Source organism: Lepus europaeus, chromosome Y (genome assembly GCF_033115175.1).
Source record: "Lepus europaeus isolate LE1 chromosome Y, mLepTim1.pri, whole genome shotgun sequence".
Classification (NCBI taxonomy): Eukaryota; Metazoa; Chordata; class Mammalia; order Lagomorpha; family Leporidae; genus Lepus; species Lepus europaeus.
Window position 1 is genome coordinate 8,519,751 of NC_084851.1, and position 72,089 is coordinate 8,591,839.

At 47.7% G+C, this 72,089-nt stretch overlaps 1 pseudogene; it reads right to left on the reverse strand.

Annotated features, from left to right (window-relative positions):
• Positions 1-10,633: 10,633 nt before the first annotated feature.
• On the reverse strand, positions 10,634-25,662 carry LOC133754073 (golgin subfamily A member 2-like; annotated as a pseudogene).
• Positions 25,663-72,089: the final 46,427 nt, after the last annotated feature.

Sequence of the window (72,089 nt, forward strand, 5' to 3'; positions counted from 1 at the left end):
GGCAGAGAGAAAGAGGTTTTCCATCCACTGGTTCACTCCCCTGGACAGGAGCCAGGAGCTTCTTCTGGGTCTCCCATGCAGATACAGGGGCCCAAGGACTTGGGCCATCTTCCACTGCTTTCCTAGGCCATAGCAGAGAGCTGGCTCGGAAGAGGAGCAGCCGGGAAACTGGTGCCCATCTGGGATGTCGGCACTGCAGGCTGGGGCTTTAACCCACTGCACCACAGTGGCAACCCCTAGGTTCACATTTTTAGAAAGATTTATGTATTTGAAAGACAGAGTTATAGAGAGGCAGAGGCAAGTTCATGTTTTAAATATAAGTATATGGGTCATTTTGAATGACTTTAAGGTGTGTGTCAAGTTCCAAGGTTTTCTAAATACATATTTATATTTTGTTAAGATTTTGCTTAAGGACTTTAATTTTAGGTAGTGCAACTGTTACCGGTGTCACATTTTAACATTTTCATTTTCTAGTTTTCAAATTTCAATGTTTCTTTTACATCGTTACTGATACATAGCCAATCAAGTGACTTCTGTCTCCTGGCCAGGTCCTTCAGTTCATGCTATGTTGGCGGCTCCGGTTCTGTTTGAATCTCCCTCCAGCCAGAGTCTGGAGTGCTGGGAGCCACAAGCTTCAGGATAGGATCAGTGGGGCTGCCGCCTGGGGGCGCCCGACCCGGCCTCGCCGCCCAGGTAGCTCCGTGGTTACTCTGCGCGGTTGGCTCCTCCCGCAGGGCAACGACCAGAAGCTCGTTCTCCTTTGGACTGACCCCGGCAGGTGCCTAGGCCTGGGAGCCCATGGCCAGAGCCGCAGCTCTGTTCCCCTCAGCACCGGGCAGGGAGGCACCTTCGGAGTTTCGGGGGGCGGGGCTGAAGGAAAGATGAGGGAAAGGCAGCGATAGGGGGGAGAAGCCCCTGTGAGCCTCGCCCACAACCCCCTGGAGGCCCTGGGCGGAACCCTGCTCCTAGACCAGTAAGGATTAGGCAGCAAGCTCTAGGTTTAAAAATTCGTTTACAAGGAGTAGCTCTGGATTAGCTTTATTTATTTTTTATTATTTATATATTTATTTGAAATAGTAACAGAACGAGTGTGAGCTTCCATCTGCTGACTCACTCTGGACCGCTGCAGTGTCCAGTACTGGGCCAGTCCAGGGCCACAGCACTGCCTGGAGCACTCAGTTCTGTGACAGCGCAGAACCCGCAGATGTCCCACAGCCATGAGGGGCCTGTGTGGAGCTCATGGCTCTGAAGGTTTCCTATTCTGCCACAGTGCGGTGAGGCCTGCTCCCTGGGCTCCGTGTGAAATAAACTCGGCTGACCGGTGGCTTCAGTCGTCCAGGGGGGACCTCTCCAAGCCTTCCCTCTGCTAATCCCCCTCCCCAGTCTTGTAATTTTAATGTTACAAGTAAGTAAACAGGCAGGCGTCTGAGAAAAGCAACAGTGTTTTAGGGTGAAGCGCTTGCTTCCTCTTGGTGTTGCACAGACATCCTGAAGAAAACCTGCAGGTTTCCCTTGGGGCCAAGGCTGACTTGATGGAGCACTCTCCATCCAGTCGTGTTCAAGTAACCTCTTTTTAAAATGATTTATGTATTGGGAAGAGTTACAGCGAGAGAAGGAGAGACATCGAGTTAGGAGGAGAGCTTCCACCCAGTGGTTCCCTCCCCAAATGCCTGCAACGGCCAGGGCAGGGCCACGTTGAAGCCAGGGGCCAGGAGCTGTATCCAGGTCTCCCACGTGTGTGTAATGACCCAGGAACTAGGATCATCATCTGCTGCTTTCCCAGGCGCATTAGCAGGGAGCTGGATTGAAGTGCAGCACCTGGGACTTGAACCAGTACCCATATGGGATGTTGGCGCTGCAGGTGTTGGCTTAACTTGCTGCACCACAGTGCCATCCCACAAATAACCTCTTCATAACATCACTTTGGGGGTTGGATTTCAGTGATGAATTGTGGGGAGACCAAAACATCCAGGATATTTGTTTTTCTGAGTTCTGTGAACATCATAGCAATGATTGAACCTGAGTAGGGAGCTATGTGAGCCCTCAGTCTGTGGCCATTTCAGAGAGGAGCCTCTTTGACCTGGGGACCTGCTGCTGTGGGAGACAGGCTTGTGATGGGCGTCTGAAGTGGGAGAGGCAGTCGTGTGCTGCTGTGCCTTTAACTGACATCTGGGTGGTGTCTGGAGACCTGAAGCTTCCTCCTGCTTTTGGAGTTGGGAGTCCAGTGTAGAGCACAGAGAAACAACTCCTGTTCTTCTTGCAGACTTGTGGTGAGTGCACCATGGATGGAGTAACCCAATTCAGTCACACATCGCTCTGCTATTGGAGGAGTCCTATTACTGTAAGTCTGAACAAATTTACCTGGTGATTTTTGTCTGGAAATATTTTTTCAAAGCAATGTTTTAAACACAGAGAATGTAGGGTGTAGATGTTGGATTGTAAAGTGACACTTGCTTCACCCTGGGAAAAGCACTGACACGTTTTTCCATGGTGGCTGTGCCATTGTCTCCTGCCAGCACCAAGGAAACTTCCTGTTCCTCACCCTCCTGCAGCTGTTGTTTTGTTCTTGCTTTGTGGTCTAGCAGCCCTAATAACAATTTTAGTGGCCATGTAACCATTTATTTGACTGTTTTTAGTGGAGTTGTTTGTAGTTATTTTTTATTTTTAGGAATCTCTGTGTATTTTGAATATACATTCTTTGTCAGATGTATTTTGTTAACATTTTCTCCCAATCTGTGGCTTCTCTTTTGTTCTCTGCACATAATGGGTCACAGAGTAGCAAATTTAATTCTATGAGGTCCCTGATATTAATTTTTTTGGGGGAATTGTCTTTTGTGTTGTGTGTTAAAAGTAATTACCAAATGCCAGGACACATAGATTTTCTTCTGCTTTTAGTTCTTGAATGTTTATAATTTGCATTTCAAATTTTAATGTATACACTGATTTGAGTGACTGTACATGTAGTAAAGTTTGTGTCTACATTCAGTTCATTCTATATTGTTTCTCAACAATTATTTCATCATTTTAAGAAAAGACATAGTATTCAGGCTGGCATTGTGGTGTAGCCAGTAAAGCTGCCAAATAAGATACCAGCATTTCACATGAGTGCAGGTTTCAGTTCTGGGTCTCTAATTCTGATCCAGCTTCCTGCTAATGGCCTGGGAAAGTAGCAGAATATGATCCAAGTGCTTGGGCTCCTGCCACCCACATGGGAGACCAGGATGAAGCTGCTGGCTCCTGGCTTCACCCTGGCCCAGCCACAACCATTGCAGCCATCTGGGGAGTGAGCCAATAGATAGATCTTTCTTTATCTTTTACACTTTCTCTTTCTCTGTCTGCCTCTCTGTGACTCTGAGTTTCATATACATAAATGAATGTTAAAAAGGAAAGAAAGCACATATAACATATTCTGGACTGCATGCTGTTAGATATGTAATGTGTAAATATTCTCTTCAAATTTTTAGATAGTGAAACAAGAGGTGCACATTTGACCTCCTGTGCCTCAGTTTCCTGGCACTTAGCTGTTATGTAGACTTTAGAATGTGTGAAGTGATGTCTTTTGTGTGCTAATGGATGGTAGTTAGAGGTTCCTGGACAGCCCCATGCTGCCTGGTTGCCAGGAGAACCAACCCTGTGGTTCCAGGTACAAAATTTTAGCCTCTACCCCAACCTTTTACTCAACTCTCAGCCTTTGTGGAGAGAACTGAGTCAATCATTAATGAATGGCCATAAAGTCCAAAGGTATGGGGTTCAAACAGCTTCTGTGTTGCTGAAGATGAGGAGGTGGGAGGGAGGCTGCACATGGAGGGTTTGGGAGCCCTGTACTCTGCCCTGACTGCCTGGCCTGCACTTGTCCTCTGGCTGTTCATGTGCAGCCTTAAGAGAGCTGTGTAATAAGCTGGTATTGGTGAGTGCAGTGTTCCCTGGGTCCTGTAACTCTAGCACATGATTGAAACTGAGGAGGGGATTGTGGGAGGCTCTGGTTTGTGACAAGTTTGGACACAAGTCATTGGTAATGTGGGAACTTGTGAGTGACATCAGAAGTGGTAGCCTTGTGGGACTGAGGCCTTATCCTGTGCTTCTGATGCTATCGCTAGGCAGACTGCATCATATTTAGACTGAACTGTGGGACTCCAGTTGATGTCTGAGACCCGGAGTCTGGTCGCAGAGGTTCTATGTTGGATATTGGAGAAATAATAGGTGAAAACAGTGGAGTTTTTTCCCCCTAATCTGACAGCGTTTTCAGCTGTCTTTATGGTGTCTTCAGATGTTAGTTTTGAGGTAAATCCAGTGTATCTGGTCCTACTACTGCTGCTTGTGCTGTAGGTGTCAGATCTACAAAACAGATGCTAAATCCAAGGTCATGAAGACACCACTTGTTAAAGACATCCTTCTTTTAAAAATTATTTCTAAGTCTATATTCATATGAGAGAGAGTGCTAGCGAGATCATGCTAGCTCTCATTTTCTGGTTCACTCCCCAAGTACTTGATGGGATGTGGGGGTGCTGAAGTGGGAGCCAGGGGGAATATTCTGGGTTTCCTGGCTGGATGACAAGCACCCAAGCCCTTTTTCCATTATCTCTGCCCCCAGGCTCTGCATTAGCATGAAGCTGGATTTGGGAGCAAGAGGTGGGCATCAAACCCAGGCATCGCAATGTGGGACACAGATGTTTCAGCTGATGCCACAGGCACCAGGCCAGGTGTCCGCTGTGAAGATATCACACTTTCTCTGTCTTAATGCATTGGCTCATTGTCAAAAAACAGTTCACTGTAAATGTGTGGTTTTTTCTGTACTCTCAGTTGAGTTCAGTGTCTTCCTTTCTTTGATTTCCATTGTTCAGTGTTAAGATTTGAAATGGGGAAGTGTGAGTCTCCTTAATTTATGTTTCTCTGTTCAGGGTTGCTTTAGCCATTTAGGTAGCATCCCTTGAAATTCCATGTGAGTCTTGGGATAATTTTCCCAATACATTGCCCATGGAGAAGACATTTTTGGCTTTCCTCAGCAGGAAGGGCCCAGTCTCGCCTGTACGACCTGCAGCCCCCTGACCAGCAGAGGCTCCCCTCTTAGATTTATGAGTCTGTGGCCACTGGCATCTGGCTGCCTGCCCACCCTGCCTCCTCAGGGTCCCCTCAGAGGACTCCTGGGATTTCTGAGCACCCAGAGGGGCCTCCAGCACCCCTTCCAGCCATCCTTTTTAGTTCCACACTTCTGGTTCAAGCAGTGCTCTTCCTCCTGTCTTTCTCCACCAGGCCTGCTGGCTGCCATGTGGGCCTCCCAAGGCTAGTGCTGGCCCTGGCCAGTGGGTCCAAAGGCAGAGCCATCAGGGAGGAGGGAAGCCTGAGAGGAACAGGCACATGTCAGGACTATGGGTGTGCTGCTTGAGTGGTGTGTGAGAGGTGGCATGAGTGGCAGGGGAGGCCCTCTCCAGCCTCCAGCCCGACTCTCCGGAAGCTCTGGCCACCCACTCCAGCTCCTCCTCCTATCCTCCTTTCCCTTCCTGTCCATGTCCTTTTCCAGAAAGCTCACCCACATGCCCACCTGCTGCTGCTTCCTGCCCCTGCCCTGCCCACCACTGCCATGGCCTGGCTGCTCTTGCCTTACCACCTGTCTCCCTCCTCTCTCTCCGCTATTCTCTCTGCTTTCTCTCCCACTGCCAGCCAATTGGGTCAGGCAAGTCTATCCTGTCCTGAGAGCCCCAGGCCACCCTTTGACCTCTAACCAGATCCTTCCTCTTCCTCGGAGACCTCCATTTTCAAGCCTGCCCAGACAGCTGTTCTGTGACTTGACAGGGGCCCCTCAGCCCCAAAGCCTCCCCTTCATCTGTGACTTTCTGTTGTGTGGTGAGCTGACACCTCCAGGTGTGACACTGGTGAAAATTTGTGCCCCTCTGGGTCCTGCTCCTCTCCTGTTCTATAAATATCTATAAATACACACACATACCCACACATACATATATATGTGTATATATATATATATACACATACATATATATACATACATATATATATATATATATATATATATATATATATATATATATATATATATATATATATATATATGGCTGACACAGCCTCGCCTCTAGTGTTGGGAACCAGTCACCATACTGTCCTTGTGGAGTCTTGTGGCTCAGTTACAAGGGATGCTACCACCCTGACCTATCACTCCAGTGTGTGCCACTTCCTGTGAGCCGCCCTGTCCTGCCCATCCTGTTGACAGCCAGCCCTGTTCCCTGGCCCCTCCTTGTGTGGCATGGGGTGCTGTAGTGGCAGCTGTGTGGTTCCCTGACCGTCACCATCAGTCCTGCTGTCTCTTGGCCTGGAATAAAGCCTGTTTCCACACAACAGGAACACCGTCTTGTGTCCTCTGTGGGGCTCTGGGTGAGGGGAGGTTTCAAAGTTTCCCCCTCAGGGTGCTGTGTGGGAAAGGGTGCTGTCCAAGCTGTGGGGACAAAGGCCCCTTCCTTTCCTAGGAGGCTTGGAAAGTGTCTGGAAGTTTCCTAGTTCTCAGTCCTCTGAATCCTGCTCTGACCACCAAGGGGGAGGACCAGAAACTCAGCCTGGAGTCAGGCTGTGGGACTGGAGGCTTGCACTATAAAGGCAATGACAGGTTAGGGTGGGCTAGTGCTGGAAGTTAGCACCCTTGGATGCTGACACGTGGCATTCCCTGCATCCCTCCACCATTAGCTCAGAGCCTGTGTGCCACAGGGCAGAATTGTCCCTTGCAGCCCCTGTGGCAGTGCCCCTGGAGTCGCAGTGTAAGGAGACTAGCCTGGAAGATGCCTCTTCATCCCACTGGAAGCTCAGCACAGCACAGCAGGCTGCCTGCTGCTGGCAGGCCCTGCTGCCCTGTGCAGTGCCCACCTGCAGCACAGAAGACCCTGGGCCCTGCGACAAAACTGCCACACACGGGGCCAAGCAATATGGCTCAATCTGTTTATTTCAAGATAAAAGAATAACAGGAGCCACATCAGCAGGGTGCCACAACCCTGTCTCCACCTCTTTCCTGGGCCATAGACTGTCAATAAATAAGTTTCCCAGCTCCAAATAATTAAGACCTCCTCCTCATTTGCAAGCTCCAGCCTCAGCTATGATACAGGGGGTGGCTCTACCCCCAGAATATACAAAATGTTACACAAGTACAATATGTACATGGGGGCGGGGGTGGGGGAAGCCCATTGGCAGCAGCTGTTTCCCCTCATCAGGCCTACAGTTAGCCCCAACTGTCATAGGGCCTGACAGAATGCTGCCTACTGCCCTGCCTGGCTGGTGTGCCTCTCAGTAAGAGAACAGGCACCCCTGCATCGACTGCACCAGCTGACCTTTTGAGGGCTGTTATCTGTGCCTCCCAGCTGGCCTGCCTGGGGGCACAGGCACGGAGTGAAGAGCTGGCCCAGGCCTGGCCTACCATGAGTGCCACCTGTGCTAAGCACCCAGCCTCCAGTTAGCCTCAGCTTGCCCAGGCCACTCTGCCATTTGGGGACTGGGAGCCTCCCTGAATAAGGGACTGCCCTTGCCCAGAGATGACCCTTGCCCAAATACCTCTGCCCAGAGATGACCCTCACCAAGGAAGATCCTCATCCAAAGATGCCCTCCTCACCCAGAGATGCCCTGGCCCGTAAGTGACCCTTGGCCAAAGATGACCCTTACCCAGATACCTCTGCCCAGAGATGACCCTCACCCAATGATGTCCTCATGCCCTGGGTGCCCTGCCTGGAGATGACCTTCACCATAGGATACCCTCTTACCCAGGATTGCTCCCACCCAGAGAGGACCCTCACCCTATGATGCCCTCCTCGCCCATATACCCTTACCCATGATGCCTCTGGTCCAGAAATGACCATTGCCCAAGATGTCCTTGCCCAGGTGTTCCTGCCAGCAATGACCCTCACCCAGATGCCCTTGTCTGAAAATGATCTCACCCGAAGATGCCCTTGGCCCAGAAGTAACCCTTGCTCATGATGCCCCTGCCCCGAAAGTGACCCCTGCCCAGCAATGCCCCTGCCCAGCAGTGACCCTCACCCAGATGCCCTCCTCGCCCTGATGCCCTTGCCTGAAATTTACCTTGTCTGAAGATGCCCCTGGCCCAGAGTGACCCTTACCCATGATGCCCCTGGCCTGGAAGTGACCTTGCCCAGCGATGCCCCTGACCAAAGATGAACCTCACCCAGATGCCCTCCTCACCCAGATGCCCTTGCCTGAAAATGACTTCACCCAAAATGCCCCTGGCCCATTAGTGACCCTTACCCATGATGCACCTGGTCCAGAAGTGACCCTTGCCCAGCAATGCCATTGCCCAGATGCCCCAGCCCAGCAATGACTCTCACCCAGATGCCTTCCTCATCCAGATGCCCTTGCCTGAAATTGACCATGTCCAAGATGCCCCTGGCCCAGAAGTGACCCCTGCCCAGTGATGCCCCTGCCCAATGATGACTCTCACCCAGATGTAAAATGTAAATGACCTCACATGAAGATACCCCTCCCCCAGAAATTACCCTTACCCATGATGCCCCTGGCCCAGAAGTGACCCTTTCCCAGTGATGCCCCTGCCTAAAGATAACCCTCACCCAGATGCCCTCCTTGCCCAGATGCCTTTGCCTCAAAATGACCGCACCCAAAGATGCTCCTGCCCCAGAAATGACCCTTACCCATGATGCCCTGGCCCAGAAGTGACCCCTGCCCATCACTGCCTCTGCCTAAAGATGACTCTCACCCAGATGCCTTCGCCTGAAAATGACCTCATATGAAGATGCCCCTGCCCTAGAAGTGACCCTTGCCTAGTGATGCTCTTGCCCAGGTGCCCCCGCCCAGCAATGACACTTACCCAGATGCCCTCCTTGCCCTGATGCCTTTCCTGATATTGACCTTACCAAAAGATGCCATTGGCCAATAAGTGACCATTACCCATGATGGCCAGATCACCCACCCAGAGATGATCCTCACCCTCTGACACCCGCCTCACCCAGATACCCTTGTCCATGATGTCCCCTGGCTGAAGGGAAACTCACTCAGACTGCCCTTGCCCATGATGCCCCTGTCCCGGGAGTGACCCATGCCCAGCAATTTTTGAGCAGGTACACCCGCCCAAAGATGACCCTCACCCAGATGCCCCCCTCACCCAGATGCCCTTGCCTGAAAATGACCTTGCCTGAAGATGCCCCTGGCCCAGAAGTGACCCTTGCCCAGCAATGCCCTTGCATGGAAGCCTTCACCCAGCAATGACTCTAACCCAGAGATGACCCTCACCCTATGATGTCCTCCTCACCCAGATGCCCTTGCTTGAAAATTACCTCACCCAAAGATGCCCTGGTGCAGAAGTGATCCCTGCCCAGCGATGCCCCTGACCCAGAGTGATCCTTGCCCGGATGCCCTCCTTGCCCAGATGCCCTCGCCCATGGTGCCACCTGGGCCAAAGTGAACCTCTCCTAGACTGCCCTTGGCCCTGATTTCCCTGGCCTGGAAGTAACCCTTTCCCAGCGATGCCCCTGCCCAAAGATGACTCTCATCCAGATGTTCTTCTCGCCTAGATGCCTTCACCTGAAAATGACCTCGTGTGAAAATGCCCCTACCTCAGAAGTGACCCTTGACCAGATGCCCTTGCCCAGAGATGATCTTTGACCAGATGCCCCTGCCCAGAGATGACCCTTACCCAGATGCCCTCCTTGCTCAGAAGCCCTCACCCATGATGCCCTGTGGCCCGAAGTGAACCTCACCCAGGCTGCCCTTGCCTGAAGATGCCCTTGTCCAGATGCTATTGCCCAAAATCTCCCTGGGCCTGGAGATGCCTTCATCGAAGATGCCCTTGCCCAAAGATGATGCTTGCCCAAATATGCCCTCCTCACCCAGATGCCCCCACCCAGAGATGACCCTCACCTGAAGATTCTCCTTTCCCGGAAGTGACCCTTGCCCAGTGATGACCTCACCCAAAGATGCTGCTGGCCCATTATGATCCTTGCCTAGATGTCCTCACCCAAAGATGCCCCTGGTCCAGAAGTGACCCCCACCCAGAGATGACCCTCAACCACTGATGCCTCTGGCCCAGAGTGACCCTTGCCCACATGTCCCTGCCTAGTGATGACCATTGCCTGAAGATGCCTTTTGTGCCCAGATGCCCTCGCCCACAGATGACCCTGGCCTGAAGATGACCCTGGGCTGAAGATGGCCTTGCCCACAGATGCCTGTGGCTTGGAAATGACACTCGCCTGATGCTGTCCTGCACTGGAGATGTCCCTGCCAGGTCATGGCTCTTGCCTGCTCATGTCTGTGCCTGCTGATGCCCCCACATGATGTTCCCGGCCAGATTATGCCCTTGCCAGGCTGACAGTTAGCGATGAAAACTACCTGGCTGACTTGCCCAGGGAGATGAGCACCCCTTAGTCTTGGCTGTTCTGGGGGCCACACAAATGCTGCCTATGTTGGTTATGGCCTCTGAGGATGGAGCTGGAAATGAGGAGGCCCCAGGAGCCCCTGGGGGTCCTCCAGAGAGCCAGCCTAAAGAGTCCTTTCTCTCCCCATCAGGGGTTCTATCTAAGGAGGGAAGGGAACTGGGAAGGAATGGCAGGGGATAGGGTGGCTAGCAGGGGTGGAGTGGCAAGGATTGGGTTGGGGTTCTCCAGGCTGACAGCATCTGGTGTTAAACGATCATGATCTTAACATCATCATGCTCATCAGCCCGGTAGAAGAAGGGGATGCAGGTGTTGTTGCCCAAGCCTGGACGCTCCTGGGGGTACTGGATCTCCTGCAGCAGCTTCCTGACCTGCTGCACAGTAGGGTTCTGGGTGGACAAACCCTCCCCAGCCTCTCCTCACCCAGTCTCCATGGTGTCAGCGAGGCTCACCTTGCGAAGATCTTTGGGAAGATGGAGGGCTCTGAGCAAGCTGCCAGCTCCTCTGCTCCAGTCTGCCCTCCCTGTGGCCAGGGCACTCTCCTCACCAGCCTGCAGGTCAGCATCATTCTGGAGGGCTGGGGACCCAGGAGCAGGATGGTCAGCGTGGTCTGGGGTGGCAGCCAGGACTTGGCCCTGCCACTCACTGCGCTCACCCATAAGCTGCAGCATCAGTTCCTGCAGCTGCAGGAGTTTGATCTGGAAGGAGAGGTGCTCAGCACCCCTGCCCGTGTCCTTGTCCCCTGCCCCAAGAGGCAGCAGGGTCCAGGGCCCCTATCTTCACGTCCTCCTGTCCTGGGCCAGCCAGCTGGTGTACTCCATCACAGTGCCACTTCGTCAGCACTGCCCTCTGGTTTTGGTGGAAGGCAATGTGCTCTCCTGCAAAGAAGGGGTGGTGGAGTAGCGCTCAGAGGTGGGGCACACCTGACCCCCATGCAGCTCCTCCCTCTGCCAGGGCCCTCAGCTCCCGGCTCACCGATGGTGTCCATCTCTCCAGAGAGCTGGATGCAGCGATGTTCTAGCTCCTCTATCTGCTTTCGGAGCTCTGCTTTCTCCCCCATCACCTCCAGAAAGCAGATCTGGAGCCACAATGATGGGATCAGGACTTGGCAGTCACTGGCCCCACCCCCACCCTTCCTAGCCCATGGTGGGAGAGAACCCCTCACCTGCAGCTTCTCAATGGCCCTCTCAAGGGCCTGTGGGTCTCCCCAGACAGAGTCACCCCCAGTCCCAGAGGCTGAGGTCTCAGGCTCCCCTTGTGATGGCATGGCAAGGAGAGCCAGGCACTGGCAGCGAGCCTTCTGCTCCCTCAGCTGCCTGCAGAGCCGGGCCTGCTCTTCCTCAGCTCAGGCAAGATCTGAAGTAAAGAACGTCACCTAAGGGCAAGAGGTGAATGAGTTCGTGTGTGCAGGTGCACCTGCTGTTCCTGGGTGGATTGATATCTGACCACTGGCTCCCAGGTTAGGTGTGAGGTCAAGAAAAATCAAAGTGGGGGGGATCAAGATATAAGAATGTATCACAGAGGGAGGCAGGCAAAGGTGGGATGGAGAGGGCACAGGGCACAGCCTGGCTTACCACAGCCTCTTGGCCCTCCAGGTATTCCAGGAGGGGCAATTTGGCCTGAGGAATTTCTTCCTCCTCCTCCCCATCTCCTGAGGGCACAGCCAGAGGGATCCCAGATGATCTAATGAAGGAGGGAGGAAAGCTCAGGGCTCCCCTCAGCGCCCACCCTCCCTGGGAGACCCAGGGCAGCGACTGCCCTGAGGAGAGGGCTCAGCCATCCTCAGAGTCTCTCTGAACTCAATGCTGTGCTGCCAAGGCCCCCTCCTCCCCCTACAGCTGTGTCCTCTCCCATGGGAGCCTCACTCACCCTCTCCAGGGAGGGCCAGGAGGTTCAGCTGAGCTTGCAGCTGCTGGTTTTGCTGGGCGGCAGCCTCCAGGTGCTCCTAGGGGCCAGGAAGAGTGAGAAGGCACACAGGTGGCAAAGTCCTCCCACTCAGGGGCCCCACCCCATGCTCATCAGCCCCTCTCCTGGGTCTCCTGCAGCTCTTGGCGAGCCACCTGGACCACCACCTTGCCCTGCACCTCCTCACGCTGCAGCTGGTCCATGAGCTGCATCTGCAGCAGAATCTGCATGTGCAGTGCCTCCTTCTCAGAGCTCAGCTGTTGATAGGCAGCCACATGCTGCTGGTAGGTGGCCACATACTGCTGCAGGTGGACCAGGTACTTCTGAGCCTCCTGGCTCTTCAGTTCCATCTGCAGGGAGACACAAGGGGGGTGGGAGAAGCATGAGGGCAGGTGTGGGTTTGCTAACTGATTACATTGGTTGCAGGGGGTGGCACAGACCCATGTCTCCTGCACCCAGCCTCACACCTCATCCCCCTCTTTCCCATCACTTTAACTTGAGGCAATACACTAGAGGGAAGGTATCATCTTTAGGGCACACTCGTGTCTAATACTTTACATGCACAATCTCAGCTAATCTTCAATACCTGTATAAGGGAAACACTGCTAGGTTCCTTTGTCAGGAATCTGAAGATTATCAAAGGGTAGCCTTTGTGTAGTGACCAGTAGAGCTGGGTGACATGCCTCTCCTGGGACAATGATGTCCAGACCTGGGAGGAGCCTGGGGCTTCCAGCTCTAAGACACACAGGACAGTCGACATGAAGGTCATCTGTCACTCCAGACTAGAGAAGCCTCCCTCCTGGGCCTAGCACTGCTCTTCCCAGAGACTTGTACCTATGGCCCAGTCCTTTGCAGCCGAGCTGAGCATTACCATTTCCTTCAGCTCTCCCAGCTTCTCCTGCAGCTAGCCAAGTTTCTTGGCCAGCTCGTTCTTGACGTGCTTCTCTGCCTGCAGTGAGCTGATGAGCTCTATGTTGTCATTGCTCCGCACAGAGAGAAGCAATCCGCTGCCACCCAAAGCTGCTGGATCCATATCCCAGAACTGGTGCCCACCTTCCACAGTGTCAAGAGGGCTGTAAACTCGGCCCCTCCCCTCCGACAGACATTTGGCAGGGTCTTGGCTCACAGGGAGCCTTCCTAGGTCTACACCATCCCCTTTGAAAGGGGGGGAAATGAAGGCCCAGAGGGAAGTGTTTTGTACCAAAAGGCCTTGTCCAGGGAGGCTGAACACACCAGTCTCACAAAGCCATCTTGCAGCTCAGCCAGCTTGAGCTTGAGCTCCCGGTTCTGCAGAAGCGCACAGCTGATGGTCACCAGGTCACTCTGCATGCGCGCCAGGATCTGCTTGCGCTCCTTGGCCTGGTTGCCCCACAGCTCCGCCTCCTGCTCCAGCTGCAGCAGCCACTGTTCCTGCTGCTGGTTCAGGCGACTCAGGCCTTCATTGTCCTGCATCTGGACCTGCAGCTGTCCCACCAGGCTCTCCAGCTCCTTCTACAGCTGCTCAGCCTCCGCCTGCAGCTGTTGTTCTGCCTCCAATGGCCCCGCTGGGGGTGCTGGGGACTCCAGGGTGGGAGACTCAGCTGAGAAGTGAAGCAGCCATCAGAGGCCCCAGCCTCTGGGTTTTCAAAAACTCCTGTCTTGGTCCTTAGCTCCTCAGGCAAACTGCTTGCCCCTACCTTGGTGCTGGCTTCTTGGCTAACAACTTTCCATATTCAGATGATCATTATCCTTCCAAGCCACTTTCACAGAGTGCTTGACCATACATGATGGACAGTGGGTACGCCACCCCTATTTACAAATGAGGTCACCGAGGCTCAGAGATGACAAGACTTGCCATCCCCTGGTGCAGACCTGCTTCCTTCTGCCACAATACCCCTCGCTGGGGCAACTGACACCCATCCTGCTCCCAGGCCACCTCCGCCCCTGCTTACCCATCTGGCTCTTGAGCTCCAGCACATGACTCAGGCTGCACTCCTTCTCCTCCCTCAGTGTGCAGAGCTGCCCAGAGCACAGTGAAAAGAGCCATGAGCAGGGGCCACCACCTCCCTCTGCACCGATGCTGCCCCCAAAACTCAAACATGCAGCCACCTCTGGCTGCAGGCCACAGCAGGTGCACTTGATGTGCCCATTTACAGACATCCAGAAAGATCAAGTGAGCTGTACATGGGGGCCTGCCTCACCTTGGCAGACATCTGCTGCATTTTCTCCTGCCACATGGCACGCTCTTCCTCCAGGCCCTCTGCATACTGGTCCCTGTCCATCCACAGTCGTCTCTGTGTCTCCAGAAGCTTCAAGAATGGATGCAGAAGTTTGGAGGAAGTGTCATGAATCCTCACCTATCCTGGTCACCTGGGGCTCTAGTCCTCACACAGCCCCCCTCCTCCTGCCAAGCCTCACCTGTTGCACGTGTTTCTCCAGCAGGGCCCGCTCTTCCATTACCTGCTGAAGCTGCTGCTTACCATCAGAAACACCAGACTCACTAGAGAACTGAATGGGTAGGACAAGCTGAGAACTGGAGAGCTCCCACAGCCAACACAGGACTCAGGATCACAGAGAAGGTAAAGTGTTGGCTGGGGCTCCCAGATGAAGCAAACAGGCTCATGGGGAAGCTGTACCAATGGCATGGATAAAACAATGGTTTGGGTGTGTGTGTGGTGCAGTGAGTAGGTGCTACTAGGCATGCCTGCATGCCATAGCAGAGTGCCTGGCTCCAGTCGTGGCTACTGCATTTCCCACCCAGCTTCCTGCTACTGTGCAACTTAGGAAGCAGCAGGTGACAGCCTCCTGGGTTCCTGACACCCACACAAGAGGTCTGGATTGAGTTTCAAGCTCCTGGCTTCCATTGGACCCAGCCCTGGCTATTGTAGGCATTTGGGAGATGAACTAGTGGATGGAAGATCTCCCTCTATCTCTGTCTGACTTTGCCTTTCTAATGTAAACTGAGATGCTAAAATAAAATTTTTTGAAAAGCTGTATCACTGAGATTCTGATTTTGTAGGCCTAGGCAGGGGCTCTCTGTGCAGAATTCTAGCAATTTTGGGAGGTCTATGGCAGGGCCAGAATAAGGATTCAGAATTTCCAGCTCTTGGCTGGGGTCCTCCCTGATAGTCCCTGGGGATGGTGGCCCCAGCAGGCTAGGGCTAGGGTTTCATGGGCTGCAGCCTCTTACTTGTTGCAGCAGCAGCTCAGACATTTCTAGCTTCTTCTGCAGCTCCTCCATGCCCAGCTGCAGGGTCTTCTCTATCACGAGGACTCAAAGCCTCTCTTGGAACTCAGAGTTCTGCTGTTTCAGGTCCTCATTGCTTTTGCTATGGTGAGAGGTGGCAGCAAGAGGAATGAGCAAACAGAGAGGACAACTTTGGTGACCAACCCACATTCTTGCTGCACCTCCCAAGAACCTTGGTGTTGGAGGGGTCCCCAACAATCAGGTCACTCACGTGGCAGGCCCGAGAGAGAACCTGAGCTGCCTGAGGCCATCGCATGAGCTGGTGGCACAGCTGGCACCAGAGCTGGCTCTGCACACTTCCCAGCCTATATAGACACTTCCTCCTCATGCTCCCCAGCACCCCTCCCCTCATCACCCATACTAAGGTCCCCCAGACTCCTCCCCAAACCTTCCCCTTCTTACTTGTTCTTGCATAACTCCAGTTTGAGAGCATCTCGCTCTTTGGTCAACTCCTTGTTGTGCTGCAAACACAGAAAAGCTACTTCAGGACTTGGCAGGACCACAGTAGAGCTGGGGTTCTGGTCACAGTGGCTACAGGAACCATGCCACAGCCACACTTGCACACCCTCACTCTCTGTCAAGGCACTGCCAAGCCCAAGGTCCTGTTGGTTTTTCTAAGAGCTTCGTAAGGGCAGAAGAGGAAGGGAAGGAGCTCTGACTTCCTCTGGCTAGCAGAGGCTCAGACAGTGGGCAGCACTGTCTCTGGACAGTGTCCTGTCCCCACAGGTCTGAGAACATGCCAATCCTGCCCTGGCTCCCTGCCCACTCCCTCTTGCTCTGGGAGTGGAGTAGAGGGGACATCCTAAGTCACCATCCTTTCTTTGACTCTCCCCACAGAAACAACAATGCTGTTACCAGCATCACTGTGTAAACCTTTCCCAGTGCTCCACCTGGCACCAGGCTAACAGCCCTGTTTTATTCTCACAGACACCCTAGGAGGCAGTGACTACGCCTCCTCTTTGCCGAGTGATACAAAGCAGAACAAAATGTAGTGCTTGTCTGAGATCTGAACATCCTGGTCGAATCCTCTGGGCCCATTTTTGCCCCTAGGGAGGAGGGCACAGACATGGAGGGAAATCAAGTTTGTGTTTGAATCTTCTGTTCACTTGTTGAAGGGATGGTGCAACATTCACACAGTCTACAACTCAGCAAGAACAGAGGTCAAATGACTCCCAGCCACCATGTTCCTCTCCCTGGGGTTTATGGCCCCTTTCCTATCCTAACCAGCCCCCTCCATGGATGATAACTGGCATGTTCTTCTGCGCCTTCCCAGCCCAAGCACCCCCTTCTCTCAGCACTTGGACTCCAGTGCTCACTGCACAGCCACCTGCACTCACCACCCATCTCAGTCCCAGGTTCTTTTTCACCAATGAAAGCCACATGAAATGGCTTGGACTGCATCTGGGCCACTCCAGGCTGCAGAAGGGACCTTTCCACTCACTCCCTGCTTGGGAAAGCCAGGCTGCTAGTGGCTCACCCTGTCCACCTGCTTCTGCTGTGTGGAGACGACAGACAAAGTCCACTCCTGCTCTCCAACACGCTGGTGGGTAGTCTTCAGGCAATTCACAAGGTCCTCAGACTCTCCTGGAATCAGAGGGGTTGAGATGGAGCCCCAAGGCCTCCCCTAGAGGCCTGCCACATGCCTGGCTGAAGGAGGGAGGTGCTCAGTCCCACCTGCTTTCTGCCTGGCTGTCTGTTGGGTGTGAGCCAGGACTGACTGTAAATCTGCCTTCTCAGACACAAGAATCCCAATGGTTTGAATGTGAACCTTTAGGAGGAAGCCAAACAAGTGCTCAGAGTGAGAGAAAGGACTGTTGTCCTGGGGGATGCGAGGGGCCACCACACCAGTCACTCACCTGGAGTTGTTCTCTTAAAGCCCCCTGTTCCTTGGCCAACTTTTGCTGACATTCTTTCTTTTGCTATAGGAAGAGAAAGGAAATCTGCCTTACTGGGGGAGGTACAGATGGCATGGCAAAGGACACGTCCCCGGAATGCCACCATGGTCCTGGATGGGCCCACTGATGAGATCAGATCTCAGGGACCCTGGAGGGGGAGGGGGTGGGGTGCAGACCCAGCAGCCATGCAATGAGCAGAAATAGAAGTCACATTACTTTTTCCACTTGATCCAGAGCTTCTTGCTTCTGTTGTTTCTGTGAGGAGAGTCAAAGGAAGGAAGGTGACTAAGGATGTCCCCTTGACTCCACTCCCAGAGCAAGAGCGGGTGGGAAGGGAGCCAGGGCAGGATTGGCATGTTCCCAGACCCTGTCCCGAGGCTCCCAAGGAAAGAGCATATGGGTCTTTGCTAGTTTTTGTTCATAGCTATGGAACTGCATCTGAATCAGGATTCTCCTAAGGCGACAGTAAGGTGAGCCTCCAGAAATGGAATGTCGAGAAGACGGGCCTTCCGCTAGGTTTGGATTTACAGGGGTGTGCTCATCGTTCGACAGCTCAGCACATGCTACATAGGGGTTGGGGCTGCTCTTAACAGCAGGGATACAGGAATGAAAAGCACGGGTAAGATCCCTTATCTCCCTGAGGTTTATGTCCCAGGGAGTCTGGAAATCTTGGATTCTTAGAGCTAAAAGAAACTTTTGACAACCACCATTTCCACCTCCTTGGGAAACTCAAGCCCAGGGCAGAGAGGTGCTTGTCCAACTCAAAGCTCAAGTCAGGGCCTGAGTCAGGGCAGGGACACAAGGCTCATGGCCAGTGCTGAATGAGAGGCCACAATCCCAGGGCTGTGTGGCCAGGATACAAGCAGGGGTTTCTGGAGAAGAGAGGAGGCAGAGAGGGCAGTGACAGAACGAGAGCCATGCTGCATGCTCCATGTTCTGGGGTCCCTCCAGCTGAGACCTGGCCCACCCAGTACCCCACTCTCCCTCACACCAGGGGGTCCCAGCCCTTTTCTTCAGAGCCCTGTGGAGAAATGGAAGCCCAGGGTGGGCAGCATGGAATCAGGGGACCCCACTGGGCTCTTACCAATTCCTCTATGGTGTTACTGAGTTTGTTAGATAGCTGGAGTCCAGGGCTACTGCCAGCTCTTGGAACTGGCTCTGAGGCACATGCAGAGAGCAGGAGTTGCAGGAGGGTTGGGGGAGAGGTAGAGAGAGCAGTTATTGGTGCTGGGGGGCATGGGCTATCTCAGCTGGCAGTGGGGCACCCAGCCCCCACTGGGAGAGGGGAGGGGGACTGGCCTGCAGAGCCACTCACCTCCAGATCCTTCATGTTAGAAGATGTGAGGCCCTCTCCATTGATGTAGGACATTGACTAGAAGAGACAAAAGCTCCTGTGGAGATGCTATGCCCTCCACTGCCAAGTCCCTACCCTCAGACTGCCTCTCCTCCCCCACCACCTGGCAAACTCCTCTGCCCAGCTTGTCCTCTTCCTCCCCTGACTCTCTATGCCAGCTTCTCCTGGGTCTCATCACTATCCCCCTCCCTTCCCATGTGCTGCTCTTCCTACTCTTCCTGCACCAAGATAAAGTGTCACCATTCTCCTGGCCATGTCCTCCATCTGCATGGCTTCCAAGAAGAAGCCGTCACCCAGCATGCCCAACACTGCCCAGCAGGTCAGTCTGTCCCAGGATCTCCCCACTCTCTCAGCAATCCCAGCCTCCATTTCTGTAGTTTCCTGTCTCTCCTCCCTTTCTGAGTCCCAGTTTCTGGGACACCTCAGACACAAGACCATTGAGCTGCTGAGCAAGTTGATGCAGGCTCTCTGTGGATGGCAAAGTCCGAGGGACAGGCACACAGAAGTCAGGGGTGCAGAGGCTTGATGCAAAAGAGGTCCTGAGGCCATGGCCTGCCCTCACTCTCACGGTTTAGGGACTGCTGCCCACACAGGAAGACACTCACTTGGTCTCATCTATGAGGACAGGGCCATGGTCAACTCCATGTTTCTGAGGGAGAAGAAAGAGACAGTGATCACCTGATTTCCAGTAAGAACCACCCAGGGATGGCAGGAGCCCAGTGCTTTCCAGCAACCTGCCACTGCCACAACCTCAAGAGAAAACCCCATCTTGGCCTCCCCCATCCCAGTGCTCAGGAAGGGTGTCTGGCCCTGGGAACCAAGCTGCGGGAAGAAAAGAGAAGAGAATGCAAAGCAGGTGCACTCCTCTGGGAAGGGAGATGGTGCAACCATATGGCAGTAGCAGGCACAAGGACAGTGGCACAAACCTGAGTTGGTACCATGCTAGTTAGACTAGTGCCAGGGGATGCTACACCGCCAAGTAACATGGTGGCATAAGCAGAGGGTGGTGCAGGAGCAGCGCGGTCTTTGGGTGCCTGTCAGAATAGAGCAGGGGGTTAGGGGGCCATGCAGGAGAGGAGGTGCCTCACTGCCATGGACACAAGGGTACAGGGCAGGTAGGACAGATGTTGTAGCAGTCAGAGTGACAGTCACACATGCTGGGATCCACAGGGGTTGTGGGAATGGCTTGCCCAGGCTTGGGGACACATGACATCTTCTCAAGTGGCCAAAGCTCAAAGGAAGGGGGCTATGACCTCCATGGACACGAAGCTCTGGTTCTCCTGTAGCACAGCAAGGGCTCTGACCTCCGGCAGCTGCAGCAGGCAGAAGGAACGGGCACCCACATCAGGGAGCACCGCAGTGTCTTCCAGAAAGCCAGTCTCTGCTGCACAGTGACCCTAACTCTAGGCCCCTGCTGGGCTGAGGCTGCTGGTGGTGACGGGGCTCCCTCAAGGTAGCTCTCTGCTGCTCCTCTCTCCTGCTCTCCACCCTTTCTCCCTGCCCTCCTCTCTGCCTCAACCATCAGCTGTTTTTTTCTCCAATGCAGGCCTTTTCAAGGAAAAATGTTGCCCAAGAAGCCTCTCCCTGCTTTCTGGAGGTAAAATCAACCACAGCCGCCTCATTGGCATACCTCAGCCCAATCTTGCAGCTCCAGAAACACCTACTCTACCAAAAATAAGCCAGGAAATCACAGGTAAGACATCTGCCCTATGACTTGGCATACTGGCAATCATGGCAACTCATCCCCAGGAAAATCTTCTAGGAAACAATGCGGGGATCTAGTACTTGGAGCCATGGAGAAGCCTCTCCTCCTCTCCCAGTGGGACCCCCTCCCTCGTCCAGCCCAATCCAGCTTCTTCCCAGGCTCAGGCCTAACTCTCAGTCCAAGCATCTGGCTCTAGAGACCACCTCATGTCAGCAGGCTAGATCGCCACAAACAGCCAAGATGGCTGAACAAGTGACAGCAGCCAGGGAAGCTGAGTGGAGGCAGGGATTTGCTGCCTGCTCTCTTGACCCTTCAGCCCTGGACTCTGAAAACCCCAATCACTGCCTCCTTAGAGTCCAGGCTGCAAAACCTACAGATGAGATGAGGCGTGCTGAGTCTGCAGTTATACCGTGACCATGGCCTGGAAGCCACTGCCCACAGCGAGTGTTGTCCTCAGAATCCACTGTTGCCTTCACAATGTCTGTGACTGCAGAGGGCCAGGCATGAGACTTTAGAGAGGCTGCACCCCCAGCCATGGACCCAGGCTCCAGGTCCCTCTTAGCATCTTAGTTCTCACTGAGCTCTATTTTAGACACAGAAGCAACAGGGGAGTGGGGAGAACACTTCTCTGAGCAGTTTCCTTGACTTGTTAGGTTTATTTTATTTATTGGAAAGGCAGAGTGACAGAGAGAAAGGGGAACTCAAAGAGAATCTTCCATCCACTGGTTCACTCCTCAAATGGGCACCATGGCCCAGACTGGGCCAGGACAACCAAAACCCAAGAGTCAGAAACACCAATCAGATCTCCCATGTGGTGGCAGGGGCTATCTTGTGCTGCTTTCTCAGGCACATTAGCGGGGAAGTGGATCAGAAATGGAGCAGCTGGGACTCAAGCACTCACATGGGATGCCAGTGTCATAGGAAGTGGCTTAACCCACTGTGCCACAACACCAAATCCTCTGAGCAATTTTAAATATAGGTACTGCGGCCAGTGCTGTAGTTTAGCAGGTAAAGCAATCGCTTTCAGTGCCAGCATCCCGTATAGGCACCAGTTCAAATCTCAGCTGCTCCTCTTCTGATCCAGCTCTTTGCTATGGCCTGGGAAAGGAGCAGATGGCAGCCCAGGTCCTTAGGCCCCTGCACCCATGTGGGAGACCTGGAGGAAGCTCCAGGCTCCTGGCTTCAGATCAGCCTAGCTCTGGCCGGTGCAGCCATTTGGAGAGTGGACCAGCAGATGAACACCTCTCTCTCCCTCTCTCTTTCTCCCTCTCCCTCTCTTTCTCTTTCTCTCTGTTTCTGCTTCTCTGTATTTTCTGCTTTTCAAATAAATAAATAAATAAAAGTTGAATCTATGTACCATGATTATTTTGTGTACAACCAAGGTCACAATTTTAAGTCTTAGGGTGAGAGTTTAGTCTAGCAGTCAGGATGCCAGATGAGAGGCCCACATATCACTTCAGAGTGCCCGAGTCTGATGCCTAGCTCCAGCTCCTGATGTCACCTTACTGCTCATGTGAACCCAGGGAGACACAGTGATAACTCAAGTAAACTGAGCTCCTATAAGTCATATACACAGTTGTCAGGACTTCTCTGTGCCTGTGCCCTGCCCAGACTATGTCACTTGGTGTCTCCTCTGAGGCAATAGAGTCACAGCCCCTGGCCAGACCTACCTGGGTGGAAGCAGCCATGATGGTTGATCAACCACCTGTCCCTTTGCCCAGGCTCATATGTGGATCAGCCCTGCTACACTGGCTTGGCTGAAGGCCCTGGGGCAGTTAGACAGGAAGTGCCAACATCATCAGGTTATGGCCTACCTAGCCCCTTGTGCCTGTGCCCTGCCCCTCCCCCACTCCCAGGCTCCCTGCATCCCTAAAAGGTGTTCTATGACCTCACAATGCCACCTATGACCTCATCGCTTCCTCTGCCTCCCCCATTCACCACTCAGATGAATATTACCCACTTTTAATCTTCACACAGGCCTCAAACGCCACCTCCTCCAGCCACAAGTCCTTTTGGAACCCACCTCCCTCACCTAGCCATGCAGCTGGCCTATTGCTGTCTTTCCCCTGCCCCTCTCAGAGGACTCTTTCACCTCCATGTTGTCTCCTGTCTTGTTCTTCTACTTCCACCACTGTGCAACCAATGCCTTTGCCATCCATGGGCCCAGTGAACATGGTTGAGTGTCCCATCTGATTTGTGTCAAAGAGACGAGGGGCAGGCAGAGTGTCCTAGCCACTGGTCTGTCTGGGTAGCCTCACATCCTTGCTGGTTAGTTCCTCTGGAAAGCTAACTTCTATCCTTGTGATTATAAAGCCAATTCATTTTTTTCTTAATTCTACCTTCTCTACCCTCAAACTAAAATGGAATTCAAAATTTGAAAAATCATTAACTTCCATCTGATCTACTTGCCCAGAGGGCAAGACTTAACAGCATTTGTATTTTTTCAAATCTCTCCTAGTCTTAACTGCACTGGGCATTCAAAACCCCAAAACCCCACAGACCTGCTCTGAAAGTTATTCCCAAATTACCAAATCTTTGAGGTGTGCCTTAACCTCTCCAAGATGAGAAAAGACATGAGGGGAGGGAAAAAATTCAATTAGCCAAGCAGGAGAGGAAGCAGACATAAGCAGACCTAAGATTAATGGCAGCAACATAAAACAAGCCAGTGGCAGAGGCTCCCCCAAATGAGACAAGCCTCAGGGACATGCATACCTGAGAGAGAGCAACCCAGAGAGGGGGTCTCGGCACTGCATCCCTTTCCACTTGTCCTATGGGGCAGTGCTACCCCATCAGAATGGTTAAGGTCGAACACCAGCACCTTCAGTATGTCCTGAATGTAGAGGCAGTGAAAAGGGAAAAACAAGGGCGGGGAAGACACAGAGATGTGCCTCAGAGAGAGGTGAGGATGTCGGGGAAGAAAAAGGTGCAATCAGGAAATGAAGGCTGAGGAAGAGCAGAGATCCACACCGTGGTCCCCCAGGCCATCCTCTCAGACTGGCCATTGCTGCCTCAACTGACAGAGGGAAAAGTCCCCAGGCCCCAGAGTCATATAAAGTGCAGTCACGGACCAGCACAGCTCTCAGACCCTTCCCCAGACACAAGCCTCATTCTCCATGTTAAAACCAGACTTCTGCATAAGAGTTCACTTGAATAAGGGAGGCAACACCTGAACAATTAGAAGACACTGTTCAAATATAATAATATCTGACCGTCTGAAACTGAAGCCCAGGGGAGGATGTGACTTTTCTGAGGTCACCCACAGCCATGACCGCATCCCAGTGCCTGGGGCTTCCTAAGGGAACAGCCCAATGGCCAGGGCTGCTCTCATTGGCCTGGCTTTTCCCGAGGCCGGGGATGAGGAAGTAGCAAATACCAGCGACTATGAATGGTTACAAGACCCTGTATTCTGGATTAATAAGAGAACAGCAAAAACTCTCAAACTTTGTAAGTAAAATATCAGCCCTATCTATTTTACAGATGTGGAAAGAGAGGCCCAGAAAGTTTAAACAAATTGCCTTAAATCATATCCCTAGCAGAGGGAAAGAGAGGATTCAAACCCAGAATTCTTGACCAGTATCTAACACTCCCTTCCACCATCTTCATTGTTCTCTGGATCCCCAACCTCCCCAACCCCCTATTGTCCCTTAGCCCCCTAACCCCCAGGAGCCTGGCCAGCCAAGACTCACATCCTCAGTTGAGTGACAACCCCCAAAAGTGGTTGTCTCAGCGATATTGACATTTTAAAGTTTTTTTTTTCTTTTTTGCTCCTGCAGGACCACCAGGCCTGTTCTTCCACTGATACTCTCTTAACTGGAAAGGAAAAGTGGTTCAGACTCTGGAATGCTCTAAGCCCCTGCGGTCACATCCTACTTCACAGTGTTCACAAAACACTCTCAAGTCTACCATCTGACTTTATGCCAACAACAACCCTTCAAGGGGCTGGAACAATCAGTATATGTCTGAAGAACTGACAACAAGCTTTAATAAAAGGGAATAATGGAATTTAAAATCAGTTTCTAACTCTCACTTCTGTGGTTCTGCCAAGAATCAGCAGCTGCCATGGGAAAACCAGAGGTAGAGGTAAAAGATTAAACATTATGTCATCAAGAATTGTACTTTGTGTGGTTTGGAAACAAGACAATGGGTCTTTTCTTCCATATCAGAACCTCACAGAACTTCGAGGGTCACCCCAAGTAGCCCTGGAAACCAAGGAGAAAGAGTAGAACCCAGGCATTATTCCTGCATAGGGCCCATTATAACCTCACAACAGGTTCCTATCCAAGCCACAGGGCGGCCTCACCAAGCTGCTCCCTTGCTCCTCTGTGGCAATCCCCTCACCCCAGCTTCAAAAACTCCCCTGGCGAGGCTTCAGGCTATAAAGTTTAGTCTTCTAAGGTCTGTTCCACAGAAGGTAATGCAGCTGTCACTCGAGAGAGCCCTGACTGTGGGGCACTCTCTGCTCCCAGGATCAGGGAAATTGAATGTGAGCCTGAGAATTCGCACACCGCCCCCCCCCCCAAATGTCTCTGCAGAGTAGAAACCTGGGGGAAAATCAAGCCAGTTTTCCCACAGTCACCCAGAAACACTGCCCACACTTCCAGCTCCCCAGGGAACAGGACACATCTCACACTGTCAGTGTCTGAGCTGAGGAAGGAGGTCCCCAAGTCCCCAGTCTCCTTGCAGGCGGAAGCAGTATGGGGGTGAGGCCTCTTAGGGGACTGGGCCGGGAAATCAAAGCCCGAGCTTGAGGTAATGACAGTCCTGAGGGCGACTTGGCCTCAGTGCATTCCACTCTGCCCTCCCTATGCTCTGCGCAGGGGAGGGGCGCGAGGGCCGGGACCCAAGTCCTTGGAGACTGCAGCCCACGGACCCCAAGGAGGTCCAGCTTCAGGAGGCAAGAGGCGAGGTCTGAAGCTGGGCCGAAGAGCCCTGGGAGCCAATGGCCCAAAGTCACCTGGGGGCAGCGAGCGTGTGTGGGGGCTGGGCGCTGAGGGGCGGGGCTGGCTGAGAGGACTTGGGTGGGGAAAGCCAAGGGGCGCCAAGGGGCTCGACCTGAGTGTCTCAGGAGCCACACAAACCCTGACTGTAGACCGGCCGTCAGAGGGGCAGTGGGCTGGGCCGGGGGGCACGACCCGACGTTTTACCTTTTTCTTGGCAGCAGCCAGTTTGCTCTGTCTGGTTTCTTCCGACATCGCAGGGCGGGGAGGAGGCAGGGGGAGGGGGTCCACATCACCAGGATCCCAGCAACCAATGTGAATTGCTCCCGGCTACTACCTCACAGATGTGTGACTGAGCCAGGAGATGCAGGTTCAGGGCAGAACTCGGCCAGGCTGGGTGGGCGTGGTCTCAAGACCTCAAGCCCATTGGTCAGTGAGAAAGACGAAACAAAGAGGGGCGCGGTCAGATCTCTGCCTGTTCTGAGGCGTCAAAATGGGAGCTGCCCCTGCAGCTCTGTCACCGCCCACTCTGGGGGCGGGGCGATTTCCCTTAGGTGTGCGCAGCTTTCTGGGAGCCCTCTCATGGCATCCGCCACAGAATTCTAGCTAGAAGGATGTCTTCGTGCCCCACACAGTGGCAGTCACAGCTGCCCCCAGCCTCCCCCGCCCCAACCGTAGCCAACAGGTGGACCTTCTTCAGTTTCCTGGGCAGACAAAACTCCGGGAGGCTCCTGAGCTGTCTTTCAGAATCCCTATCAGTGCCCCCTGAGGAGCGTCAGCCAAGGTAGGTACCTGCCATACCTGCCACTCTGCCTGCTCAGGATCACATCTGCCCGGTGCACCAGCCGCACCTGGGGGGCGCATCTGGGACCTCAGGGCCAGGCCCCTCCCTCTCCCTACTGCAGCTCCAGACTCCCTCTTTCCTGTTTCTGTCCTTATGCCAGCTGGCTTCTCTCCCTTCCTAGCCAGCCTCAGGACTCACTGCCGCTGCCCAGGGCCTCCGTGGCTGAGCCTGGGGGTTCTCGGGACAGGATCCGTACTCACTAGCAGACATGGGTACCCTCTGGAGCTGTCAGAGAGGCCAGGGAGTTTGTGGTTGATGGTGTAGAGGCTGGGAACTTGGAAGGTGTGGTCATGGGGCAGCCAAAGGCCTTTGAATTTCCTCCTGGGCATGCCACACCTGCCCCAATCTGAACTATGTTGCTGGGGGCAGGGGGAAGGGGGTATCCAGCCCCCCAGCCTGGGAGCTCCACCACAGGCCAGGGGTGACAGCCAGGGGTCACCTCATCCCTTGGGTGTGTAATTGAGCAGTGGCCAGGGGTGAAGCCTCTGGTTGCTTGATGACCTCAAAGACTGAGAATCCTCTGCACCCTATCAGCCCAGGCGAGGCAAGAATGTGCAGCCTCCTGCCTCCCTACTGGGTGTTGTCACACCTGCTACTGGCTGAAGGGTCCTCAGCCCCAGATGAAGCCCCATAGCCAGGGCAGGTCAGCTATTTGGAATTCCGCCTGGCTGGGCCATAGAGTTGTCCCAGGGCCCCACCTGCCAGTCTTCGCTGGCCTCTGACTCTCCCTCTTCTGCTTTTCCCAAGCAGGAAGGGCCCAGCCTCACCTATACGACCTGCAGCCCCCTGACCAGCAGAGGCTCCCCTCTTAGATTTATGAGTCTGTGGCCACTGGTATCTGGCCGCCTGCCCACCCTGCCTCCTCAGGATCCCCTCAGAGGACTCCTGGGCTTTTTGAGCACCCAGAGGGGCCTCCAGCACCCCTTCCAGCCATCCTTTTTAGCTCCGCACTCCTGGTTCAAGCAGTGTTCTTCCTCCTGTCTTTCTCCACCAGGCCTGCTGGCTGCCATGTGGGCCTCCCAAGTCTAGTGCTGGCCCTGGACAGTGGGTCCAAAGGCAGGGCCATCAGGGAGGAGGGAAGCCTGAGAGGAACAGGCAGTGTCAGGACTGTGGGTGTGCTGCCTGAGTGGTGTGTGAGAAGTGGCGTGAGTGGCAGGGGAGGCCCTCTCCAGCCTCCAGCCCGACTCTCCGGAAGCTCTGGTCACCCACTCCAGCTCCTCCTCCCATCCTCCTTTCCCTTCCTGTCCATGTCCTTTTCCAGAAAGCTCACCCACATGCCCACCTGCTGCTGCTTCCCACCCCCACCCTGCCCACCAGTGCCATGGCCTGGCTGCTCTTGCCTTACCACCTGTCTCCCTCCTCTTTCTCCGCTATTCTCTCTGCTTTCTCTCCCACTGCCAGCCGATTGGGTCAGGCAAGTCTGTCCATCCTGTCCTGAGAGCCCCAGACCCCCTTCGACCTCTAACCAGATCCTTCCTCTTCCTCGGAGACCTCCCTTTCCAAGCCTGCCCAGACAGCTGTTCTGTGACTTGACAGGGGCCCCTCAGCCCCAAAGCCTCCCTTTCATCTGTGACTTTCTGTTGTGTTGTGAACTGACACCTCCAGGTGTGACACTGGTGAAAATTTGTGCCCCTCTGTGGTCCTGCTCCTGTCCTGTTCTATAAATATCTATCTATCTATCTATCTATCTATCTATCTATCTATCTATCTATCTATCTATCTATACACACACACACATGCACACACACACGTGGCACTGCCCCTGGAGTCACCGTGTAAGGAGACCAGCCTGGAAGATGCCTCTTGACCCTACTGAATGCTCGGCACAGCACAGCAGGCTGCCCACTGCTGTCAGGCCCTGCTGCCCTGTGCAGTGCCCACCCACAGCACGGCAGACCCTGGGCCCTGTGACGATGATGCCCCTCGTCCAGAAGTGACCCTTGCCCAGCAAAGCCCTTGCCAATGCACCCTGCACCCTATGATGCCATCCTCACCCAGATGCCCTTGCCCATGATGCCCCCGATCCGAAGTGAACTTCACACAGACTGCCCTTACCCATCATGCCCTCCCTCTTCAAGGAACAGTTCCCTGGAGTCTGCGGAACTCCAGCGTGCCCTGTGGATGCTGAGGCCAGGCTCTGCCACAATGCACTGAGGTATTAGGGCCCTCCCTCCTTAGGAAACAGTTCCCGGAGTCTGCTGAACCCCAGGGTCCACCTTGGATGCTGAGGCCAGGCTCCAGCACAGCGCGCTGAGCTGTTTGTGTAGATTTGCATCTGTTTCAGGGGTAAATCCTGGCACAAAGAGAAAAACGTGGACAGCTGGCATCCGGCCAGGTGAGTGTTGGCAGCAGCCAGCTGCAGTTACTCTTCATTGTGTGTTTCAATGGCTTTGTTTTTTTTCAGTGTTCAAGCATTTGCAAAGTGGATGTTTTAAAACTCAAAACACTATATACTTATATAGTTATGTCTGTTAAAAGAGCTCTGGGGGTCTGGCTCTGTGGCATAGCAGATAAAGCTGCTGCCTGGGACACTTGGCACAGGTTTGAGTCCTTGCTTCTTCACTTTTGATCCTGCTCCCTGCTAATGGGCCTGGAAAGCAGCGGAGGATGGCCCAAGTGCTTGGGACTCTGCACCCACATCAGAGACAGAGGAGAAGTTCCTGACTCCTGGCTTCTGGCTTCATCCTGGCCCAGTGCTTTCCATTATAGGCATGGGGGTGAGGAGGTGAGCCAGTGGATGTGTAGCAAAATCTGTACAGAGATAAGAAATCAAGGTCTTTTAACAGTCTGGCTTTCAAATAAATAAACTAAATAAGTAAGTAGAAGAGCTTTATATAAAATAAGTGGTTCATTTGAACAGAAGAGTGATGCATTGTTACAGAAATCTGAGGTGAGAAGACTCCCTTTGTATAAACAGACACCGGAGACAGTGAAGGATCCAAGCAGTTTAGTACACCAGCGGGCTCAGCTGGAATAGTTCCCCGAGAACTGAGCAACAATCCCCAGTTTCTTACAATATTTGTAGGTTCATCAGCATCACACCTTAGCTATTACAGCATTGGGGGGTTTAAACTGCAGGCTGTGTGACTTAGGACCACACTTCCAATGGTCGGTGGGCCTGGTATGTTTGTAAAAGAGATACCATGAGCAGATTTGTTAGGACGGATATGACTGGAGTTTACCGAAGCAGAACTCAGGACTTCTTTCCTCCCTAGACAAGATCACAGTGAGCAGCTGCTTCACTGGTTAATTGTGAACAGCTACTTTTCAAGGTCTGTGTGGGAGGAGGGGTCTGCTTCTCTTTGTCTCTGGTTGTGGCCATATTTCCACTACAGCTTGTGTCCAGAAGTACCAGAGGGAAACCGCCTTTAGGCCCCCTCAAGGAGTGAGCAGGGAGCTTTTCACAGCTGAAGCAAATGGAGGAAGTGTCTGAGAGGGCACAGCTAGGGGACTGCCCCTTTGTGGTGCTTCCTGGGGAGCTCCCTGGCTATGTAGGTACTGAGCAGGTGGGCAGCTGGTTATCCTCTAAGGTTGGATTTTAAATTCTTGTGGAAGTTAAAAGAAAGAGGTCTATTTAAATATTTGTAGAAGTTCCTATAAAAGAAATGGCTGCAAGTTAAGTGTTAGTTGAGATGCTAATGGCTAACTCAAAACATTTTTCTCTTTGGGGCAGGCCTCATGGGGATGCCAGACCTATGCTGTGTGTTGGTGAGAAAAAGGCTTCCTGAGAACTCTACAGAGGAGGGGCTTCAGGTAGAAAAATGCAGTGAAAAATAACCACACTGTTTAAACTCTGCACACATGTCTGCTCATATGATATCCACAGGGTAGTCCCTAGTAATAAATATCTACCTAGTGGTCTCTAACACATAATATCCTCATGACTTTCTGAGTCTTACTAATGTGATTGGTTTCACAGCTTTGGCTTCACTGAATTTTATTAGGGCTTGCTCTCCATGATGAAGTTTGATGTTGTCATTTTTCTCTCAACATGGTTTTTGTTTTAAAAAGTAAACTTTCTTCTCAATAATGTCAGACTTATGGGAAACTTGTAACAGTGATGCAAGTGCTCTTTGTCCCTTCAGTCTGATTCCCCACTGGTTGCTTTTTATCAGATTTGCCACACTTCATAAAACACTCTACTGTTTTTCACCTAAAACGGGGACACAGGTAATCATCACAGAGCCCACAAATCAGAAAATCAACCTGCCTACTACGAAACAGGTAATGGGACCTATTTATTTTCACCACCTGCGTTCACTAGGAAAAGGTTTCTTATTTTCTTTGTAGCCTGCTTTTTTTTTATTTCAACTGTTATGTAGATTGGCACTTTACATATTTATGGAGCACACAAGTTTTTGTTTGATCATCTCTTTTTAGTTATTTGGGGTATATACCTAACAATGGAGTTTTTGAGCCATGTGGTAATGTATTTTTAACATTTTTGAGGAACTACCAAACTATTTTATGTCTTTATATTGTCAGAAGCAGTGTTTAAGGATTTCAATTTCTCCACCTTCTTACCAATCCTTGTTATGATTTTCCTTCTTATTATAGTTATTCTAATGTAAGTGAAGAAATTTCTCACTGGTTTTCAATGTGTCTGTAATGGCTAGTGATGCTAAGCATCTTTTCATGTCTGTTGAAATGTATGTTCAAGTTCTTTATCATTTTTTGAATTGTTTGTCTTTTGTTGTTGAGTTGTAAAATTTACTTAGGTATATTTTGGGTATCACACCCTTATCAGATACACAACATGCAAGTGTTTTATTCCATCACTTGAGTTATTGAAGGACTTCTGAAAATTTACCTGCTAAAAAAACTAGGATCTTAGGGAACTCTAGTAAAACAGTTCCTGGAAATTGGGCCGAAACCATGAGTCAAGGGCAGGCAGCTGCAGTTCGAGATAAGGCGCCAGATAAAGGCATGGGAAGCACCCAACCGCCCCTTATCTGTAGGTCCTGGCAGACAGCAAAAGTATGCAGGGTATTTACTGCACGCCCCCGCCCTGCTTGCTTGGGAAACTGCCTGAACTGCCCCCTTCCTTAGCCCCTTACCCAGTAACCATTAACATATCCAATGAAATTGTAACACGACTAAATATGCTAATGTTGTGGTTTTAAGCTTTAAATACCCTGAAAACCTGCTGTTTGCTGCTGCTCTCTCTGCACTACACTAGAGGGTGCTATTGAGACAGCCCATTTGCAAATGAAATAAACTTCCTCTTGTTATTACAGCGGTTGGAGGAGTGGAGGTCGTGTTTCTGGGGTCCGGTCAATTTGTGGGACGCCTGCTTAAGGGGTCTTACATTTCTTGGGGGCTCGTCCGGGATTTGGAACCCCAGATCCACCCTCCATCTCCCAACCGGAGGTAAGTCTTTTCAGTTCCGTGTATTTTTGTGTGTTTTATTGTTTGTCTGTACGGGCGATAGAGCGTCCGGGCGATAGAGCGCCGAAAGAGTGGGAAGCTGGTAGTAGGCAGGACAGACGTGTCCGGACCCCTGGCTTCAGCCGTGGGGGGACGCCCCCAACGGTGTATTGGGGGGAAGGGAAGGACTTTGTCTCCCTCCTCCCCCGGGAAAGGCTGATAGAGCGGCCGACCCCATCTGAAGTTTTTGTTTCAGTTTTGTTCTGTTCTGTTGTCGCGCGCAGTGTCTCTGTTTATCTTGTGATTGTGTTCTGTGTTACGGTTTACTTGCCTTTTGTCATTAACATGGGACAGGGACTAACTTTGAGCCTTGGCTGGACTGCGCACTCAGCTCTCTGCGTCTTTGCTGGGCCGCCCGCCTGGCCTGGTCGGGTGTGGCCTCTCCGCTCCAGCCTCCCTCCTTCCTCCTCCCCCGAGTCTCTCAGGCTCTGTCTGGAGAGGTGCCCATCCATCCTTACAGATGTCCCTTCCTAATAAACCTTGCTGTTTTGCCTCCCGCTGCTCTCTGTCTCACGCCTGAATTCTTTCTTGCACGAAGACAAGAACCCTGCAACTTTGAGAAGACATCGGAGGTCAGTATTCCTTCCCTCAAGCGGGACCGGATCTGTGGAAGTGACCGTTGAGTGTCCGGCACCCCACAGCTCTCCGAGAACGCGGAGTCCCCCCGGCCACGGCTTAGCTACGGCCGAAACTCCAGAGGGATTGTAAGGAACGGGAGGGCGATTAGGAAGGCTTATGGTAGCTTTGGTACATCTTAAAGTTTTTGTGAGCTATTACTGTTGCTAGGCTTTGATTGTCTGAGGACTGAATCTGGAAAGGAGCTCAAGTTAACTATCTGTTTTAATTGACTGTTTGAAGTAGTCCTAATTGATCTGGCTTTGGCTAAATTATAGGAGGTTCCCAGCACTCTTGGTGAAATGGCGCACCTACCCAACCCCACGGCCAGTCCTGCCAGGCCCCGGTGTGCGCAGTTTTCCCTGTAAATGGGGGACCACAGCCTTTCTCTGCACTCTATTCCAGTCCATGTGGCCTGCTGCACCCAGGCAGGCATAGCCAGATATCCCTATGAAAAGCGCCCCCCCCCAGGGCTGCTTTTTTTTCCTCTCCTGGAGGAATTTCCAACTCAATACTACTGCCGGCCTTACCTAAGGGAGCCAGAGCCTTAAGCCATTAACCCTTTCCAACCTGATGGGTTTTTCTCTTTGCAGTTAATGGAAGCCTAAGCAATGGTTCATATGCTGATGTCTAGTTCTTTTCTGTGCTGCTGTCCCTGACTTATCTGATGAGATAAGTGCCTTGAAGGTTTCACCTTTTTCTATTGCCATTATGAGTCTTGATTGGGAAAACTGCAACGCAAAGTTGTTTATGTTGTTTATCTGTTTTCAGTGTTTGAGTGATTACCCAACTGATCAGAAGTGTACTAATTGTTGGCTAAACCGCTTGACTCTGACAGCTTAAATTCTAAACCGAGTCTTCCAACTTTGGGCTTCCAGTCGGATCCCTGGAACTCTCAAAGGATGAGACTCTAAAATTTGTTAAAGTAACAGCTGCTTGAGTCAATTCAAATTATGTAAAATGTATTAAAGTGTTGTAAATGGTGTCAGACCTATGCTGTGTTCATGTTTTTGCTTTCCAGCTAGAGTGGTCTTATAAAAATAAGAGTAAATTCTGTGTATACAAGCCTTTATGTTGTTAACATTGGTTCAGAGAATTAAGTTAATGCCAAAGCCCTTCGGTTTGCTTGGTAGCTCACTTGCTCGGTTTTATACATGTCTTTGATATGCTTTAAACACGTTTCTCTTAACGATGAAGATCTTTTCAAAGTTGTGTCCATGTTTGCTGTATTCTTATGTTACTTAAAAACATAAAAATGTAATTTTGACTTTTAATTCAAATAATGGTGTGGTATTCAGTAATAACTCGGTGTCTTAAGCCATCTAGGCATCAATGCTAAGCAAAATGTAAAAAAAATATATATATATTGTACTTTTCACATCTTAAATTCGATAAGAGAGAGACTGTTTAAGTTTGTTAACATGTATTCTCATAGATTGTCTATACATAACAATTCAAGACTATGTAAAAGTAACTACAGGTGTAAAGTTTCAGAAGGTGTGAGCAAGTCATAAAAAGTTTTAAAAGGTTTACAACTTTAAAATTGTTTAAGTTAAGTGCTAATGCCAAAATTACATTGACCTAAAGTTAAAGTCTGATCTTCTGTTACAACAATGAGGTTTTTAAAAAAATTGTGCACTAATGTTAGTAAATATTGGGAAATGGTCTAAGTCGTAAATCTTGGAATCTGTTTTTACAAAAACTGTAATGTCTATTTTAACAGTGTCTGCTTAATCGGTTGCTCTGCCATTTCTAGAGTTAGGTCCTGTAAGCTCTTTTTGACTCTGTTAAATAGTTCTAAATTATGTAAACCCTTATGTTTAAGGTTTTTATTTCTGGTTTATTCGACAAACAAGAAACATAGAATTCATGTTCTGCCAAAGTAATCTATTGTGTACTCTACTGTCTCTGTTAAGTTCAGATTAATGAAAAGTATTGTTAAGTATTATGATCAGATCTGGTTTAAAAGTATAAAAATCACCCTGACTAATGAATGGCTATCATTTCAGGATGTTAAGGAATTTTATTTTGACCAGGTACTCTTAAGTTCTCTTGGCACCTTTAACAGACTTTCTGAAAATCAGAGTTCTAAATTATCCGGACTTTTGACATCCCCAGAGGGCCCCTGGACATGTCAAAAGAGATATCTCTCATCTTGCAGAGATAATAACCAATCGGCTGTTTATATTAAAAGTGGTGCCAAAATGTGAAATGATGCTAAACTTCAGCTATAAACGTGTTTCTTTCTAGCTGCTCCAGTCTCTGGCTCAGAAGCCAGATCCTTTAAAGAGGGACTGATGAAGTCTCCGTCCAGCTAATGCTGAACAACCAGGCACTACTAGTTCAAATGTATTGCTAGTTTAAATGTGGATCAAACGGGAGGTCTAGCCAAAAGGGAAAAAGTGTTCCAAAAGAGACTTAGAGATGATGGGAGAGATGGGAGATGGTTATGCGGCAGGTGCTAGAGAACCAGGTTCCAGGAGTCCAAGAAAACTCTAGTGTCCACAGGCTACACGGTGAAAGCCCGGAAGCCCAGGAAGTCAGTCTGGAGACCCGACTCAGCTGCCTCACTTCTCCTCTTTTCTCTTCCAGAAGGGAAGTTACTACAGTTCTGCAGGACTCTCCACTGTGATGTACGGTTTGATCCCCTGACCTTATGTAAGGAATGGTTGACCTTTTCTGTAATAATGCCTGGCCACAGTATGGAGGACCAAACAGCATAGCCAAAATAAGAGGTTAAACTATAAAATAATGTGACAGCTAAATTAATTTTTCAGTGTACGTGGTAAATGGGCAGAACTCCCCTTTTAAACCAAATTGAGGGATAAATAGAAAGTTGTACTGATGACCTCAAAGTATGCAAGCAGGTCACCACAGTTGATCTTACCTAAAAGGTCATAGTTCTCCTCATGGGCATGGTCTTAACTCGCAGGAAAATACTAAGTGTCAGAATTTGCCCATGACCATAGTTTTTTTAGCTCACCCTAATATTAAAAAATCAGGGTTGGGTTGAGCACCCCCTTGACTGACATAGAGGCTGCCTCCTTGGTCTATTTCATTAGAGACCAGGAGAACGAGGAGCAAGCTAGCAGCAGGAGCGATATAAGGATAGGCAACAGGCTAATCTATGGCTTTCTGCACGGTGATCTGCCGTCAAGGAGACCCAGCAAGGCCAGTGCACCCCAAACAGCACCTGTTGCTGATATAAGGAGCCAGGGCATTGGGCAAGCAGCTGTTGAGACAGAGACTGTCTTCTGTCAGCTCTGCCAAGAGCACAGCCACTGGACACGGAACTGCCCTGGGTGTCGAAGGACTCCTGGTTCAGAACCGCAGACCTTGTGGCCCCGAGCTAAAAAGCCTTTAGCTCTGCCCAGCCTCTGCCTAGATTCTAGCTCCAGCCACTGCTATTGAGGGGATGGCCTAGGGTCAGTGAAACGCAAGTTGCCTATTTGTACCAGCCTCCTATTAAAGCTCTCCTCCTAGTCCAGCCAGGTAATGCAAGTCAACAGGGTGCCTCCCTTAAAGGAGATTCGCATCTCTTACAATTCTCTTCCAGCATCCCCTGTATAGGTCTGGGCCTCATGCACCCAGCCAGGCCTTAAACATCTATCCAATAGTATTAAGCTTAGAGAAAGTCCTCCCTGCCAGTTCCTAAAAACAGGACTTTCAGTAACAGCTAACTCAGTCCTGCACCTATTCGGACAGGTCCTCACTGAGGACTTAAAGGGACTATCTCTTGAGGGGGGTGCACAATAATCCATAATGTAGATGATTAAATGTAAATAATTTGTAGTCTGTCTCCTTTCCCAGTCTGAGACTCTAGTCTAGAGTCTTAACTTCCTAGCAAAACTAGCTACTAGGTATCTGGAGGAAAACAAAGCATTGGTAGTCCATTAGAGTGTTAAATATTTAACCCTTATTCTCTCCCCTGGGGAGAAAAAAACCAGCCCCAGAGAGGATATGGGCCATGCAACAAGTTCATGCCAGTTCCAGGGGAAAGTGGTCCCCTCCACTCCTGTACTGAGGCTATAGACTTGATCTGTGCCAACAGAAGGGACCTAAAAGACAGCCCCCTGACTAATGCAAATAAAGTTTGGTTTATAGATGGAAGCAGCTTTGTCAGACAGGACCTGCTTCTCAGGGTATGCAACAGTTACAGCATGGCACATTATTAAAACATGCTCTGCCCCCAGGAACTTTTGCTCAGCTAGCAGAACTGATTGCCTTAACCAGAGCTCTAGATCACACAAGGGATTTTTAAGGCATCTTCACTCTACATGGAAACATTAGTCTTCTGGTGAGGTAAGAAGAGCCAACCAGGCTCTATGGAAAACATCAAGTATAAAAGTGTGTACTTGGTAAGAAAGGCTTAGAAGGAAAGAGTGTTGTTGGTAAGAAGGGTTAAAAAAAAAGGAAAGGACATGGTTTGTAAGAATGACTTTATCCTGATGGCTAGTTTACTCTAGACTGGAATGAAAATGGTAAAATGTTTAAAGTAAGTTGAAGAGGGTGTGTGAAAGTCACAAAAGGTTATAAGAAAAAGTGTTAAACATACTAACTGCTGCTCCAGGGGGTATCTGTGCCATGCTCCAGGAAGAATGTTGTCTCTGAGTCAATCAGACTGGACAGGTACAAACCCAAATTTGTACTTTTCCTGGACAATTCCAAACAGCTCCAGGACCAGGCCAAGCAGGGCTGGGATTTCTGGCCTAACATCTGGTCATGGAAATCTTGGCTATTTCCTCTCCTTGGCCCAATAACTTCTGTAATCTTGCTGCTTCTCTTCGGACTGTGTGTTTTTAATGCCCTTGTTCGTTTTGTCTCTAGCAGACTAAGAGCTGTTAAACTCCAAATTGTCGTCAGATAAGGCTTCCAGCCCATCCCACTGGACGACCTGAGCAGCCCCCTGGACCGAGCAGCACAGCCTTTCTAAGGCTACTGTCACATACCATAAGACAGATAGCAAGGGGAAATACCCAAATCTCCCTCGACGCCCACATGCCAGCTGTGAAGAAGTTACAGAAGACAGAACTCCATCCATAATCCCAAGAATTTTGGGTATTCCTCTTGAGGGGAAATGTTAGGTAGGAAGTCAGTCATGAGCTTATGTGTGTGTGACAGGCCTAAAGAGAAGACAACTATATGCATCTGCATCTCAAACACCCTGCTCCCTTCCTTTGTTTCAGACCTTCAACAGAGGATATAACAGAGACAGGGGTTAAGGGTGATCCCTAAAATTTTAAGATTAAAATTGGCCAAAAACAAAAAGGGGGGAATGAAGGACTTCTGAAAATTTACCTGCTAAAAAAACTAGGATCTTAGGGAACTCTAGTAAAACAGTTCCTGGAAATTGGGCCGAAACCATGAGTCAAGGGCAGGCAGCTGCAGTTCGAGATAAGGCGCCAGATAAAGGCATGGGAAGCACCCAACCGCCCCTTATCTGTAGGTCCCGGCAGACAGCAAAAGTATGCAGGGTATTTACTGCACGCCCCCGCCCTGCTTGCTTGGGAAACTGCCTGAACTGCCCCCTTCCTTAGCCCCTTACCCAGTAACCATTAACATATCCAATGAAATTGTAACACGACTAAATATGCTAATGTTGTGGTTTTAAGCTTTAAATACCCTGAAAACCTGCTGTTTGCTGCTGCTCTCTCTGCACTACACTAGAGGGTGCTATTGAGACAGCCCATTTGCAAATGAAATAAACTTCCTCTTGTTATTACAGCGGTTGGAGGAGTGGAGGTCGTGTTTCTGGGGTCCGGTCAATTTGTGGGACGCCTGCTTAAGGGGTCTTACATTATTGTGAAATACAACAGCAAATACATGTTTGGTCTTTTCCCTGGTTTTGTGGCACTTTGCTGTTATTTTATGCAGTGGTTGTTTTATGTGCTAACAAGAGGAGTGATGTATGGTGGCTTGTGGAAAGCCCCAGGGTGGCTGGTTGCCAAAGGAAGTAACCCTGTGATCTGAGGTTTGCAATTTTCAGTGCCCCTCACCTGACCTCTTGGGAGGGGAGGGGGACTAAAAATTGCCTTGATCACCAATGGCCAGTGATCTAATCATGCCGACTCCTTAATTGAACCCAATAAGAATCCAGAGGGACAGGGTTCAGAGAGTTTCTGCATTAACAGGTGGAGGTGTTGGAAGGGAGGCAACCTTGAAAATTTATCAAAATTCCATAGTCTTTCCACCTACCTTACCCTATGCACATCATCATCTGCTTGTTCATTTGTAGCCTTTCTGGTATGCACTGTCATAAATCAAGAATGGCAAGTGTGCTGTTTCCCTGGGTTGTGTGAGCCACTGTAGCAAATGATCAAGCTAGAGAATGTGTCAAAATCAAATGAAAGTCATGTGGTAATCTGGGAAACTATTTCTTCTCCCATGAAATCTTTTATTTAAGGAATACAAATGTCATGCATTTCATAAGTGCAACTTTAGGAGCATAGTGATTCCTCCCACCATACCTGCTCTCCTACTCCTCTTCTTCCTCCCTTTCCTATTCTCAGTTTTATTTTTTATTAAGATCTGTTTCAATTAGTTTTATACATGGAGGATTAACTCTGTACTAAGTGAAGAGTTCAATAAATTGTATGGGGAAAAACTGCTCCTCAACAGTCAAGATAAAGGTTGTTTAAAGTCATTGCATCTTGAAGTTGATTTCACTTTTTTAAAAGCTTTTTTTTGAGAAATTTAATTAACTTTAAATAAGAACCCAAGAATGGTACATCTTTTGTGAGCACTTAGACATAGCTACAACTTATGAGACATAAGAATATCCTCCACTTGATACAATACAAATAAATCTTTGAGAACAAGTTTTCTTATTAACTCATAATACAACTCTCTTATTTTTTAATTTTTTTGACTTTGCTTCTTTCTTTTTTTTATTTAGTAGATATAAATTTCCAAAGTACAGTTTATGGATTACAATGGCCTTCCCCCTCATAATTTCCCTCCCACTCGCACCCCTCCTATCTCCTGCTCCCTCTCCCATTCCATTCACATCAAGGTGCATTTTCAATTATCTTTATATACAGAAGATTAATTTAGTATATAATTAGTAAAGATTTTATCAGTTTGCACCCACACAGAAACACAAAGTGTAAAATACTGTTTCAATACTAGTTATAGCATTACTTCACATTGGACAACACCTTAAGGACAGAGATCCCACATGAGAAGTAAGTACACAGTGACTCCTGTTGTTGACTTAACAATTTGACACTCTTGTTTATGACATCAGTAATCTCCCTAGGCTCTAGTCATGAGTTGCCAAGGCTATGGAAGCCTCTTGAGTTTGCCGAATTCAATCTTATTCCAACAGGGTCATAGTCAAAGTGGAAGTTCTCTCCTCCCTTCAGAGAAAGGTACCTCCTTCTTTGATGGCCCCGTTCTTTCCACTGGGATCTCACTCAAAGAGATCTTTCATTTAGCTTTTTTTTTTTTTTTTTTTTTTTTGCCAGAGAGTCTTGGCTTTCCATGCCTACAATACTCTCATGGGCTCTTCAGCCAGATCCGAATGCCTTAAGGGCTGATTCTGAGGTCTGAGTGCTATTTAGGATATCTGCCATTCTATGAGTCTGCTGTGTATCCTGCTTCCCATGTTGGATCGTTCTCTCCCTTTTTTATTCTATTAGTTAGTATTAGCAGACACTATTCTTTTTTGTGTGCTCCCTTTGACTCTTAGACCTATCAGTGTGATCAGTTGTGAACTGAAATTGATCACTTGGACTACAACTCTTTTTTTAGAAAAAGTTTTATTTATTTATTTGAAAGAGTTACACAGAGAGAGAAGGAGAGGCAGAGAGAGAGAGAGAGAGAGAGGTCTTCCAACCACTGTTTCACTCCCCAGTTGGCCATAACAGCTGGAGCTGGGCCAATCTGAAACCAAGAGCCAGGAGATTCTTCTGGGTCTCCCATGTGGGTGCAGGGGTCCAAGGACTTGGGCCATCTTTTACTGCTTTCCCAGGCCATAGCAGAGAGCTGGGTGTGAAGTGGAGCAGCTGGGACTCGAACCAGCGCCCATATGAGACACTGGCACTGTAGGTGGCAGCTTTACCTGGTAAGTCACAGTCCTGGTCCCTTATAATACAACTCTTTGAGGACAAAAGTCCAGCATGGGAAGTTAGTGCACAGCTGGGGACCTATTAATAGCAATTTGCAATTTGCTTCAGAAGTGGGAACAGTCTTTTATGATTAAGCCATTAATCTGTGTATCTTATCCTGTCTCTAGGCAGGTAGTACTAGGATTGGACTGAACTACAGGACTCTGTAAACCACCCCCATCTCATCACAAGGTGCTCTATGTGGACTGCTGAATCAATAGTAGAAGGAGAAAATGGTATTTCTTTCTTCTTTTTTTTTTTTTTTTTTTGACAGGCAGAGTGGACAGTGAGAGAGAGAGACAGAGAGAAAGGTCTTCCTTTGCCATTGGTTCACCCTCCAATGGCTGCCGTGGCCAGTGTGCTGCGGCCGGCACACTGCGCTGATCCGAAGGCAGGAGCCAGGTGCTTCTCCTGGTCTCCCATGGGGTGCAGGGCCCAAGCATTTGGGCCATCCTCCACTGCCTTCCCGGGCCATAGCAGAGAGCTGGCCTGGAAGAGGGGCAACTGGGACAGAATCCGATGCCCTGACCAGGACTAGAACCCGGTGTGCCAGCGCTGCAGGCGGAGGATTAGCCTAGTGATCCTCAGAGCCGGCCTGGTATTTTTTTCTTGTTTAACAGTTTTCTTGGTAGTGTTTTCTGATGGACAATATTTTTAGTTTTGAGGAAATCCAATGTGTCTGGTTTTTCTATTGGTTGCTTGTGCTGTTGGTGTCAGATCGAAGAAATGTGAAATCCAAAGTTATACAGATCTATCTGTATGTCTTATTGTACAGTTTATCCCTTTATCTCATATTTAGGGTTTTTAAAATTACCACTGTTTTTTGTTAAGATTTTAAACTTAGAAATATGAATCTGCTACACTTGTGTTTGTTTTTCAGTTCAGCTTTGGCCATTCATGTTTCTTTGAAATTCCATAAGAATGTTAGGATAGGTATTCTAATATACATGCCCCAAGGTCCATGTGATTGTGATATGAATCAGTCTTTAAAGATTGCAGTCTTTAAAGACAAGTCTTCTAGTACATTAGCATGACATGTCCTTATATTAATTTTGTATTTATTTTATTTCCATCACTAATGCTTTGTAATTTGGAGAGTGTGTGTCTTGTCTCAATGAAAAATTTATACATAAATACATTATTACTTTTTGTGAGCATAGTAATGTCACCGAGGCTGTGTTTATTCCAATAAGAATTTTATTATGCAGTGGGGAAGGCACACATTGTAATTCTCACAACACACTGGGCAAACCGACCACCCAAGGTCCCCAAAGTACCTCTGGTGCTCCTCACAACATGTCTTAGCCATGGAAAGCAGGTTCTCACAGCATCCGCATGGGAAGTGCCCCAGAGACCACAGATCTCAAAGGGCGAGTAGACTCTCATCATTGGGTGAGCAGAGCTTCAACATCAGATGAGCTCAGAGCCCCGGCATCAGGCAAGCAGGCCTCGGCATTGGCTGAGCTCAGAGCCTCAGTGTTGGGCAGGCGCAAGGCTAGCTGAGGGAACTCTCTTGCAGGAAGGTCTGAGTGCAGTGTGTTAATCTGGGGCTTTTGTTCTGCTGCTCTCAGGAGAGTCTGCTCAGAGTCTCTCTGGGTCTCTTTAGTCTTTAGTCTTTTGGTGGTCAGCAGAGGGCCAATAAGGTCCTGAGGAGGGTGTGTGCTGCCCATGGGTGGTTCTTAACCAGCCCATGCAGATCTCCTGCAGTCAGCTTATCTCTTGCTTATTTCTTGTTAATATTATGGTGAGACTGTTTAATTTCTGCTCCTTACATGTGTGTATGTGAGACGAGTGTGAGTGTGCCTGTATCTATGAGTGTGGTTGTACATGTGTGCTTTTGTATGTGTGTGCACACAGAATGCTTCTATGGGTATGTGAGTGTGTCTTGTGCTTATATGTGTAAGTGTGTGACTGTAGTGAGTGTGACTGTGTGTGTGTGAATGCAGTGTGTCTGTGAAGGTGTGGATGCATGCATGTGAGTGTGCCTATGTGTGCCCATGTGTTTGGTCTCAAGGACTGGTGGGCCTAGCATCACCCTCAGCACCTGCTAACTGCCTCCAATCCACAGTGGGCCCAGCACAGGGACCATGTTGTTGGGTTGACCAGGATCACCCTTGGATCCATGGAGTTGGACCCTGGCTTTGCCTATGAGTGCAGGCCGCAAGTGCAGATGGCCATGTTGGAGGATTTTGCAGAGGGGGAGCATGAGGGCCAGTCAAGTGAGTGGAGCCAGCCCCCGTGTGCTTCCACCCTCCCCGAGATGGTGTGGGTGCTGTCCTCCAGGGGCTGGTCCAGGCCCCCTCTCTGCCCCTCCCACTCCTGTACCCTGAACCCTGCCAGACCCCCTCTCTGGGGCAGTCCTGCCCACCTGACCCATTCACCTGGCTGTCAGAGATATGCACAGAGGAAGCAGATACCCTGGGTTTCCTGAGAGCCTTTGTTTTGTGGCATTGTTTAGAGGGCATGTGGTCCACGGCTGCCTGGAGGCCAGACATGACCTTAGTCACCTGGGTGGATGCTGGACTGATCCTTGCCCACAGGTGTGCTTACCCCCGTCTGAATCACAGATGAGGAGAGGGAGGCCCGGCTGTGACTCAACCCAGGTATCCCAGCAGGCAAGCCACAAACTTCCCACTGTGGCCCAGTGCAGTAACAGGGACTCTTGCTGTGGGGGTTTGGAGACAATATCCTGGCAAGGAGGCTGCTCACAGCCCTGAGCCCTTCTGCCTACAGGTTCCCTGATCCCAACCTGGGGTAGCTGGACAGCACCCTTGTTGCTGTGTCCATCTTTAACCTGCTGAGTGGCCTCATCTACCTTCTGTTCAAGCTGTCACACAGGTAGGTAGGTAGTGTGTGTGTATGTGTGCGTGTGTGTGTGGTGAGTTGGGCATCAAGGGTCACCCCTTCCCACCTCTCACTTTCAGAGTTGCGTGGATCTGAAGCCAGGAGCCAAGAGCCAGGAGCTTTTTCTGGGTCTCCCACATGTGTGCAGGGTCCCAAAGACTTGAGCCATCTTCTACTGCTTTCCTAGGCCATAGTAGAGAGCTGGATCAGAAGTGGAGCAGCCGGGAAATTGGCACCCATATGGGATGTGGGCCCTTCAGGCCAGGGCATTAACCTGCTGTGTCACAGCACCAGCCCCCAAGCCTAATATTCTTTAAGCTGATAATTTAAGTCGCAAGTGGTGAGAAGTGGCTGTGCACGCACATGGACAGCAGCAGGATCAGTGTCTTGCAAGCCAATGAGTCAGTAGTTCTGTGCCACCTTGTACTTATGGAAGATTAAGTAGAGATTGACCTCCAGCACAAGGATGCACATGGCAATCTTACTTTTGGTACTGTTCCAGCGGGTCCACATCCAACATGGTCATGCTTCCCATGATCAACAGTGTGGTCAGGTAAATTTGGAGCTGGTACATGTATGGCAGCACCATGGTTAGCACTCAGGACAACAGTCTAGTCCCATCTGGTTCATGTGAGGCAGGAGGAGGTTCTGGGTGCCAGGTGCACAGAAGCAGCTCAGCTGGAGATCATGGAGCTTCCAGGCTGGGAATAGGACAATTCTAGCTGCCTTTAGGCCTCCAGAACTCCCACCAAGCAAAATCAGAGCCTGGGAAAGAATGGAAGAGACATTTCACACTATTAGCAAGACATCCAACCCCCAGTCCCCGAGGGAGTTTCCTGAAGTAGTGCTGTATCCACATCAGGTGCCTGAGCCGTCCATCCCATGGACATGCCAGTGCTCAGTGGGGAACTGGAGCCAGGGTGCAGAGCTTCCAGGAGCAGCATGCAGGTCCACCTGAGGGTCAGACACCACATTGCCATCACCTCCAGAAAGAAAAGGGTAATGAAGTGGCTTCTCACCATTTCCCACATCCTCCAAGCCCTGGCATTTGTCTCCGTTGGACACCATTGGTCATCCATGGGTTGCCAAAAGAAGCTGGATCCACAGTTGTTGTGGTGCTCTCTGTCCTCAAAGAGAAATATCTGCTCCTCTGACAAACGGGAGGCCCAAAAAGCCAAGAAGGCCCAATGTAACAGTAAGGAATGGGATCTGGCTCAGAACAGGGTTCCCATCTACAATCAAGAATTACTTTGCACCTCCCTAGCCCTACCTTGGAGCCCCATCCAAGGACCCAACATATGGGGGAGGTCTGGAACTCTACATCATCATCCAGCTCTCCCTCCTATGGGTCCCCACAGACACATGCAGGTTCCTGACTCCTCATGGCTCTCCCCTGTGACTAGTAGAGCACATTATGAGTCCCTGAGCCCAAGTCCCTTCTTCAAGGTTCCCTGAGTTCCTGCTGCCAGTGACTCATCCCATTTTCATACCATCTGGATCTACAGTCTAGCCAGGAAATCCTCTAGTGTCCCTTCCTGCCCAGCTGGGAATACTTTGATTGCAACCACAGCCTGAAATGTCTTCCTTCAGTGCTCTGCCACTGTGTTCTCCTGCCCTCATTCTTTCAGCCACTGGTTACACCCAGGTTTGAGGTGTGCTGGCAGTGGGAAAGATCCTGCCCACAAGAAGCCAGACCTGTGCAGTATCCCCATCCAGCCAAAGGAGAGTGGCCAAGTAAGAGGAATCCAGGTTGACATCACTTACTCAGTGATAGAACACACCAGAACTTAGAAACCTAGTGACTAGACACCTACAATTCAACAGATAGTCACTACCCAGCTTACTTGGCCAGAAACAGTTGGGACAAGATAGTCTTGTGTTACTAGAAGTCTTCTACTTCCACTGTTTATGGCTTCAGGAAGCCATGGAGCCAGTGGCTTTTCCATCACATACTTCAGTTTTTACTTTAGGCCACCTCCCATGTGCCTTAAAAATAATCCAGAATAAAGAATGATTCAAGATAAGCATACCAGGAGCAGGCCACCCCTGTGAACCGAGTTGGGCAGTGCCACTCTCTCCTATTGTGTGTGAGGAGAATGGGTACATAGGAGAAGAGTCATGGGGATGAGCAGGTTGTAAACTGGTGGCTGTGTCATGTTTACAGCCCATGTCATTGCTGACAGGGTAGAAGGAATAGCTAAGGCACTCACATCAGGCTAGATGTTTATCCAGATCTCTTAGGTAATCCTGAAATTTGCTCCAGGTTTGCTATCTGATACAAGGTTCTCAACTGCTGCCCTTTCTAGAGGAAGGCAGCAAGTACGCACTTGTACAACAGAAGAATGACTCTACAATTTCAATTAATTTTGCTGAGGTAATTTTCCATTAGCTGTTTTACTGTGTATTTGCTGCTGTGCCTTGATGTCCGTGGAACATTGTTCTGGATAGTCCTTACATATCTTCTCCAAATTTCACAAACCATCATGAGTAGTAGGGCTATGTTCCCCCAAAAAGTACAGGGACATCTTCATAGTATACCTCATTCCCTGAATCTTACTTTCTGTAAGAACACAGCCCAGAGCCATCTCTAGGTAAGGATCTAGAGCCAAAGCTGGTTGTAGAAGTTCCAAAGGAGAAGCAGTTATCACAGTGACTCAGAATTTAACTACTTTGAGAGCTTCATGTGATTCAACAGTGCTGCAGGGATCCCATGTGTCCTAACACAATGGTCCTTCAAACTTTTGCTTAAAACTCTGCTTTTTCAACTTCTAGGATTAGGTGTATTTCAAGAGTGACTAGAACAACAACCTTAAAACAAGCAAGTACTACCAATACTCAGTTGACAAATTGACATTAAGGTATTCATATGATTCAATAGTCTCTTTTGGAGTCTAATTTGGCCACTCAGCATATTATCTCTGATATGGCAGCTCATGTCTCCCCTATGTACAGGAATCATGTGCATGTTTTAAAAGTAGCTTTTTTCCAATCTACAAGTATCTATTGACGCCCTCTATTTACATGGTACCATGAAAGTACTTGGAGTTAAAGTAGTGAACAGGAAAGACATGCCCCTCTATGTCATCATAGGGCATGGGAGACAAATATTAAACAAGTTGATTTAATAATTTGCAAATAATATTGTTTTTGTGATAAAATATTCTTTTAAAGTTTTTATTAATATAAAGAGAACAGTTTTCCTGTAATTCATAGGTAAAATTTTAAGAAAATAACCATATTTCCCTCCCTCCCTCACTTCTTCCCCAAATCCAACTCCTTCCTACCTTTCTTTTTCTATTTTTGTAATAAGACATAATTTCACAGCATTCTATAATCACAGACTTAATGTACCACTAACCATAATATTCAAAAAGTAAAAGTAGAAAGATATCAGTTCCACAGGAGTATAAACAAGAGCTAAAAATTACAATTAAATGTGGCTGGCAATGTCTCACAGTGAGTGAACCTACTCTCAAATAAAAAAATAAAATATTAAAAATAAATAAATAATAAGTAAAACTGTGAATGCTTAGGCTAAAATTATGTCTAAAACTTTCTAATAATGAATTAAGAGGCGATTGTTTTTACTAGAAGTTTCTTCAATTTAAAGAATTTTGCCTCACTGTGCCTTGAATGAAATTCATAGTGCATATAAATATTTTTCTAAATATTACATAGTTTGATAGGCAAATTTTAAATCAATAGGATCCAAAAACAGTCAACCCTAATCAAAGAAATGTGAATTCCGAAATTTTAATTCACATTCTGTACTATGAAAGCTATGTCTGTATAGACATTTTCTCTAAGTACAGTTCTAATATATGTTATCATATGCTAATAATGATGGATAAAGCATTTATATTTGCAGGTTTCCTGATCAAAATGAAAGGAGTGAGGAAATTTTCTGAAATATGAAATGGCAAAATTTGAACCACTGGAAATGATTGATCCTTTAACTTGAATTCATCACATTTGCTAAAATATTTATACTGTACAAAATTTTAACTGCTTAATCAAATAGTTCAACATTAATTCTTTATCATATAAGAAGCTTATAAAATAGGATGAGCAATTACTATTTGGAAAATTTTGCTTCAAGAATAAAATTTAGAAACAAATTACTACAGTGTCTGAAAATAATTTAAATTTTTCATAAGTTATTTTTTACATTAAGAGTGCATAGTAAAGGGACAGTATTGTGTCATAATAGGTAAAGTCATGGCCTGTTACAATGAGGTTATATACGGGCATGGTTAGTGTCTTGGCCATTCCACTTTTTTTAAAGATTTATTTTACTTGAAAGTCAGGGTTACATAGAGAGAGGAGAGGCAAAGAGAGAGAGAGAGAGAGAGAGAGAGAGAGAGAGAGGTCTTCCATCCAATGTTTTACTCCCCAACTGGCCACAACTGCCAGAGTTGTGCCAATCCAAAACCAGAAGCCAGGAGCTTCCTCCAGGCCTCCCATGCAGATGCAGGGGCCCAAGGACTTGGCCCATCTTCTCCTGGTTTCCCAGGCCACAGCAGAGAGTTGGACAGGAAGTGGATCAGCCCTGTCTCAAACCAGCACCCATATGGGATGCTGGTGCTTCAGGCCACGGCATTATCCCACTGCACCACAGCATCAGCCCCAGCCATTCCACTTTTTATCCAGCTCCCTGCTAATGGTCTGGAGAAAAGAGCAAAATAAGGCTGAAATGTTCGTGTTTCTGCCACACACATCAGAGACTGAGATGAAGCTCCTTGTTCCTGGCTTCAGGCTGGCTCGTCCCTGGCTATCACTGGCATCTGGGGGAGTGAACCAGTGGATGAAAACATCTCTCTCTGAAACTCCCATTCTGTCTGTAACTCTTTCACATAAATACATACTTTTTAAAAAGTATGCAAGAAGAGTGCATACACAAGGAAGAACTATTTGTTTTCCCAGATGATGTAAATCCATCCCCAACCCCCAAGTTGGCAATGCACTCTTGGTACCGGTTTCCTTGGTGATCACTCATGCATTCATCCATCCATATGCCTGTTCACATCTGCCCAGTGTTGAGGTGTTTTGCAAGTCTCCTAAATAATAGAACCAGCAATAACTCCTGGATGCTTTTAACTTATGGTACAGGGGAAATGATTATCCAGATAATCTCAGTCATGTGTAGAAAGACCTTCAGAACATCCCCTTGCAGAGGCCAGTGCTGTGGTGTACTGGAATAAACTGCTGCCTGCATATGAGCACTGGTTCATATCCTATTTGCTCCATTTCCAGTCCAGTTCCATGCTAGTGCCTGGGAAAGTAGACAAACATGGTCCAAGTTCTTGGGCCTCTTGCGCCTCTGCACCCAAGTGGGAGGTTCAGATGAAGCTGTTGGCCTCAGCTTCAGCCTGACCCAGCACTGCCCATTGTGACCAACTGGGGAGTGAACCAGCAAATGGAAGATCTCTCTCTCTCTCTCTCTCTCTCTCTCTCTCTGTATGTGTATGTGTGTGCTTAAATAGTGACTTTTTTTTTGACAGATAGAGTTATTGACAGTGAGAAAGAGAGACAGAGAGAAAGATCTTCCTTCCATTGGGTCACTCCCCAAATGGCCCCTATGGCTGCCTTGTGCTGATCCGAAGCCAGGAGCCAGGTGGTTCTCTCTTGTCTCCCAAGTGGGTACAGGGGCCCAAGCACTTGGACCACCCTCCACTGCCCTCCCAGGCCACAGCAGAGAGCTGTACTGGAAGAGGAGCAACCAGGACTAGGACCTGGTGCCCATATGGGATGCCTGCACCACAGGCAGAGGATTAACCAAGTGAACCATGGTGTCAGTCCTAAAGATTGATTTTTAAATAATAAAGAATTCTTAAAAAACAGAAAAGGAAAGTGATCTGAGTTGGGGGGGGTAGAATATCCTCAAAGAGTTATGTGGGGCCTGGTGCTGTGGTATAGTGAGTGAAGCTGCCATTTGCAGTGCTGGCATCCCATATGTGTGCTGGTTCTAGTCTCAGTTGCTCCACTTCTGATCCAGCTCTCTACTATGGCCTTGGAAAGTAGAAGAAGATGGCCCAAGTCCTTGGGTCCCTGAATCTGTGAGAGAGACCTTGAAGAGGCTCCTGGCTCCTGCTTCAGATCAGCACAGCTCCTGCCATTGCAGCCATTTGGGGCATGAACCAGTAGATGGAAAACCTTTCTCTGTCTCTGTCTCTGTCTCTGTCTCTGTCTCTGTCTCTCTCTCTCTCTCTCTCTCCCTCCCTCTGTAACTATGATTTCAAATAAATCTTTAAAAACAAGAGTCATGTGCTTTCTTGAATTGAGGAGAGGAAAAGGACAGGAAAAGGACTGCCTGTTGCAGTCTTTTTCAGATTGGATCTCTGTGTTAGTTTCCATGGATGTTGAGCTTTTAGGCCCTCAGGACATTAGGGCCTTAAAGCTTCTAGGGATAGAAGACGTCTCAAGAAGTTATGGGAAAAGGAGGGGAAGCAGGATCAGGAATCAGCTTCCACAATTGTCTGTGAACTCTACAGTTTCAGAATCTCTTTCAGCTCCATTCCTGGTCATATCAAAGAATAGGCTCTGGGAGTCTGGCTATGGAACCTGTGAAAACTACTCTAGATTCTTTGCTTGTCCTTTGGACCTTAATTTCGTAAAAGGGAAGGCTTGGCACTCCAAGTGAGCCCTGAGAGTGCACTGCTGAACTGGAGGTATCTTGTCTTTAACTGTCGATGACTTTATCCTGGAGTCCTAGGTATTGGGCCACTGGCTGCTTCCCTGCCCTTGGCTGCCCGGGTGGTTGGCTTGTGCAACAGCTTGCAGGCCATGGGGACAGGCAGAAGTGCTTGGGATCCAACAGAAGCATATGTGCTGGGCCATGAGACAGGCACACTTTGGCAGGAAGAAAAATCCACCAGTTGGTGCCCCTAATCTACCTCATGAGGTGAGGTGACCCTCACTGTCACTGGGCACATTCACAGAAGACAAGGGTGGCAGCCATCTGCTTGCCTCCAAAAGCACAAAGAAGCAAAATGCTTTTTCCTGGCTGGCTTCAAGTCCCTGCAGTGTGGGGGAAGATGAGAGGGAGATGCCCAACCTCCCCATTTGTTCCTTTATATTTCTTTTTCCTGCATGGAACTTCAAAGGCAGTTTGCCAAACTTTCCTTACTGCTGCTATCCACAGCTCTGTGGACCTGTGGATTCCCCTCTCACATGGTCTGCCGGGGGCCAGCACTTACATCCCCAGGTTTGAGACTCTGCTTTTTGTTTTCCTGATTTGCTTTCAGTGCAGACCTGGACCATTTCTGCTCTTCTCTGAGTTTCCCACCGCAAATTTCCCACAGCTCTATCTCAGATGTATATCTTCTCTCCTTTTTAAATATTAACATTGTCCTGCATGATTCACATCATCTTGTTGCTATTTTGCCATCTTAGAACCAACCTAAATAATGCATTTGTACTAAAGCCTTTGGGTGAGCCTGGGCATGTTGTTTATTCTTCTTAATAGCACATATAGCATTACATAATCCTAATTTTTTTGACAGGCAGAGTGGACAGTGAGAGAGAGAGATAGAGGGAAAGGTCTTCCTTTTTTCTGTTGGTTCACCCCCAAATGACTGCTGTGGCTGGCATGCTTCAGCTGGTGCACTGTGCTGAACCAAAACCAGGAGCCAGGTGCTTCTCCTGGTCTTCCATGCGGATGCAGATCACAAGGACTTGGGGCATCCTCCACTGCACTTCTGGGCCACAGCAGAGAGCTGGACTGGAAGAGGAGCAACCAGGACAGAATCTGGTGCCCCAACCAGGACTAGAACTGAGGGTGCTGGAGCTGCAGGCAGGGGATTAGCCTATTGAGCCATGGCACTGGCCCCAACTTTTTTTAAGGTGTATTTATTTTGAAAGTCAGAGTTATATAGACAGAGAAGGAGAGGCAAAGAGAGAGAGAGTCTTCCATCTGCTGGTACACTCCCCAGGTGGCTGCAATGGCTGGAGCTGCGCCAATCCAAAGCCAGGAGTCAGGAGCTTCCTCTGGGTATCCACATGGCTGTAGGGGCCCAAGGACTTGGGTATCTTCTGTTTTCCCAGGCCATAACAAAGAGCGGGATTGGAAGTGGGGCAGCTGGGACATGAACCAATGCCTATATGGGATTCTGGCACTGAAAGCAGCAATCTTACCCACTACATCACAGCACTGGCCCCCATAATCCCAACAGATCAGAGTTGCACTGATTTGAAGCCAGGAGCCAGGAGCTTCCTCCAGATCTTTCATGTGGGCACAGGAGCCCAAGGACTTGGGCCATCCTCTACTGCTTTCCCAGGTCATAGCAGAGAGCTGGATCAGAAATGGAGCAGCAGGGGTTTGAACAGGCACCCATATGGGATGCCAGCACTCAAGGCAATGGCTTTACTTGCTACGCCCCTCTGACAACTTAATTAAATGTAATATTGAAAGAAAAAAAACTGGTAGTATGATGTCAATATAGCCAATATTATTTAACATCACTAAAACATAATTTTAATGATATTTCTAATCAAAGGCTCAACTGTAGATTTTAATGTTAAGTATATAAATCAGAATAATGTGTAACAATATATTTGCCTTTCTCCTGTTTTTGTGTAGTTGTACCAAAGTTTATGATAAAATTATAGATAGACCATGAATGTGTACGCTACACTAAGCCATGTAAATGCACTATTGTTCTTTTGTGAGTCATGTTTCATTCTCTCAATCACAATGAAACAATGGTACATAGCATTTTAAGAAGCAGTTACTTAATTCAGTGTCATATAGTCATACAAGATTTCATAGTATTTCTCTACTCACATCGATCTCTTTCAGTGTGTAAATTTTAATATTCATAATATGGTACCCTAGGCCAGCGCCACGGCTCAATTAGCTAATCCTCTACCTGTGGCGCCGGTACCATGGGTTCTAGTCCCAGTCAGGGTGCCGGATTCTGTCCCGGTTTCTCCTCTTCTGGTCCAGCTCTCTGCTGTGGCCCGGGAAGGCAGTGGAGGATGGGCCCAAGTTCTTGGGCCCTGCACCTGCATGGGAGACCAGGAGAAGCACCTGGCTGTGGGCTTTGGATCAGTGCGGTGTGCTGGCCACAGTGTGCTGGCCACAGCGGCCATTGGAGGATGAACCAACAGAAAAAGGAAGGCCTTTTTCTCTGTCTCTCTTTCTCATTGTCCACTCTGTCTGTCAAAAATAAAAATATGGTACCCTAGATAATAGTAGATGATTAATATAGATTTTTTTCTTCTGGATAAATTACCAGAAGCTTTACATGTAAAAGGAACTGCATTTATAGAAACTATTTACTAAAGGTTTATTTATTGATTTTTAAAGACAAAATCACAGAGAAAGTCAAAGGCAGAGGGGAGGGAGAGAGAGAGAAAGAGAGAGAGAGAGAGAGACAGAGAGCGAGAGAGAGAACTCCCAGATGGCTGCAACAGTCAGAGCTGGGCTAGGTCAAAGCCAGGAGTCTCATTCAAGTCTCCCTCATGGTGTAGGTCTCATGGACTTAGGTCATCTGCTGCTTTCCCAGGCACATTATCAGGTCCCTGCTCAGAAGTTGACCATCCAGGACTTGATGTCGGCACTATGGATAGTGCCTTTACCCACTATACCACAGCACCAGACACATAACCTAGTTTTAAAAATAATGTTTGGGATTTTACATATGAACTTTTGAGAGAAGTCATTCATCTGTATCTTATTTTCATCAAGTCTCAGACATTAAAGTTTTCATCTCTTTTCACTTCTCTACACATTTTTCTCCCCATTGATGGTGAACCTGGAGAAATAGAGATACTGGTGAAGTGGGGTTTTGAAGATCTCATGTATATGGGTATTATTCACATAGGCATACAGAAAATTTTCCAAAAATAAAGAACATGCATTTCATCATATGCATGTGTATTAGGCTCTCAATGTAGGCAACCAACTCATGTTCCTTTCTACAAAAATCTTAAATGTTAGAGGACATTTTCCAGATGAAAACTAGTTGATATTACCTTCTTTCCAGTGGCAACACATGGGTGCACTAGAGAATTCTATTATAACCTAACATAGATTTACTCCCACCTGAGAATCAAACTTTCAAACTGAGAAAAAAATTCATAAATATTAATTAACCACACTCATTGCTTATAATTAACATTCCCATCTTGATTTTAGACTTTTAAAATTTTTCTTTATTTTCTTGCATGTTTGAACAGTAGTTGAAATAGAGGTAATTGTCTTATTTTAATGACCTGTGACAATGACTTATGGATAGTGTCCTATTTGGCTGCACCCCAAATTCTAGCATTTGCTGAGCTTCCTTATTAATGTTCCAGGCCCTAAAATCTAATAACATGATACACTAAGGCCAATTATACTAAAACAGCTTTCCTCACCCCTTGGTTCAAAAATGAACAAGTTCATGTAACAGATTCCACAAGAATTTGCTCTTGGCTCTTCCCTCCTGCTCTCTTGATCCTTCTCTCCTGTGCTCTCTTGGCCTCTCTTGGCTCTCTCTCGGCTCCTCTCATCTCTCTTTTCTCTCTTCACTCCTTGCTAGCTCCTCTCCTCTATGTTTCTCTCTTATACTCTCGTTCTCTTTTTTTCCTTTGCTGTCCCTTCACTCCGGTCTGTAGGGTGTTCCCCAATAAACACTTTCCCTTACTCCGGTGTTCAGTGTGTTTTGAGACAGCTAACATTAATATATAACATTGGTTTTGTGACTCGGATAAACTTATATTGGTAATCCAGCATCTTCCAGTGCTCTGGGGTCCTGGATTTCTGCCAGTCGTGAAGTACACCTCTGGAACTCTTTCCAAGCCACCGAATGCTCTGCGATCTCCATCTACACATTGGCCTTCCAAATTTTGAGGTACCCCGATAACATCTTTATCACTTCCATGAGCGTTTGGGAAAATGGAAGGAGATTCCATACATTCAAGCTTTTTCCTATCTTTGAACTAAACCTTCCCTGTGTACTTCTTGCTCTCCCACTCAAGTCCCTCTGGTCTCCAAGATTCATACTAGGGGTCAGAGGCCTGAGCAAAATATCCTTTCTTCTGCCCCATCCTGTTCCTGCCACTGCCACAGCCTCCTTTGATCCTGCAGATGACTTCCTCCCTAGCTCCTACATCTACTCTCACTGTATCTCCCCCTCCCACCTAGGAATTCTTTATTGCAGAACCAGTTGGTGCCCAAAGTCTACCATCTCTGTCTTATCCATTTGGGAAAGGTGGTCTCCATGGTCTCCAACTGGTCTTTTGTCCCTTTCTTGTCCCAGTCTTACCATAAGAATAGCAAGGGAATGGTAGTGTTACCGGAGAAATTGCAGGGTTCTTGTCTTCGCGCAAGAAAGAATTCAGGCGTGAGACAGAGAGTAGTGGAAGGTAAAAGTAGCAAAGTTTATTAGGGTAGGGACATCCGTAAAAACGGATGGGCACCTCTCCAGACAGGACCTGAGAGAGAGTGCCCAGCCTGCATTTTGGCTGGGGTTTTTAAAGAAGTAGGTCTTTGTCTTCACATGCTTCAACCTGGAAAGAAAGACTTAATGGATGTAAATGTTAAGAAGCTTCTTCCTGTGGAAGGTCTGAAACAAAGGACTTTATGGATGCAAATGTTATCCGACCTGAGGAAAGGGCAGGGTGTTTGAGATGCAGATGCTGAGCTGCACCTGGGAGATTGTGGAAGATTTAGCAGGAGGGGTGAGGGCCTCCACCTGGCAGGTTACCAGGTAGAAGGGGGCAGGGAGGCAGGATGCGAAAATCTGGGCTTCCCCTGGAACATTGTTAGGATGACTTTGAGATGCAGATGCATATAGATGTCTTCTCTTTAGGCCTGTCACACACACATAAGCTCATAACTGACTTCCTACCTAACAGTAGTTCCATCCGTTTGGGCTCCCTGCTTATTGAGAAACAAATTAGGTATCCCACCCTCCTGATGGCTCTTTATTTTATCATGAGCAAGCTAGACAGGAGAATCAGGTTTCCTGCATGGACCTGGCCCACTGCAACTAATTTTTCTTTATATCTAGGAATATCACTATCTTTAAAAATATTGCTTTGTAACTTGCTGAACCTATTTTGCAATTTATTTTAACAGGTTTCTGGGTAATCAGTACTCAATAAAACAGCAATGGGTAATTAGTACTTGTTTTAGATGAATGCAATTTTAATTTCAATTAAATTCAGATAAAATATATCAGCATCCTAAGTCATTTAGGCATAACTGGTATTTTAAATTGGGAAAAGACGAATGAGATAAATGCATCTAAATGTAAATTTTTGTATACTCAACATGTTAAGTTCTATAAAAACTATTTGGGTTAGTTTATTAACTGTCTATGAAAATAGTTCAACACTGTTTAAACTAACTCAGGCTAAAATTTGATGTTACCTTAATCTTACTCTGAAAATTTTTAACAGGTTATTTCAAAATGCAAATCAAGTACATTGGCAGATGGAAAACATCACAAGTATACTAATCTATTTCTCTTTGACATAGAATTAAAACCTGATTCTCTGTTAAAGCAATGAGTTAAAGTAATATATTCTGTTCTCTTGATGTCTGTTAAATTCCAATTGTGTAAAAACAGCTGAAGTTTTATTAGGAGCTATGGATTATTTAAATATGTATTTATTTTCAAACATTTAAATAATCACCTTGTAACATGATCAAATTTGGTCTATATTATGTCATGATGTTAAGTAATCCTATTTCAACCAGATATTTTGGATTTTGAGCCTTCTTGATATTCTTGACAGGCATTCAAAAAATCAAAAATCAAAGTTTCAAAAAATTTGGACTCTAAAATTTCCAGTAAATTTTGGACTTTGGTTTTTCCAGTTTGGGCCCAACTGAAAAAATTGAAGGACCTATGTCTCTCATCATATAGAGACACCAGCTAATAGGGCTATTTGGACTATATTAGAAGTACTGTCAAGATGTGAAGGGGTGCTAAATTTTAAGTTTCTATAATATAAAATGGCATTGATACAAATGTCTGAGAATTAAAAAGTCTAATAATCTTGCGTCACTAGACATGATGGTTATCCAGCCCTTCTATGGTATTCAGCATTTTGGGATGGCTCTGTAAACAGATGAAGCCAATACTGTATTAAAGATACCAACTGAGAGAAAGTATGGTTAACTGAGTTTACTAAAAACAAAAAGTAATTCAAATCAATTGGCAATTTACAAACAGAAGTTAGATTTTTTAAAAAAGCTATTAAAACTGCTATATTGCCTTATTATGTTACATATGTATACATATTGTATGTCTACATGGGAAAATTTATTGAGTTTTATTTTAATTGGCTTATAGATTAAAGATTTCTATAAATTTAAACAGCTAAAATTATTCAAAGATAAATTTTAATTCATGTGACCTGATCTCTGTATCAGATGTTTTAAATTTGTTGGTGAAAAGAAACTAAAAACATTCTAAATTCTTGTGCTTAAATTTACTGGTTAAACAAGCTACACCATGTTAGATATTTAAGAGATGTTTTCAAATATATGTATTCTTAATATTTATGGAAGGCATTGGACCTTCTGGTAAATGTTTTCATAAGTTGTTATCTAATGGTTGAAATTGTTTGCTAAGTTTTCATGTGATATTGCTATTGTCAGCAAGCAATCTAGGACTTCCTCCCCCATTTCTCTATTCTAAGCCCAACTTGTTCTCTCATTTCTTTATTCTCTTCAAGGTAGGAAACTAATTCTATACTGAAGGACTCTCTAGGATGCACAATTTGATTTTTAGATCTTATAAAAGTGATAGCTAACATTTTCTGTAATAGCATAGCCAAAATGAAAGCTTAAATTATAATTTCACAGCAAAGTAAATTATAATTTACTTTGCCATCATCAAAGTAAACAGGGAAAACCTCCCTTTCAGACCAAAGGGAGAGTAAGTTTTAAAATAAGGACATAGCTTTCCTCATGGGCATTGTCTACCTTAGAAAAACTACTACAGAACATGCCTATGATTGTAGGCTACTAGTTTAGGCCACAAAGATTAGAGATGGGACTTTAGCATCCCCTTGACATGCATCCTCTGGTCTGCTTTAACAAAACCCAGTTGGAAAATAAAGCTAGACATCAGAAACAATGGGTGACAGGCCTATTAATGGCTGTTCTGTACAGTGATCCACCCTCAAGGAGACCCAACAGGCCAGTCCACTGCAGTGGCTTTCAATGTGGTAACCCTGGGCTTCAGCAGAAGTCAGCTTGTAATGAGTCCTGGCAACTCTGCCAGCCAAGAGTTGGATCACCGGAAATGGACCTGCCCTGGAGTTGAAGAACACCCAGGTCAGAGCCACAGATCTTATTGGCTCTAAGCTGAAAAGCCCCTCACTCAGCCCAGCTTCCAAAGTGACCACTGCAATAGAGGAAATGGCCAAATAGGGTCAGCAACATTGCAGGCAGAGCTGTATATTTCCTGTTAGAGATGCCACCTGCCTTTACCTGGCCAGCTCTCCTCCCAGGCCAGCTGGTAATGGATGTCAACAGGGTGCTTTCCCCAAGGAGGTTCTCACCTCCTTAGGATGTACTCCATGAAGAGATAAATGAGTCTGAGCCTCATAATTTACAAGGCTTTAAAGCCCACCTGATTATTATCAAGCCCCTCTGCCAGGTTCTATTTGCCTCTCAATCAGAAAACTTAGTTGTAGCTTAGATAGCATCTTTCCTAGATTCTCTAATAACAACTCTGTCCTCTGTATCTAGCCCACTTGGGCCTCATTCCTTTGTAATCATAACCTCTACTCTACCATCAATGGTTCTAGTCCCAACCTGTGTGTACTGATGGTCCTCTCCCCCACTTAATGTTGTATGATTGTTCAGAAGTTCTCTATAGACAACCCCTCTACCCCCAAAAGATTGTCAGGGACCATGCAGTAGGTGGCCTTACCTCTTGGTAATAGAAAAACCTGGCGTGTCAGATAAAATGTACTATAAGCCATGCGCCTGTAACCGCCCTGCCCCCCTCCCTAATCTTGTAGAAGCCATGTGCCTGTAACCGCCCTGCCCCCCTCCCTAATCTTGTAGCTTCCCGTAACAGGGCCCCTTCCCGTAATAGGGCCCCGCGGGTTTTTCTTGATTGCGTCAGCACTGCAGTAGCGAAGACAAGCCCTTCCTCTTTCCCATGCCTCAATGATATATAGTGAGCAGTTCAAAAAATAAAGTTGCAGCTTGATCAGCACTTGTCTTGCTGCCATCCTTGTGTCTCCTGCCCCTCTCATTTCTCCTTCTAGGTACTCGACCCCAGTTGCTGTCCCGCGGGTCGGGACATCTGGCGCCCAACGTGGGGCTCGAGTGTGGCCCTTGGGGCTCGAAGTGCCTGTAAGATTGGAGAAACGCCGCCTTCCAGGAGGAAAACTTGGATCCAAGTGATTGTGCGACCAGCTCGGAACTGCCCACCCGAGATCATCAGCATCGGTCGACGCTGAGGAGCGAAGACGGCGCAAGGTAAGTGACAGCCATGGGGCAGGCATTATCGTCACGGGAAATGTTCATTAAAAGTCTCAAAGATACTCTCAAGACACGAGGAGTTCGGGTTAAAAAGAAAGATTTAAAAGTGTTTTTTGATCATATAGAAAGACTGTGTCCCTGGTTTCCCAAGGAAGGCACAATCGACGAGGTTAAGTGGAATAGAGTTGGAAGTTGTCTAAAAGATTTCCATGAGACTTTTGGCCCTGCCAAGGTGCCTATTACCATCTTTTCATATTGAAATCTAATTAATGATATTATAAAAACCCGGCATACAGATAAAGCTGTCGACGCCCTGGTGAGGGAAGGCGAGGAGACGCTACGGCGATGCTCCCAACCCCCCTCTAGATGCCCTTCTGTCATTCTAGATATGCCCCCTGTTTCTGATAATGGCACCCCAGATGACCCCCCAGATGTGATCGAGGAGCCCACCCCTTCCCTCTCCAACAAGACGGGCCAATTATATCCTGTTATTCGAGACCGGTCAGCCTTTGAAGAGAGAGAGGAGACTGCCCATAGTGCCCCAGATCCCCCTAAACCCCCGCCATATAATCCTCACCTACCCCTTACCGTTTGCGCCCCCTCCTTCCACGATCTTAACCCACCTATACCTGACTTGTCGGCTCTGCGGCAGTCACTTCAAGCCAGGCGGGAGCACATCCAGCTCCTTAAAGAACTAAGAACCCTCGATGATGAGCTCCGCCATCTCGCCTTGGAACGACCCCTTCCACGATCTAAGCAAAATAACACCAAGCCCAAAACCCAACCCCTTCTGGCTTTCCCTGTAACCAGGAGACAAGCCCAAGGCCAGTCCGACCCTACCACTGATGGGGAAGATGAGGATGAGGATAATTCACCCCACCAACATGAGGAAGACAGTGAGGATCCGGGGTCAGAGGGAGAGGATCAGGCCCCCCATCAGGGACCGGGAGATGGACAACCGTCATCTTACAAAAGGCTTAGTCTCAAATTTATTGAAAAACTTAAAACAGCTTGCACCCAATACGGCCCCACCGCCCCGTACACTCAGGCCTTATTAGAAAACCAAAAAACCCCGCTGGTTCACGCCTAATGATTGGGATTTTCTTGCCCGAGCCACTCTCAGCGGGGGTGATTACGTCCTGTGGAGGGCTGATTATGTTCAAATTTGTAAAGAGTTAGCTCAACAAAACCTTACTAAAGTCTCATCAAAACATTGGACCCTCAAAAAACTTTTGGGAGATCCCCCGTATAACTCCAATAATTTACAAGCCCAATTCCCTACTGGGTTACTAACACAAATTAGCACTGCCGGCATGGGGGCATGGAGAAAACTCCCTCAGAGAGGAGCGGTCACCGCCTCTTTAGCTAAAGTTCAACAAGGGCCCGACGAGCCTTATAGTGATTTCGTTTCGCGCCTTAATATGGCAGCTGAGAGACTCGTCGGCCCGGGAGAGAGTGGAAGCGCGTTCGTTACACACCTTGCCTTTGAAAACGCCAATCCAGTTTGTAAGGACGTTCTTCGGCCTCATAAACATAAAAATGACCTTTCAGAATTCGTGAGGCTCTGCGCTGGCGTGGGATCAGCCCACGCTATGGGTCTGGCTATCGGAGCTGCATTTAAATCGGCTCACAACCCCTCCGCAAAAACCTCCACTTGCTATGCTTGTAAACAGCCTGGACATTTTGCCCGTGATTGTCCCACTGCCTCATCAACCAGGCCTATGGCACAAAATATAACCCCATCCCCTCCAGGTAGGCCACTTCCTTCCACCCTGTGCCCTCGATGCCATAGGGGTTATCACTGGGCAAATGAATGTAGGTCAAAGACTAATTCTTCAGGCCAGCCCCTCCCTCCTAGGCTGCCGGGAAACTCCCAGAGGGGCCAGCCCCTGGCCCCAAATTATCCAAGGACAAACCCTGGGGCGATACGGTTTGTCCCTCCTCAGGCCCAAGCCCAACAACAAGTTCCTCAAATGCCTCAACAATTACTTCCCTCCAACGAGCAACCCCAGGTAGCGCAGGACTGGACCTCTGTGCCGCCTCCGATACAATATTAGATTCCACCCAGGGCCCACAAATTATCCCTACAGGGGTGTGGGGCCCTCTGCCTTCGGGTACCTGTGCTCTTATTCTTGGTAGAGCATCAGCCACCCTTAAGGGCATTCAAGTTTTTCCTGGCATTATTGACGGTGATTTTACCGGACAAATAAAGATTCTAGCAGCCGCTATTAACGGAGTGGCTGCCGTTCCACAGGGCACCCGCCTAGCACAACTAATTCTTATGCCTTTAATTACTAAAAATACATCCTCAATTTCCTCCAGGCCCCGAGGCATTACCCCTTTGGGCTCCTCGGATGCCTATTGGGTCCAGCCAATCACAAAAAATAGACCTACACTAACCCTTACTATTGAAGGAAAGGATTTTAAGGGCATTCTAGATACGGGGGCGGATGCCACGGTCATATCTCAAGATCATTGGCCCACCCACTGGCCGCTGACCGCATCTTTTACTGACTTACAAGGTATAGGCCAATCTAATAACCCCCAAGTCAGCTCAAAGGTATTACACTGGAAGGATAGTGAAGGCAATCAGGGCACTGTAACTCCTTTTGTATTACCAGGCCTTCCTGTTAATCTGTGGGGACGTGACATTCTCTCCCAAATGGAAGTTATCCTGTGCAGCCCTAGTAACGTGGTCACACAACAAATGCTGCGCATGGATTATGTGCCTGGCACGGGACTTGGAAAAACAAGACAGGGCATAACTCAACCCATTACAACTCCCTCTAAAACAGATAAACACGGGCTCGGATATTCGGATTTTTAGCAACGGCCACTGGCCTTCCTGTACCCCATGCAGATAAAATCACATGGAATACTCAAACTCCTGTTTGGGTGGACCAGTGGCCGCTTACTCAAGAAAAACTAAATGCCGCTACAGCGCTTGTACAGGAGCAGCTCGAGGCTGGACACTTAGAGCCTTCTAATTCTCCCTGGAATACACCCATTTTTGTCATAAAGAAAAAATCTGGCAAATGGCGCCTTTTACAGGACTTGCGTGCCGTTAATAAGGTCATGGCACCCATGGGTGCCCTCCAACCTGGCATCCCCACCCCTGTAGCCATTCCAAATGGTTATTTTAAAATAATTATAGATCTTAAGGATTGCTTTTTTACTATTCCTTTACACCCTGATGACCGTCCTTTCTTCGCCTTTAGCCTTCCCCGTGTTAACTTCCAGGGACCAATGCAAAGATTTCAATGGAAGGTCTTACCCCAAGGAATGGCCAATAGCCCCACCCTTTGTCAAAAATTTGTGGCACAAGCAGTAGACCCAATTCGTTTACGCTGGCCACATCTTTATATTTTACATTATATGGATGATATTCTATTGGCAGCCCAAAATAAATCAAACCTACTTCGTTGCTTCACGGACCTTACTAAAACCCTTCTCGCCCTTGGTTTACAAATTGCCCCTGATAAGGTTCAGTTACAAGACCCCTTTACCTATTTAGGCTTAAAATTACAACAAAACGAGGTTTTCGTGCCTCGCATCCAGTTTCGCTTAGACTGCCTCCATACCCTTAACGACTTTCAAAAACTTTTAGGAGATATTCAGTGGCTCAGGCCCTATATAAAGGTCCCTAACAACACTCTCTTGCCCCTTTACGACATCCTTCGAGGAAACTCAGATCCCTCTTCCCCCCGTGAACTCACCCCGGCTGCGAGAGAGGCGTTAAACCAAGTAACACAAGCCATCAGCCAACAATTTGTCTCTCAAATTTCGTATACCCTCCCTTTAACTTTTATTGTCTTAGCCACGCCACACACGCCCACTGGAGTGTTTTGGCAAAAGGTCCTCACACCTGGTAAAAAGGGTCAACCTCTTTTCTGGGTCCATCTCCCCACCTCCTCGTCTAAGGTAATTTCTGTATACTCTTCCCAAACCACTTCATTAATCATTAAGGCTCGCTCCCTTTCCCGCCAGTATTTTGGAAAGGATCCCGATATAATAATAGTGCCATATACTCAAGAACAGACCCAGTTCCTTCTTCAAACATCTGACGACTGGGGAATAGCCATGTCAGGCTTTATGGGGATTCTTGACAATCACCTCCCTGATGACCCGGTACTACAGTTTGCCCAGTCCTATTCCTTCATTTTCCCAAAAATTACAAAAAGTAACCCCATTCCAAAGGCTGTCACGGTGTTTACAGATGGATCTTCCAATGGGATGGCCGCCTTCGTGGCAAATAACCGTTCTCATGTATTTAAAACATCTTATCAGTCAACTCAGTTGGTTGAACTGTATGCCGTACTTCAAGTCTTTACACAATTTTTCGATCAGCCTGTAAATATCTTTACTGATAGTGCATATGTGGCTCAATCTATCCCGTTACTCGAAACTTCCCCTTTTCTTAAGACAACTTCTAACGCTACGCCCTTATTTGCACAAATTCAAAAGTTAATTCACAAGAGACAACAGCCTTTCTACTTGGGACATATCAGGGCACACACAAACCTACCAGGGCCACTATCAGAAGGTAACGCCCAGGCAGATGCAGCTACGAGGCTTGCCTTCCCCATAATTATGGGATCAGTACAAGAAGCTCAAAAATTACATAAGTTACATCACCTAAATGCTCAATCCCTCCGTTTACTTTGTAAGATTTCACGAGATCAGGCTCGTGAAATAGTAAAACAATGTCCCACATGCATCACAAGCCTCCCTGTACCGCATTTAGGAGTCAATCCGCGTGGTCTTCTCCCTAATCAGTTGTGGCAAATGGATGTCACGCATTTCCCAGAATTTGGCAAATTAAAGTATCTCCATGTGTCTATAGACACGTATAGTGGTTTTATCTTTGCTTCCCCCCATTCAGGAGAAGCTGCTAGGGATGTCATCTCACACTTTGTCACTGCCCTTTCTGTCCTGGGAAAACCTGCTAAAATTAAAACAGACAATGGTCCTGCTTATGTCAGCACTAAGTTTAAACAATTCTGTGAAGCGCTCCATGTTAGCCATGCTACAGGCATTCCCTATAACCCACAGGGACAAGGAATAGTTGAGAGAGCCCACCAAACATTAAAAACTTGGCTCACTCGGCTTAAAGCCACTTCCTTCTCTTTTACCTCTCCCCGCGATCGCTTAAATCATGCGCTTTTTGTGACAAATTTTTTAACTTTGGATAATAATGGTCATTCCGCTGCTGACCGTCACTGGCACCCTTCCCCTAATACGGCTCCACCTATGGTGATGTGGCGAGACCCCCTCACCAACAGCTGGCATGGCCCAGATCCAGTACTTATCTGGGGCCGCGGCTCAGCCTGCATCCTGGATCAAAAGCAATCGGCACCCAGATGGCTGCCTGAAAGATTAGTTAAACAAGTTAATTCGTCAAACTCTTCTAATATTAACCCTACACCAGAGCCTACATCTGGCCCTGAGGATATTTTCCCCTTGTGTTTACAGGAATAAAAAGACCCGGCTGGACTCTACTGGGACTCATTACAGGACTCCTTGTTATTGTCGGTATTGTTGCCATTGTTGCTATTTGTGTATCTTATCTTCTCTCTATTCGCTCTTCCCCTACCACATTTCCTGAGGGCTCACTGATTAACCCCTCTGAAGGGCCCTAACAAAATGTCCCTCTTCCTTGCTCTCCTGATAATGGCAATCTACACCATCCATTGGGCTCCACCAGTCTTTGCAGGGTTTGACAACCCTCAGGCCATTCAAAAACTCCTTCAACAGCATAACCCTTGTACCTGCTCGGGGGGCATAACAGTATTACTCCCACAAACATCAACCTCCTATGGATCCCGAGTCCTCAATCGTAAGCCTCATTTTACACATGACTGTGGAGATAAAACTGCATATCGGGCTGCCACAGATTCCAAATGGCAGTGTACTCTCAAACCTAAACTAGACTCTTCCCGCCCTGAGGATCAATGCCCATCAGAATGCAATAGTACTATCCACTACTCTGTGCACTCCTCCTGTTATACTCAGTATCAAACCTGTAATGAGGGGAGTAAACATTTATTGTTTGCCACTATAACAGGAGATCATGGGGGAATATTTGGAGGAGACTTATCGTCTTCACGCCTCAGCTCTCCTCCCTGCCCCCCTAAGGGACAAGTGGCCTGCTGGTACCCTGCAGCCCCTGTGGGAGTGTCTGATGGTGGTGGCCCTCAGGACACACTTACCAGGTTAAAAACACAAAAGATGCTCGAAACCGCATTCGAAAGCCTTTATCCTTCTCTCCAATACCACCCTCTGGCTAACATCCGATCTCGAGGAATGGAAGGCTTAGATGCCAACACCGCCGATATCCTCACCGAGTCCCATAAATTACTTAATATCTCTAACCCCTCCCTTGCAAACAGCTGTTGGCTCTGTCTGCGCCAGGGACCCCCCCTTCCTCTTGCCGTATTTTTACCGCTTAATAGTACCTCTATGTTTAATGATTCCTCTAACGCTCAGCCTACACATCCCTTTCCTGTTCTTCCTTACCCAGCTGAAAACATCACTTGCCTTTATAAACCTCCCCTTAATAATTCCTTTGATATTGATGTAGGCCTCGCTCCCTTTTGTACAGATAATGAAACAATAGATTTCCCTCTTTACGCCCCCAATTCCACCGTATTTGTATGCAAGGATAATTTAGCCTATACTGTCCTACCAGCAAATTGGAGCGGTAGTTGCGCACATGCTACGCTTTTCCCCAATATTGAAATCATTTCGGGAGATACCCCTGTTCCCATCCCCTCCTTTGATTATATTGCGGGGCGACCGAAACGAGCTGTTCAATTTATTCCTTTAATAGCTACATTGGGAATCTCCTCAGCGATGGTTACAGGTTCAACAGGACTAGGAATTGCGGTCCACAAATATAGACAATTGTCCCAACAGCTTATTAATGATGTACAAACCCTATCCACCACCATTCAGGACCTTCAGGATCAAATTGACTCCCTAGCGGAAGTCGTTCTCCAAAACCGTAGAGGCTTAGACTTGCTTACTGCCGAACAGGGAGGTATTTGTTTGGCTTTACAGGAAACATGCTGCTTCTACGCCAACAAGTCCGGCATTGTTCGTGATAAAATCAAAACACTTCAAGAAGACCTGGAACGTCGTCGACGTGCCCTGGCTGAAAACCCCTTCTGGACTGGATGGAATGGACTGCTTCCCTATTTGTTGCCACTTCTAGGCCCCTTTGCTGGAATACTTATTATACTATCTGTAGGTCCTTGTCTCTTCAATAGACTCGTGGCCTTCATCAAACAACAAGTAGACAATTTGGCAGCCAGGCCAATTCAAATACATTACCAGAGTCTAGCCATGCAAGATCCCATGGAAACTTATCATCCCCTCTCCGGCCAATAAAGTATAGCCAATAAGGTCACGGTCATTTCAACAGCTAACCTTCCCCCGTTCATTGCTGTCCAGTCGGGAGCCCAGGAAGGGCCCCAGGCCTATCAATAAAATGAGCAGTAAGCCAATGACGGGCACCTTCCCGTACCCACACCCGCCTAAGACAGGAGTCCTTGGGGACTGGCAAGGATATCCAGCGACGGGTAAGAGGTGTTAGGGTTTCGGGTCGATTCCTAAGACAGGCACTGCTCGTTCGTCAAACTTGGCCTAAACCACAGCTATCCTTCTTAAATTGATAAAGAAGGGGGATATGTCAGGGACCATGCAGTAGGTGGCCTTACCTCTTGGTAATAGAAAAACCTGGCGTGTCAGATAAAATGTACTATAAGCCATGCGCCTGTAACCGCCCTGCCCCCCTCCCTAATCTTGTAGAAGCCATGCGCCTGTAACCGCCCTGCCCCCCTCCCTAATCTTGTAGCTTCCCGTAACAGGGCCCCTTCCCGTAATAGGGCCCCGCGGGTTTTTCTTGATTGCGTCAGCACTGCAGTAGCGAAGACAAGCCCTTCCTCTTTCCCATGCCTCAATGATATATAGTGAGCAGTTCAAAAAATAAAGTTGCAGCTTGATCAGCACTTGTCTTGCTGCCATCCTTGTGTCTCCTGCCCCTCTCATTTCTCCTTCTAGGTACTCGACCCCAGTTGCTGTCCCGCGGGTCGGGACAAAAGATGAGTGGCTTTTCTCCCAGTCTTGGCTGGAATCAGTTTAAAGCATATCCATCAGACTGTTCCCATAAGAGTCCAGAGGACCCCCCGCCATTTCCTCTATGAAATCCTCTTATTACTTGGTTAATGCTACTGTTAGGATAATTGGTTACTATTCTCACCCTGTCTTTTATACTACAGTGTCTAAGTGTTTACAGCAGGTTATAGTGCAACAAACGAAGGCCTTCAGCAACTAGGTGGTCAACCAAATGCTGCTACGGGAATATACTCCACTCCCCACCCAGGATTCAGCAGCCTGAGAAATCGCCCCATGCCAGCAAAGTGTACCTCATTGCCCCATGTTAGCAAGAAGTAGCTCTAAAGACAGATCATTGACCCTCTACCCCTCCTGGACTTTTGGGACTAATATAATCCCATACAAACCCTGCTTTATAAAAAACAAAAGGGGGGAATGTTAGGAAACTGGTGCAGTTTTAGCCAGGTGGCCGCATAGCCCAGCTACCTGAGCCAGGCTCTACCTCCATCCTAATGGGATTCACTGCTCCTTCTTCCCTGCCAGACCTCAGGCTAAGTTTTAAAAGTGCCTGTTCCTGAACATGTGCACTCTTGGCTCTTTCCTCCTGCTCTCTTGATCCTTCTCTCCTGTGCTCTCTTGGCCTATCTTGGCCTCTCTCCTGTGCTCTCTTGGCCTCTCTTGGCTCTCTCTCTCAGCTCCTTTCATCTCTCTTCTCTATCTTTACTCCTTGCTAGCTCCTCTCCTCTATGTTTCTCTCTTATACTCTCTTTCTCTCTCTTTTTCCTTTGCTGCCCCTTCACTCCAGTCTGTAGGGAGTTCCCCAATAAACCTTTTCCCTTAAAAAAAAATTCAGGATTTCTGTCACTTGAACACTCTCTACATCCACCACTTTGGTATCACATCTATGGCTTGGCAAGAACTTTCTCTACTGGATGATACTGATGCAGTGGAGAAAATGAGAAAGTGATAAGCAGAAATTTCCCTTTTCCATTACAACTCTGATGGACATGGCTGCCCTACAGCATCAAAACTTATCTAGTGTCCTACTTCCTGTATTTCCTAAGGTTCCCAGCATCAAATAAAACCAACCACACTGTTTTACTGTTTAGATTCTGAAAATTGATGGTGGTAACTGCCAGGATTTTTTTAAAACCAATTATTTGTTTATACTAAAAGATGATTTATTGGGTCCAATAATTAGTTTAAAATATAATGAATCCCTGCTCTTTTCTTTGCTCCCCCATCATCCCGGGAATTAAATGCAAATTTTTGTCTTCAATTCATTTGCAAAGATGCCTTTTTCATCCAATGCAAACTTGAACCTCCAGTGTACAGTTGAGTTCTGACATATTCATTGTATATGTCCACAACGGTGAAGAAAGTCATCCTACCAGTACCTCACAAGTGCATTCTGCAAGCTCAAGTTGACAGCATATAGTTGCTCTGTGATGATGTGATGCTATTCAGCACTATCAAAATCTCCTGAAGAGCATACACGGCTAATTTTCTCATTGTGTTGGGGACACATAATGACATAGGCATTTGCCTCACATATGATAAAATTGATGTTAACTAATTATTTGAAATGACATACTCAGTGTTTCCTCCATAATTTCATTCCCAATACACTGGAGAAGAGATTCCTTTGTGAATATTTTCATTAATTATATCACTTTCATTTACGAAATTTTCTGTTCATTTACCAAATAGAGAATAAAGTCAGAGAATGTGGGTAGCAGGATTTTGACATATTAGATATGATTGTACTCATAAAATAGAATTTCTTAAGATATAACCCCAGGAACAAGGACAGCCTCTTCAACAAATGGTGCTGGGAAAACTGGATGCCCACAGGTCAAAGTATGAAGCAAGACCCCACCTTACACCTTATACAAAAATCCACTCAACATGGATCAAAGAACTAGAGATGCATCATGATACCATGAAACTAATTGAGAGCATAGGGGAAACCCTCCAAGATATTGGAACAGAATTCCTGGAGAAAAACCCACGGGTAATCAAAGATAAAATAAACAAATGGGATCACCTCAAATTGAAAAGTTTCTTTACAGCAAAGGAAACTGTCAGGAAAGTGAAGAGGCAACCAACAGAATGGGAGACGTTATTCACAAACTACACAACAGATACAGGATTAACAACTGGAATCTATAAAATGATCAAGAAACACCACAGAATCAAAACAAACAACCCAATAAAAAGATGGGCCAAAGACCTTAACAGCCATTTTTCAAAAGAGGAAATCCAAATGGCCAACAGACACATGAAAAAATGTTCAGGATCCCTAGCCATCAGGGAATTGCAGATCAAAACCACAGTGAGGTTTCACCTCACTCCGGTTAGATTGGCTTACATACAGAAATCAACCAACAACAGATGCTGGCGAGGATGTGGGGAAAAAGGGACACTAATCCACTGTTGGTGGGAATGCAAACTGGTAAAGCCACTATGGAAGACAGTTTGGAGATTCCTCAGAAACCTGAATGTAGCACTACCACAGGACCCAGCCATCCCACTCCTTGGAATTTACCCAAATGAAATTAAAGGGGAGAAAAAAGAGCCATTTGCACCTCAATATTTGTTGTAGCTCAATCCACAATAGCTAAGACATGGAAATAATCTAAATGCCCATCAAAGGATGACTGGATAAAGAAACTATGGGATATGTATTCTATGGAACACTATACAGCAGTAAAAAAAACAATGAAATCTGGGCATTTACAACAAAAATGGAGGAAGCTTGAAAATATCATGCTGAGTGAAATAAGCCAGTCCAAAAGGGACAAATATCATATGTTCTCCCTGATCAATGGCAACTAAATGAGCATCTAAAATAATACCATTGAAGTGAAATGGACACTATGAGAGAAAATGACATGATCAGCCCTTGTCTAGACTGTTGAGGAACAACTTACTATTTTATTCCTTTTAGTATTTTTTGTTGTTGTTGTTGCTTGGTTTGTTCTGCTTAATACCACTGGTTGAACTCTGTAATCAATACACAATCATTCTTAGGCATTTAAAAATTCACAGAAAAGTGATCTCTGTTAAACATAGGAGTTGGAATAAGAGAGGGAGGAGATATATAGCTCAGCACAGGCTCACTCAGGCTTACCTCCAATGGTGGAACTAGAAATGTGCCAGGGGATTTTAAATCACTCTTATCAAGGAGGCATGTACCAATGCCAGCGCACTTGGTAAAGTGATAAGTATAAGTACACAACTGATCAAAAAAGATAGGGTGAGTGTCAAAGAGATTTTACAAACAAGACCAGTGTCTTCAGATAATGAAGGATAAAATTAAAAGGGAGAGAATGATACTGCAGAGGAAGCAGGACATACAGCAGACTCATAGAATGGCAAATGCCCAAAACAGCACTCTGGCCTCAGAATCAACCCTTGGGGCATTCGGATCTGGCTAAAAGGTGCATGAGAGTCTCACAGGCATGGAAAGCCAAGACACAGTGGCAAAAATAACCTAAATGAACGATCCTGGTGAACAAGACCCCAGCAGAAGGAACAGGCCATCAAGGAGGGAGGTGCCTTTCTCCGAAGGGAGGAAGGAACCTCCACTGTGAAATGGCCTTGACTAAACAAGTTCAGAGTCGGTGAACTCAAGGGGCTTCCATAGCCTAGACAGCTCATGGCAAGAGCCTCGGGTGATTGCTAACACCATAAATAAGAGTGCCAATTGTTAAATCAACAACGGGAGTCACTGGGTACAGGCTCCCCACATAGGATCTCTGTCCTTAATGTGTTTTACTATGAAACTTAAAAACAATACTACTAGTCAAACAATACCCTATACCTTGTGTGTGCGGTTGTGTGAAGGCAGCCTGTTGAAATCCTTGCTTAGTATATACTAAGTTGATCTTCTCTATATGAAGGTAATTGAAAATGAAACTCGATAAAGGGTGGGATGGGAGAGGGAGCAGAAGAGGGGAGGGCTGTGGGAGGGAGGTTGGGAGGGGAAAGCCACAACAATACAAAAGTTGCATTTTGTAAATTCACATTTATTAAATAATAAAAAAAGAAAAAAAGAAACATTTTAGAAAGGTTTTAATGGGATTTTGAGAGACTTAGAAATAATTAACTAGAATTGTGGTCAATTGTCTTATCAACATTCATTGAATGCTCACTACCTAGACATAAGGGTAAGTGCCAAATCATACCATTAAATAAAAATTTTGCTGTATTTATTTTGTACTTTTTTATTGTGGTTAGCTGAGGGTTACATAGAATTAGCTGATTTCTGGGTCTAGAAACCAAGCCATTCATCCATTTCTTGAGCTTTTTCTTTGATATTTGATATTTAATTTAAATATTTGATATTTAATTTCACCATTTAGTATTTTAAACTATTATAAATTTACAATATTTCTCATGGACATTTATTTTTTAAAATGCCGTGGTAAAATCATGCTTCCCATTTACACTATCAGTTTTTAGAAATGAATAAAATAAAAATATAATTACTCTTCTATTGAAATTGAAGCATAAGATAAAGGGTGGATAATATGCTTCCCCATAAAACCCTCTCTTGGATTTTCTTTTTTTTTTTTTTTTTTTTGACAGGCAGACTGGGCAGTGAGAGAGACAGAGAAAGGTCTTTCTTTGCCATTGGTTCACCTTCCAATGGCCGCTTTGGCCAGTGCACTGCGGCCAGCACACCTCGATGATCCAATGGCAGGAGCCAGGTGCTTATCCTGTTCTCCCATGTGGGTGCAGGGCCCAAGCACTTGGGCCATCCTCCACTGCACTCCCTGGCCACAGCAGAGAGCTGGCCTGGAAGAGGGGCAACTGGGACAGAATCCGGCACCCTGGCTGGGACTAGAACCCAGTGTGCCAGCGCCGCAAGGCAGAGGATTAGCCTATTGAGCCATGGCGCCGGCCTTCGATGTTCTTCTTCTACCTTGACCTCATTGAATTGACTACTGAAAAATTTGACTTTTGCTTATGTTTTTGATTTGTTCATCTGGCTACAAACTGTAACAGTGGTATCAGTTAAGCTTTTGATAATGTCATGAAATCAAAAACTGTCATTGATGTGTGACGTAGTTAAGTCATATTTCCATGTATAATTTCCATCTCTGCTGATGTTGGTCACTCAGAGCCTTATCTATTTGACGCTAGGGCTCCAGGCTCCTGTTCTTCCAGACATAAAGAATCAGTAAGTTCCATCTTTCATAATCCTTTGAGATACTACGGTTTACTTAATAAGGTCTGGCGCGCAATACCTTGAAAATCTATACATTCACTTCGGAGATGCCTTTAT